Here is a 72,089-nt window from a genome sequence, read left to right as displayed (position 1 = left end):
ATGGATATCAGTGTGATGAATGGATGGGAGACATGGATATCAGTGTGATGAATGGATAGAAGATATGGATATCAGTGTGATGAATGGATAGAAGACATGGATATCAGTGTGATGAATGGATAGAAGACATGGATATCAGTGTGATGAATGGATAGAAGACATGGATATCAGTGTGATGAATGGATAGAAGACATGGATATCAGTGTGATGAATGGATAGAAGACATTGATATCAGTGTGATGAATGGATCAGAGACATGGATATCAGTGTGATGAATGGATCGGAGACATGGATATCAGTGTGATGAATGGATCGGAGACATGGATATCAGTGTGATGAATGGATCAGAGACATGGATATCAGTGTGATGAATGGATCAGAGACATGGATATCAGTGTGATGAATGGATCAGAGACATGGATATCAGTGTGATGAATGGATAGAAGACATGAATATCAGTGTGATGAATGGATCGGAGACATGGATATCAGTGTGATGAATGGATCGGAGACATGGATATCAGTGTGATGAATGGATAGAAGACATGGATATCAGTGTGATGAATGGATCAGAGACATGGATATCAGTGTGATGAATGGATCGGAGACATGGATATCAGTGTGATGAATGGATGGAAGACATGGATATCAGTGTGATGAATGGATGGAAGACATGGATATCAGTGTGATGAATGGATAGTAGACATGAATATCAGTGTGATGAATGGATCGGAGACATGGATATCAGTGTGATGAATGGATCGGAGACATGGATATCAGTGTGATGAATGGATCGGAGACATGGATATCAGTGTGATGAAAGGAATGGAGACATGGATATCAGTGTGATGAATGGATAGAAGACATGGATATCAGTGTGATGAATGGATCAGAGACATGGATATCAGTGTGATGAATGGATCGGAGACATGGATATCAGTGTGATGAATGGATCGGAGACATGGATATCAGTGTGATGAATGGATCGGAGACATGGATATCAGTGTGATGAATGGATCGGAGACATGGATATCAGTGTGATGAAAGGATAGAAGACATGGATATCAGTGTGATGAATGGATAGAAGACATGGATATCACTGTGATGAATGGATAGAAGACATGGATATCAGTGTGATGAATGGATCGGAGACATGGATATCAGTGTGATGAATGGATCAGAGACATGGATATCAGTGTGATGAATGGATAGAAGACATGGATATCAGTGTGATGAATGGATCGGAGACATGGATATCAGTGTGATGAATGGATCAGAGACATGGATATCAGTGTGATGAATGGATCGGAGACATGGATATCAGTGTGATGAATGGATCAGGGACATGGATATCAGTGTAATGAATGGATCGGAGACATGGATATCAGTGTGATGAATGGATAGAAGACATGGATATCAGTGTGATGAATGGATAGAAGACATGGATATCAGTGTGATGAATGGATCGGAGACATAGATATCAGTGTGATGAATGGATAGAAGACATGGATATCAGTGTGATGAATGGATAGAAGACATGGATATCAGTGTGATGAATGGATCAGAGACATGGATATCAGTGTGATGAATGGATCGGAGACATGGATATCAGTGTGATGAATGGATCAGGGACATGGATATCAGTGTAATGAATGGATCGGAGACATGGATATCAGTGTGATGAATGGATAGAAGACATGGATATCAGTGTGATGAATGGATAGAAGACATGGATATCAGTGTGATGAATGGATCGGAGACATAGATATCAGTGTGATGAATGGATAGAAGACATGGATATCAGTGTGATGAATGGATAGAAGACATGGATATCAGTGTGATGAATGGATCAGAGACATGGATATCAGTGTGATGAATGGATCGGAGACATGGATATCAGTGTGATGAATGGATCGGAGACATGGATATCAGTGTGATGAATGGATCGGAGACATGGATATCAGTGTGATGAATGGATCAGAGACATGGATATCAGTGTGATGAATGGATCAGAGACATGGATATCAGTGTGATGAATGGATCAGAGACATGGATATCAGTGTGATGAATGGATCAGAGACATGGATATCAGTGTGATGAATGGATCGGAGACATGAATATCAGGGTGATGAATGGATCGGAGACATGGATATCAGTGTGATGAATGGATCGGAGACATAGATATCAGTGTGATGAATGGATGGAAGACATGGATATCAGTGTGATGAATGGATGGAAGACATGGATATCAGTGTGATGAATGGATGGAAGACATGGATATCAGTGTGATGAATGGATAGAAGACATGGATATCAGTGTGATGAATGGATCGGAGACATGGATATCAGTGTGATGAATGGATCGGAGACATGGATATCAGTGTGATGAATGGATAGCTGACATGGATATCAGTGTGATGAATGGATAGAAGACATGGATATCAGTGTGATGAATGGATCGGAGACATGGATATCAGTGTGATGAATGGATAGTAGACATGGATATCAGTGTGATGAATGGATAGAAGACATGGATATCAGTGTGATGAATGGATCGGAGACATGGATATCAGTGTGATGAATGGATCGGAGACATGGATATCAGTGTGATGAATGGATAGTAGACATGGATATCAGTGTGATGAATGGATAGTAGACATGGGTATCAGTGTGATGAATGGATCGGAGACATGGATATCAATGTGATGAATGGATCAGAGACATGGATATCAGTGTGATGAATGGATCGGAGACATGGATATCACTGTGATGAATGGATCAGAGACATGGATATCAGTGTGATGAATGGAACGGAGACATGGATATCAGTGTGATGAATGGAACGGAGACATGGATATCAGTGTGATGAAAGGAACGGAGACATGGATATCAGTGTGATGAATGGATAGAAGACATGGATATCAGTGTGATGAATGGATCGGAGACATGGATATCAGTGTGATGAAAGGAACGGAGACATGGATATCAGTGTGATGAATGGATCAGAGACATGGATATCAGTGTGATGAATGGATCGGAGACATGGATATCAGTGTGATGAATGGATCGGAGACATGGATATCAGTGTGATGAATGGATCAGAGACATGGATATCAGTGTGATGAAAGGAACGGAGACATGGATATCAGTGTGATGAATGGATAGAAGACATGGATATCAGTGTGATGAATGGTTCGGAGACATGGATATCAGTGTGATGAATGGATCGGAGACATGGATATCAGTGTGATGAATGGATAGCTGACATGGATATCAGTGTGATGAATGGATAGAAGACATGAATATCAGTGTGATGAATGGATCGGAGACATGGATATCAGTGTGATGAATGGATAGCTGACATGGATATCAGTGTGATGAATGGATAGAAGACATGGATATCAGTGTGATGAAAGGAACGGAGACATGGATATCAGTGTGATGAATGGATAGAAGACATGGATATCAGTGTGATGAATGGATCGGAGACATGGATATCAGTGTGATGAATGGATCGGAGACATGGATATCAGTGTGATGAAAGGAACGGAGACATGGATATCAGTGTGATGAATGGATCGGAGACATGGATATCAGTGTGATGAATGGATAGAAGACATGGATATCAGTGTGATGAATGGATCGGAGACATGGATATCAGTGTGATGAAAGGATCGGAGACATGGATATCAGTGTGATGAATGGATAGAAGACATGGATATCAGTGTGATGAATGGATCGGAGACATGGATATCAGTGTGATGAATGGATCGGAGACATGGATATCAGTGTGATGAATGGATCGGAGACATGGATATCAGTGTGATGAATGGATAGCTGACATGGATATCAGTGTGATGAATGGATAGAAGACATGGATATCAGTGTGATGAATGGATAGAAGACATGGATATCAGTGTGATGAATGGATCGGAGACATGGATATCAGTGTGATGAATGGATCGGAGACATGGATATCAGTGTGATGAATGGATAGAAGACATGGATATCAGTGTGATGAATGGATCAGAGACATGGATATCAGTGTGATGAAAGGAACGGAGACATGGATATCAGTGTGATGAATGGATCGGAGACATGGATATCAGTGTGATGAATGGATAGAAGACATGGATATCAGTGTGATGAATGGATCAGAGACATGGATATCAGTGTGATGAATGGATAGAAGACATGGATATCAGTGTGATGAATGGATCGGAGACATGGATATCAGTGTGATGAATGGATCAGAGACATGGATATCAGTGTGATGAATGGATAGAAGACATGGATATCAGTGTGATGAATGGATCGGAGACATGGATATCAGTGTGATGAATGGATCAGAGACATGGATATCAGTGTGATGAATGGATCGGAGACATGGATATCAGTGTGATGAATGGATCAGGGACATGGATATCAGTGTAATGAATGGATCGGAGACATGGATATCAGTGTGATGAATGGATAGAAGACATGGATATCAGTGTGATGAATGGATAGAAGACATGGATATCAGTGTGATGAATGGATCGGAGACATAGATATCAGTGTGATGAATGGATAGAAGACATGGATATCAGTGTGATGAATGGATCAGAGACATGGATATCAGTGTGATGAATGGATCGGAGACATGGATATCAGTGTGATGAATGGATCGGAGACATGGATATCAGTGTGATGAATGGATCGGAGACATGGATATCAGTGTGATGAATGGATCAGAGACATGGATATCAGTGTGATGAATGGATCAGAGACATGGATATCAGTGTGATGAATGGATCAGAGACATGGATATCAGTGTGATGAATGGATCGGAGACATGGATATCAGTGTGATGAATGGATCAGAGACATGGATATCAGTGTGATGAATGGATCGGAGACATGAATATCAGGGTGATGAATGGATCGGAGACATGGATATCAGTGTGATGAATGGATCGGAGACATGGATATCAGTGTGATGAATGGATGGAAGACATGGATATCAGTGTGATGAATGGATGGAAGACATGGATATCAGTGTGATGAATGGATAGAAGACATGGATATCAGTGTGATGAATGGATCAGAGACATGGATATCAGTGTGATGAATGGATCGGAGACATGGATATCAGTGTAATGAATGGATCGGAGACATGGATATCAGTGTGATGAATGGATAGAAGACATGGATATCAGTGTGATGAATGGATAGAAGACATGGATATCAGTGTGATGAATGGATCAGAGACATGGATATCAGTGTGATGAATGGATCGGAGACATGGATATCAGTGTAATGAATGGATCGGAGACATGGATATCAGTGTGATGAATGGATAGAAGACATGGATATCAGTGTGATGAATGGATAGAAGACATGGATATCAGTGTGATGAATGGATCGGAGACATAGATATCAGTGTGATGAATGGAGAGAAGACATGGGTATCAGTGTGATGAATGGATAGAAGACATGGATATCAGTGTGATGAATGGATCAGAGACATGGATATCAGTGTGATGAATGGATCGGAGACATGGATATCAGTGTGATGAATGGATCGGAGACATGGATATCAGTGTGATGAATGGATCGGAGACATGGATATCAGTGTGATGAATGGATCAGAGACATGGATATCAGTGTGATGAATGGATCAGAGACATGGATATCAGTGTGATGAATGGATCGGAGACATGAATATCAGGGTGATGAATGGATCGGAGACATGGATATCAGTGTGATGAATGGATCGGAGACATGGATATCAGTGTGATGAATGGATGGAAGACATGGATATCAGTGTGATGAATGGATGGAAGACATGGATATCAGTGTGATGAATGGATAGAAGACATGGATATCAGTGTGATGAATGGATGGAAGACATGGATATCAGTGTGATGAATGGATAGAAGACATGGATATCAGTGTGATGAATGGATCGGAGACATGGATATCAGTGTGATGAATGGATAGAAGACATGGATATCAGTGTGATGAATGGATAGAAGACATGGATATCAGTGTGATGAATGGATCGGAGACATGGATATCAGTGTGATGAATGGATAGTAGACATGGATATCAGTGTGATGAATGGATAGAAGACATGGATATCAGTGTGATGAATGGATCGGAGACATGGATATCAGTGTGATGAATGGATCGGAGACATGGATATCAGTGTGATGAATGGATAGTAGACATGGATATCAGTGTGATGAATGGATAGTAGACATGGGTATCAGTGTGATGAATGGATCGGAGACATGGATATCAATGTGATGAATGGATCAGAGACATGGATATCAGTGTGATGAATGGATCGGAGACATGGATATCACTGTGATGAATGGATCAGAGACATGGATATCAGTGTGATGAATGTAACGGAGACATGGATATCAGTGTGATGAATGGAACGGAGACATGGATATCAGTGTGATGAAAGGAACGGAGACATGGATATCAGTGTGATGAATGGATAGAAGACATGGATATCAGTGTGATGAATGGATCGGAGACATGGATATCAGTGTGATGAAAGGAACGGAGACATGGATATCAGTGTGATGAATGGATCAGAGACATGGATATCAGTGTGATGAATGGATCGGAGACATGGATATCAGTGTGATGAATGGATCGGAGACATGGATATCAGTGTGATGAATGGATCAGAGACATGGATATCAGTGTGATGAAAGGAACGGAGACATGGATATCAGTGTGATGAATGGATAGAAGACATGGATATCAGTGTGATGAATGGTTCGGAGACATGGATATCAGTGTGATGAATGGATCGGAGACATGGATATCAGTGTGATGAATGGATAGCTGACATGGATATCAGTGTGATGAATGGATAGAAGACATGAATATCAGTGTGATGAATGGATCGGAGACATGGATATCAGTGTGATGAATGGATAGCTGACATGGATATCAGTGTGATGAATGGATAGAAGACATGGATATCAGTGTGATGAATGGATAGAAGACATGGATATCAGTGTGATGAAAGGAACGGAGACATGGATATCAGTGTGATGAATGGATAGAAGACATGGATATCAGTGTGATGAATGGATCGGAGACATGGATATCAGTGTGATGAATGGATCGGAGACATGGATATCAGTGTGATGAATGGATCGGAGACATGGATATCAGTGTGATGAATGGATAGAAGACATGGATATCAGTGTGATGAATGGATCGGAGACATGGATATCAGTGTGATGAAAGGATCGGAGACATGGATATCAGTGTGATGAATGGATAGAAGACATGGATATCAGTGTGATGAATGGATCGGAGACATGGATATCAGTGTGATGAATGGATCGGAGACATGGATATCAGTGTGATGAATGGATCGGAGACATGGATATCAGTGTGATGAATGGATAGCTGACATGGATATCAGTGTGATGAATGGATAGAAGACATGGATATCAGTGTGATGAATGGATAGAAGACATGGATATCAGTGTGATGAATGGATCGGAGACATGGATATCAGTGTGATGAATGGATCGGAGACATGGATATCAGTGTGATGAATGGATAGAAGACATGGATATCAGTGTGATGAATGGATCAGAGACATGGATATCAGTGTGATGAAAGGAACGGAGACATGGATATCAGTGTGATGAATGGATCGGAGACATGGATATCAGTGTGATGAATGGATAGAAGACATGGATATCAGTGTGATGAATGGATAGAAGACATGGATATCAGTGTGATGAATGGATAGAAGACATGGATATCAGTGTGATGAATGGATAGAAGACATGGATATCAGTGTGATGAATGGATCGGAGACATGGATATCAGTGTGATGAATGGATCGGAGACATGGATATCAGTGTGATGAATGGATAGAAGACATGGATATCAGTGTGATGAATGGATAGAAGACATGGATATCAGTGTGATGAATGGATCGGAGACATGGATATCAGTGTGATGAATGGATCGGAGACATGGATATCAGTGTGATGAATGGATAGAAGACATGGATATCAGTGTGATGAATGGATCGGAGACATGGGTATCAGTGTGATGAATGGATAGAAGACATGGATATCAGTGTGATGAATGGATCAGAGACATGGATATCAGTGTGATGAATGGATCGGAGACATGGATATCAGTGTGATGAATGGATAGAAGACATGGATATCAGTGTGATGAATGGATCAGAGACATGGATATCAGTGTGATGAATGGATCGGAGACATGGGTATCAGTGTGATGAATGGATAGAAGACATGGATATCAGTGTGATGAATGGATCAGAGACATGGATATCAGTGTGATGAATGGATCAGAGACATGGATATCAGTGTGATGAATGGATCGGAGACATGGATATCAGTGTGATGAATGGATAGTAGACATGGATATCAGTGTGATGAATGGATCAGAGACATGGATATCAGTGTGATGAATGGATCAGAGACATGGATATCAGTGTGATGAATGGATAGAAGACATGGATATCAGTGTGATGAATGGATCGGAGACATGGATATCAGTGTGATGCATGGATAGAAGACATGGATATCAGTGTGATGAATGGATCGGAGACATGGATATCAGTGTGATGAATGGATCGGAGACATGGATATCAGTGTGATGAATGGATAGAAGACATGGATATCAGTGTGATGAATGGATAGAAGACATGGATATCAGTGTGATGAATGGATCGGAGACATGGATATCAGTGTGATGAATGGATCGGAGACATGGATATCAGTGTGATGAATGGATCGGAGACATGGATATCAGTGTGATGAATGGATAGAAGACATGGATATCAGTGTGATGAATGGATAGAAGACATGGATATCAGTGTGATGAATGGATCGGAGACATGGATATCAGTGTGATGAATGGATAGAAGACATGGATATCAGTGTGATGAATGGATCGGAGACATGGATATCAGTGTGATGAATGGATCGGAGACATGGATATCAGTGTGATGAATGGATAGAAGACATGGATATCAGTGTGATGAATGGATAGAAGACATGGATATCAGTGTGATGAATGGATCGGAGACATGGATATCAGTGTGATGAATGGATAGAAGACATGGATATCAGTGTGATGAATGGATCGGAGACATGGATATCAGTGTGATGAATGGATCGGAGACATGGATATCAGTGTGATGAATGGATCGAAGACATGGATATCAGTGTGATGAATGGATAGAAGACATGGATATCAGTGTGATGAATGGATAGGAGACATGGATATCAGTGTGATGAATGGATAGAAGACATGGATATCAGTGTGATGAATGGATCGGAGACATGGATATCAGTGTGATGAATGGATCGGAGACATGGATATCAGTGTGATGAATGGATCGGAGACATGGATATCAGTGTGATGAATGGATCGGAGACATGGATATCAGTGTGATGAATGGATAGAAGACATGGATATCAGTGTGATGAATGGATCGGAGACATGGATATCAGTGTGATGAATGGATAGAAGACATGGATATCAGTGTGATGAATGGATCGGAGACATGGATATCAGTGTGATGAATGGATAGAGACATGGATATCAGTGTGATGAATGGATCGGAGACATGGATATCAGTGTGATGAATGGAGAGAGACATGGATATCAGTGTGATGAATGGATAGAAGACATGGATATCAGTGTGATGAATGGATCGGAGACATGGATATCAGTGTGATGAATGGATAGAAGACATGGATATCAGTGTGATGAATGGATCGGAGACATGGATATCAGTGTGATGAATGGATAGAAGACATGGATATCAGTGTGATGAATGGATCGGAGACATGGATATCAGTGTGATGAATGGATCGGAGACATGGATATCAGTGTGATGAATGGATAGAAGACATGGATATCAGTGTGATGAATGGATCGGAGACATGGATATCAGTGTGATGAATGGATCGGAGACATGGATATCAGTGTGATGAATGGATCGGAGACATGGATATCAGTGTGATGAATGGATAGAAGACATGGATATCAGTGTGATGAATGGATCGGAGACATGGATATCAGTGTGATGAATGGATCGGAGACATGGATATCAGTGTGATGAATGGATAGAAGACATGGATATCAGTGTGATGAATGGATCAGAGACATGGATATCAGTGTGATGAATGGATAGAAGACATGGATATCAGTGTGATGAATGGATAGAAGACATGGATATCAGTGTGATGAATGGATCGGAGACATGGATATCAGTGTGATGAATGGATAGAAGACATGGATATCAGTGTGATGAATGGATCGGAGACATGGATATCAGTGTGATGAATGGATAGAAGACATGGATATCAGTGTGATGAATGGATAGAAGACATGGATATCAGTGTGATGAATGGATCAGAGACATGGATATCAGTGTGATGAATGGATAGAAGACATGGATATCAGTGTGATGAATGGATAGGAGACATGGATATCAGTGTGATGAATGGATAGAAGACATGGATATCAGTGTGATGAATGGATCGGAGACATGGATATCAGTGTGATGAATGGATCGGAGACATGGATATCAGTGTGATGAATGGATCAGAGACATGGATATCAGTGTGATGAATGGATCGGAGACATGGATATCAGTGTGATGAATGGATCAGAGACATGGATATCAGTGTGATGAATGGATAGAAGACATGGATATCAGTGTGATGAATGGATAGAAGACATGGATATCAGTGTGTTGAATGGATTAGAGACATGGATATCAGTGTGATGAATGGATCGGAGACATGGATATCAGTGTGATGAATGGATAGAAGACATGGGTATCAGTGTGATGAATGGATAGAAAACATGGATATCAGTGTGATGAATAGATCGGAGACATGGATATCAGTGTGATGAATGGATAGAAGACATGGATATCAGTGTGATGAATGGATAGAAGACATGGATATCAGTGTGATGAATGGATAGAAGACATGGATATCAGTGTAATGAATGGATCGGAGACATGGATATCAGTGTGATGAATGGATCGGACACATGGATATCAGTGTGATGAATGGATAGAAGACATGGATATCAGTGTGATGAATGGATAGAAGACATGGATATCAGTGTGATGAATGGATCGGAGACATGGATATCAGTGTGATGAATGGAGAGAAGACATGGATATCAGTGTGATGAATGGATAGAAGACATGGATATCAGTGTGATGAATGGATAGAAGGCATGGATATCAGTGTGATGAATAGATCGGAGACATGGATATCAGTGTGATGAATGGATAGAAGACATGGATATCAGTGTGATGAATGGATAGAAAACATGGATATCAGTGTGATGAATAGATCGGAGACATGGATATCAGTGTGATGAATGGATAGAAGACATGGATATCAGTGTGATGAATGGATAGAAGACATGGATATCAGTGTGATGAATGGATCAGAGACATGGATATCAGTGTGATGAATGGATCAGAGACATGGATATCAGTGTGATGAATGGATAGAAGACATGGATATCAGTGTGATGAATGGATAGTAGACATGAATATCAGTGTGATGAATGGATAGAAGACATGGATATCAGTGTGATGAATGGATCAGAGACATGGATATCAGTGTGATGAATGGATGGAAGACATGGATATCAGTGTGATGAATGGATAGTAGACATGAATATCAGTGTGATGAATGGATAGAAGACATGGATATCAGTGTGATGAATGGATAGTAGACATGAATATCAGTGTGATGAATGGTTAGAAGACATGAATATCAGTGTGATGAATGGATAGTAGACATGAATATCAGTGTGATGAATGGATAGAAGACATGGATATCAGTGTGATGAATGGATCAGAGACATGGATATCAGTGTGATGAATGGATGGAAGACATGGATATCAGTGTGATGAATGGATAGTAGACATGAATATCAGTGTGATGAATGGATAGAAGACATGGATATCAGTGTGATGAATGGATCAGAGACATGGATATCAGTGTGATGAATGGATGGAAGACATGGATATCAGTGTGATGAATGGATAGTAGACATGAATATCAGTGTGATGAATGGATAGAAGACATGGATATCAGTGTGATGAATGGACCAGAGACATGGATATCAGTGTGATGAATGGATGGAAGACATGGATATCAGTGTGATGAATGGATAGAAGACATTGATATCAGTGTGATGAATGGATCAGAGACATGGATATCAGTGTGATGAATGGATCAGAGACATGGATATCAGTGTGATGAATGGATCGGAGACATGGATATCAGTGTGATGAATGGATTGGAGACATGGATATCAGTGTGATGAATGGATAGAAGACATGAATATCAGTGTGATGAATGGATGGAAGACATGGATATCAGTGTGATGAATGGATTGGAGACATGGATATCAGTGTGATGAATGGATCGGAGACATGGATATCAGTGTGATGAATGGATTGGAGACATGGATATCAGTGTGATGAATGGATCGGAGACATGGATATCAGTGTGATGAATGGATCAGAGACATGGATATCAGTGTGATGAATGGATCGGAGACATGGATATCAGTGTGATGAATGGATCGGAGACATGGATATCAATGTGATGAATGGATCGGAGACATGGATATCAGTGTGATGAATGGATCGGAGACATGGATATCAGTGTGATGAATGGATCGGAGACATGGATATCAGTGTGATGAATGGATAGAAGACATGGATATCAATGTGATGAATGGATCGGAGACATGGATATCAGTGTGATGAATGGATCGGAGACATGGATATCAGTGTGATGAATGGATCGGAGACATGGATATCAGTGTGATGAATGGATAGAAGACATGGATATCAGTGTGATGAATGGATCGGAGACATGGATATCAGTGTGATGAATGGATCGGAGACATGGATATCAGTGTGATGAATGGATAGAAGACATGGATATCAGTGTGATGAATGGATCAGAGACATGGATATCAGTGTGATGAATGGATCGGAGACATGGATATCAGTGTTATGAATGGATAGAAGTCATGGATATCAGTGTGATGAATGGATTGGAGACATGGATATCAATGTGATGAATGGATCGGAGACATGGATATCAATGTGATGAATGGATAGAAGACATGGATATCAGTGTGATGAATGGATAGAAGACATGGATATCAATGTGATGAATGGATCGGAGACATGGATATCAGTGTGATGAATGGATAGAAGACATGGATATCAGTGTGATGAATGGATCGGAGACATGGATATCAGTGTGATGAATGGATTGGAGACATGGATATCAGTGTGATGAATGGATTGGAGACATGGATATCAGTGTGATGAATGGATCAGAGACATGGATATCAGTGTGATGAATGGATCAGAGACATGGATATCAGTGTGATGAATGGATCGGAGACATGGATATCAGTGTGATGAATGGATCAGAGACATGGATATCAGTGTGATGAATGGATCGGAGACATGGATATCAGTGTGATGAATGGATCAGAGACATGGATATCAGTGTGATGAATGGATCGGAGACATGGATATCAGTGTGATGAATGGATCGGAGACATGGATATCAGTGTGATGAATGGATCGGAGACATGGATATCAGTGTGATGAATGGATCAGAGACATGGATATCAGTGTGATGAATGGATAGAAGACATGGATATCAGAGTGATGAATGGATCGGAGACATGGATATCAGTGTGATGAATGGATAGAAGACATGGATATCAGTGTGATGAATGGATCGGAGACATGGATATCAGTGTGATGAATGGATCAGAGACATGGATATCAGTGTGATGAATGGATCGGAGACATGGATATCAGTGTGATGAATGGATCGGAGACATGGATATCAGTGTGATGAATGGATCGGAGACATGGATATCAGTGTGATGAATGGATCGGAGACATGGATATCAGTGTGATGAATGGATAGAAGACATGGATATCAGTGTGATGAATGGATCGGAGACATGGATATCAGTGTGATGAATGGATCGGAGACATGGATATCAGTGTGATGAATGGATCGGAGACATGGATATCAGTGTGATGAATGGATAGAAGACATGGATATCAGTGTGATGAATGGATCGGAGACATGGATATCAGTGTGATGAATGGATCGGAGACATGGATATCAGTGTGATGAATGTATAGAAGACATGGATATCAGTGTGATGAATGGATAGTAGACATTGATATCAGTGTGATGAATGGATAGCTGACATGGATATTAGTGTGATGAATGGATCGGAGACATGGATATCAGTGTGATGAATGGATCGGAGACATGGATATCAGTGTGATGAATGGATAGTAGACATGGATATCAGTGTGATGAATGGATAGTAGACATGGATATCAGTGTGATGAATGGATAGAAGACATGGATATCAGTGTGATGAATGGATAGATGACATGGATATCAGTGTGATTAATGGATAGTAGACATGGATATCAGTGTGATGAATGGATCGGAGACATGGATATCAGTGTGATGAATGGATCGGAGACATGGATATCAGTGTGATGAATGGATCAGAGACATGGATATCAGTGTGATGAATGGATAGGAGACATGGATATCAGTTTGATGAATGGATCGGAGACATGGATATCAGTGTGATGAATGGATAGAAGACATGGATATCAGTGTGATGAATGGATCGGAGACATGGATATCAGTGTGATGAATGGATAGAAGACATGGATATCAGTGTGATGAATGGATCGGAGACATGGATATTAGTGTGATGAATGGATCGGAGAGATGGATATCAGTGTGATGAATGGAGAGAAGACATGGATATCAGTGTGATGAATGGATAGAAGACATGGATATCAGTGTGATGAATGGATAGTAGACATGGATATCAGTGTGATGAATGGATCAGAGACATGGATATCAGTGTGATGAATGGATCGGAGACATGGATATTAGTGTGATGAATGGATCGGAGAGATGGATATCAGTGTGATGAATGGAGAGAAGACATGGATATCAGTGTGATGAATGGATAGAAGACATGGATATCAGTGTGATGAATGGATAGAAGACATGGATATCAGTGTGATGAATGGATAGTAGACATGGATATCAGTGTGATGAATGGATCAGAGACATGGATATCAGTGTGATGAATGGATCGGAGACATGGATATCAGTGTGATGAATGGATAGAAGACATGGATATCAGTGTGATGAATGGATCGGAGACATGGATATTAGTGTGATGAATGGATCGGAGAGATGGATATCAGTGTGATGAATGGAGAGAAGACATGGATATCAGTGTGATGAATGGATAGAAGACATGGATATCAGTGTGATGAATGGATAGAAGACATGGATATCACTGTGATGAATGGATAGAAGACATGGATATCAGTGTGATGAATGGATCGGAGACATGGATATCAGTGTGATGAATGGATAGAAGACATGGATATCAGTGTGATGAATGGATTGTAGACATGGATATCAGTGTGATGAATGGATAGAAGACATGGATATCAGTGTGATGAATGGATAGAAGACATGGATATCAGTGTGATGAATGGATTGTAGACATGGATATCAGTGTGATGAATGGATAGAAGACATGGATATCAGTGTGATGAATGGATAGAAGACATGGATATCAGTGTGATGAATGGATTGTAGACATGGATATCAGTGTGATGAATGGATAGAAGACATGGATATCAGTGTGATGAATGGATCGGAGACATGGATATCTGTTTATAAAATAGCAGGTTCTGAGCTCAGATCTGTGGAGTCTGATGGTTAGGTAGAAGAGATACAGTGGCCAGGTTTAGGGTGGCGCCGACGCTACTCTGGTTCCCCCGGACACCGTCGAAGTGTCACTACGTGCAGCTGGTCTCTGGAAGGGATGGTAAGGTGTGGTGGACCCCAATGGGAAATAAATTTAGAGAGTCCGGGTCTGCAGTAACCAGGGGGCTTCTTTACTGAAGGTAGCTGTCCACTTCTTTCTCTCAGAAGGCTGGTACCCTGGCCAACGGCTAGTGATCCAGTGTCTGTGGCTCAGCATCCCCATCTTGGCATCTTCTGGTCACTCACACAGTCTCTTCTCCAGAGTCTCTTCTTCTAAGCACTGTTCCCCAACTGCAGAACACCAGGGACTCTGACTGCTCTCCTTAGTTACAGTTTCTAACTGAAGTAGAACCTTCTAGTGGGTGGGAAGGGGAAACTCAGCCCAAACGGAAACAATATTATAATTTTAATCTGTCATAGATTTGCATTAGAACCTGAATAATAGTCAATAAAAAATGATGAAGCCGTTTTTCCAGGCATAAGTCTTAATAATAAGATAGCTAAACCAGACATTCAAAAAGTCAGTCTGTCTGGTTTCGGTTTTACAAAAGACTTGCTTTTCTCCTCCAAAACATGCTCTTCTATAATCTTTATGGTAACTGTAGAAATGTAATAACTTCTCATGACCGTTGGGCAGCCACCAGGACGTGTGCACAGGATGGGAATGAAGAGGCGACTACCGATTTTTCCATTGTAGGACTCTTTCCGCCCATTTACAGTTTTTTTCCTCTCAGACATCCTCTTTAACATATTCCTGAGGATATTTTAGCTCCATCCTCATTGTGGAGACTTGTGTTTATTCTTCCTCTGATTTGCGGCTTTTTGCAGTCAGATATATTAGCTGCTTCTATAGAAGCTTCTATTCACAGATCACTTGTTCTGTAGAACAATACTGAGGCTCATAACCTGGGAAAGAACGTTCTGCTCCTCCGTGGAAAGCCATTGTCTCTGGTTAGCAGCCTTTTCAGTAAGAAGCTGCCACCTATGACAAGTCTGGAGAATAGGGCAGGTGTCCGTGTCCCCCTCTCTTAAATAGCATGATGTCAATGAGTGCAAGTGATGAAAAGGCCCGGGACCACTGGGATATAGAGGAGCAGCCGGAGTCCATTGTGCTGTCCTCTGCTGGGATTTACTATACAAAGTGTGGAGATGATGCCAGATAGGAAACTCCAACCTTCAGTCCTATGTAATTACCTCATGACTGGTGGAGACTTGAACGTGCTGCTGAAGATCTAGGTCATCACCACACTCTCATGACCCGAACCCCTCTCTGAGGTCTGGTGGATTACATTCCACAATGATGATCGGCCTCATGATCAGGGGTGCACCACCAATGAGGCCAGGTGAGGCAGCACCAGGTAGGGGCAAGAGGGGGGCAGCGGAAGGGCCATGGGCAATGAGCACTTTCATTGTGGCAAAGGGGTTAGGTTAAGAAATTGGCATTGGGGGAGGGGGGCCGTTTTCAGTTTTCGCCTCAGGCAGCAGAAAGGCTAGGTGCACCCCTGCTCTTGATCAGGCAATTAATACATGGCAGCGGCCTATAGGAGCACTAAACACACCGTTTTCTTTCTTCTGGATCTTTTTCCAAAGAAACATTGTCCTGAAGCGTCCCTACTAGCTGGACCTCCACAAAGGAGAATCCAAACCTTCCAAGGGCCAAGACATGTTGAGACTAGAACCTGCCCCATTGTATGCTGTACTATGCTGCTGACTAAACACTGTGTAGGATGTAAGGGACCCTGACAATGCCCCCCTGGTGTCTACAGTGGAACCTGTGTCCATTATCACTTGGTCTGTACTGACGCCTGCTGTTGTATAAACCGCCTGACACTATCATCAAATGCTCTGATGAGTTGAGATTTCTTATATGTTCTACATGTTCGATTTCCCTATTACCATATGTTTCATATTAGAGTCATTCAAAAATTTTACTTGAAATACCATGCCTGTCCACAAGGGTTGATAGTGAGCGGAGACATTCATGTCCATTGCAGTGCGTAATGTGCCTTTTATTGATACATTTCCAGTACAAACACAACAGCATCCTTCTGAAGCTCCTGTGGATCCTTTCACAAAGCAGTTTTGACAAGATTTGCCATGAAAGCCGTCATGAAATCTCAATGTACATTAAGTCTTTCGCTCCTTTGGCCCCTTGTTATAATCTGCCATTCCTGTTTGGTTAAGAAAGCCCATTTTCAAATTCCTTGTAGATGTGTATCAACCCGATTTCTGCAGTTACACCAAACTTGCCAGCAGAGTCAGCTAGTGGGAGAACAGATACAATTTTTTCCAGACGTGGAGACCCCCTTTTTGAATACTCCGCCCTTTTCTAAAGTAGCCATGCCCTCTTTTGAGATGCATCACCTCCCCCTCGGAGCATGGTTGGACACCAAGGCTACAGATCTCAATGCCACATACAATTAATGCTGAGGAGGGCTGTTTTCAGGGAGAAAGCAAAGATCTGCCAGGTCTTCCTGGAGTCAGGGTGGTCTCCTGATGTTCTAGCAAGTATCTGACACCCTTCCTCTACCTACACAGGAGTGTTACCACTGCTCCATCCATAAATTGTCATAAAATCCCTTTCCATCTTTATCAGGCATACCAAGGGAGATGGGGACTGAAGAGCAGAATGAAGTAGGGACACCACCACAATGTCATAAGTGGCGCTTGGTGTTTGTCATCCTTCTTCTGTGTTGGGTTTTTCATGTTTTCAATCATCTTTTTCAAACAACCATCACTTTGTAATGACATGTCCACCATAAGATCTATCGTGGCTCCTGCTCAGTTGTATCATCACTAGAAATAAGTGACTGTATCTTATGATAACTGGTGAGGACCACGGTTGCACAGATTATAAATAATTCCCAGTCTAAAGCCTCATTCACATGTCATTGTTTTGGTCAGTGATTTCCATCAGTGATTGTGAGCCAAAACCAAGATTGGAGCCTCCACAGAGATCAGGTATAAGGCAAAGATCTGCACCTGTTCTGTGTTTAGAGCCGCACCTGGTTTTGGCTCAAAATCACTGACGGAAATCACTGAACGAACACTGACTGTGTGAATGAGGCATAACTCTGGATCTAGAAACTTTGGATTATAAATAGTTCTACAACGAGTCAGGATCCACAATGGACTAGTCAAGTTAAACTATCTCTACGACTGGACTGAAGATCATATTGTATTTGAAGGGTGATTTAGGAGGACCTCTGGCCAATCTGATGACTCTTGGCTTCTGGTTGGAATGGTAATTTGGGGCTATAGTTGTGCAAAGCCAAACATAACTGAGTCTACCCCAGAGATAGCAGCTTTATGTCATTAATAATGGAAAATGCAGGTCCTACTAAATGTTCTTAGCTGAGGACCCAGTGTCAGGCTCCAGATGTTCGATGGACTCCATGGACTTACCATAGATGACATGATATCCATTTTTTGATGGAACACAATAGGATGAAATCTGTGATGGAGGAATCCCATTCAAATGTGAACATAACCATATGTCTACCTGTGTTACAGCCATTGTGGCTTGGAATGCGGAATTACGTGTCATGATTGGTGATCTGGCTTGCTGGGTATATAAGGTGTGTGATAGGCTGTCTGCACACATATCCCTCGGTGGGTATATAAGGTATGTGATAGGCTGTCTGCACACATATTGTCACGGCAGACAGGATACAAGATACACAGGATATAACAAGTGTCTAGGCAAGAAGCTGGGGAAAGGGGTCACCTCCTGACAAATTCCTACCAGCTCTCCCTAGACTACTATGCCCACATTCAGACCCTGAAGGTGGGAATGAATGTGTCCTCGTGCCTGGGCTGAAGATTCCCTAGAATCCCTAAGATGGTGAAAGGGGGAAAGAGGCAGCCTGCTCCCTCAGACTTGGAGGGGGCAGGCGTCTCTCTAACAGCCTAGACAGACAACCACAATAAAACAAAACCAACTTATCTTTTGCTGAGCAGGAACAGCCAATCCTTCCTTCCTCTGAGCCAGACAGAAGCTATAACCCACACAGGACATTGGGAGTGGGCGTAATTTAAACTGTTACCAATGACCCTTCCCAGTGCACCTGAAGGGAGGCGGATACAGTTCCACTCCAAAACAATAACAAAAGGCTACACATGTGCTGCTAACCTAGCAGACCTCCGCACATGACCTGAGCAGGGCATGACACATATTCCTCGGTGGGTATATAAGGTGTGTGATAGGCTGTCTGCACACATATTCCTCAGTGGATATATAAGGTGTATGATAGGCTGTCTGCACACATATCCCTCGGTGGGTATATAAGGTGTGATAGTCTGTCTGCACACATATCCCTTGGTGGGTATATAAGGTGTGATAGGCTGTCTGCACACATATCCCTCTGTGGGTATATAAGGTGTGTGATAGGCTGTCTGCACACATATTCCTCGGTGGGTATATAAGGTGTGTGATAAGCTGTCTGCACACATATCCCTCGGTGGGTATATAACATGTGATAGGCTGTCAGCACACATATCCTTCAGTGGGTATATAAGGTGTGTGATAGGCTGTCTGCACACATATCCCTCGGTGGGTATATAAGGGGTGTGATAGGCTGTCTGCACACATATCCCTTGGTGGTTATATAATGTGTGATAGGCTGTCTGGACACATATCCCTCGGTGGGTATATAAGGTGTGTGATAAGCTGTCTGCACACATATCCCTAGGTGGGTATATAAGGGGTGTGATAGGCTGTCTGTACACATATCCCTCGGTGGGTATATAAGGGGTGTGATAGGCTGTCTGCACACATATCCCTCGGTGGGTATATAAGGGGTGTAATAGGCTGTCTGTACACATATCCCTCGGTGGGTATATAAGGTGTGTGATAGGCTGTCTGCACACATATCCCTCGGTGGGTATATAGGGTGTGATAGGCTGTATGCACACATATCCCTCGGTGGGTATATAAGGTGTGATAGGCTGTCTGCATACATATCACTCAGTGGGTATATAAGGTGTGTGATAGGCTGTGTGCACACATATCCCTTGGTGGGTATATAAGGTGTGATAGGCTGTCTGCACACATATCCCTCGATGGTTATATAAGGTGTGATAAGCTGCCTGCACACATATTCCTCGGTGGGTATATAAGGTGTGATAGGTTGTCTGCACACATATCCCTCGGTGGGTATACATGTATAAGGTGTGATAGGCTGTCTGCACACATATCCCTTGGTGGTTATATAATGTTCTGATAGGCTGTCTGCACACATATCCCTCGGTGGGTATATAAGGTGTGTGATAAGCTGTCTGCACACATATCCCTCGGTGGGTATATAACATGTGATAGGCTGTCTGCACACATATCCCTAGCTGGGTATATATGGGGTGTGATAGGCTGTCTGTACACATATCCATTGGTGGGTATATAAGATGTGTGATAGGCTGTCTAAACATATATCCCTCGGTGGGTATATAAGGTGTGTGATAGGCTGTCTGCACACATATCCCTCGGTGGGTATATAAGGTGTGATAGGCTGCCTGTATACATATCCCTCGGTGGGTATATAAGGGGTGTGATAGGCTGTCTGCACACATATCCCTCGGTGGGTATATAAGGTGTGATAGGCTGTCTGCACACATATCCCTCGGTGGGTATATAAGGTGTGATAGGCTGTCTGTATACATATCCCTCGGTGGGTATATAAGGTGTGTGATAGGCTGTCTGCACACATATCCCTCGGTGGGTATATAAGGTGTGATAAGCTGTCTGCACACATATTCCTCGGTGGGTATATAAGGTGTGATAGGCTGTCTGCACACATATCCCTCGGTGGGTATATAAGGTGTGTGATAGGCTGTCTGCACACATATCCCTCGGTGGGTATATAAGGTGTGATAAGCTGTCTGCACACATATCCCTCGGTGGGTATATAAGGTGTGATAAGCTGTCTGCACACATATCCCTAGGTGGGTATATCAGGTGTGTGATAAGCTGTCTGCACACATATCCCTCAGTGGGTATATAACATGTGATAGGCTGTCTGCACACATATCCCTCAGTGGGTATATAAGGTGTGATAGGCTGTCTGCACACATATCCCTGGAGCATTCCGTTCAGTTCAGTTTTGTCCCCATTGACAATGAATAGGGACAAAACGAAAGCGTTTTTTTCCGGTATTGAGCGTCTATGACGGAACTCAATATTAGAAAACGTAAACGCTAGTGTGAAAGTACCCTAATTCCTAATTGAGCAGCTGTGTGACACCTCGATGATCGTGTTCGCTCTATGGATCCTCCCCCACACCCCCTACTGTGGCCACCTACCAGCACCTTATGGAGTCACTCCGGGCCTGTGTAGCTGCTGTCCATGCTGTACACTGTGGATACTCTGGATATTAGTTGCTGCTCAGAATAATGGCACTCGACTGTGTAGTCTATGTAGTATAGTGTAATTTGGCATTGTATTGCAGTATTATTTTGGCTGTGCTGTGTGGACACTGTATGGTAGTATTTTTTAGCATTGCATGATAATATTATTTGGGCTTCAGTATGTGGACACTATATGGTAGTATTATCTTGTGTTGTATGGACAGTAGTATTAGTGCTGTGTTGTGTGGGTACTATGTGGTTGCAGTATTTGGCATTGTATGGCAGTATTCTGGTATAAATATTTGAGTACAGTATAAGGTATGTACTTGTATACTTATTGTGAAATGATAAGGAGACAGTGTATATATGGTCGTTGGGCCCTTCTTTACTTGCTGTCCTGGACCCCATTCTTATGTAACACAGGTAATGGCTCCACACCTCTCACTATACCGGCGTATACCTCATGGACGTACATGGGAGGACAGCAGGATGTCCCCGCAGTGCATGTGGATGGGCTGAGCAGTAATTTCGCCTTGCACGCCTGTAGCTGGAGGCGTCTGTTCAGATGATGCTTGTTGTCACCTGCGCAGCCCGTGTCCTCCTGCTGCATCCAGGAAACACAAAGGCCGTAATAATGACTGCCAAATCAAATCCTGTGCAGCGAGGCACGTGTGCTCATAACACACAGGAACGACACTGCTGTGCACAAACAGTAAAATACCACCATCTTGGCAGGCCACCTCCCCTGACCTCCGCACTGACATATTGTGCTCCATGAAGGGGACATTTCTCTCTTTTTTGCCAGTGGAGGCGTTCACGTCTGGTGAGCCATATATTATGTGAGACAATTAATTTCTCATTTGTTTCCCTGATTGGCAATCTGATAATTGGGCATAAGCCACTTCACTGATGAATCGAGTTAATTGTGTAAAGGACTTGGACTGATTTCTGCTTGGAGACAATGAGGCTTGGTAGCAGAGCCAGGACACGGAACGTACCGTCAGCTGACAGTGCCTCAGGGGGCCAGGAGTCTACAAAAAGCAAGCAGAGGTGGTGCAGTCAGTCATTGACCTGCTGGAGGAGGACAGGACACTGGTGGTACCCATGAGGAGGTACAGAGAGGAATAAGAAGAGAAGACGGTAGGACTCAGGGCATCGACAATAAAAGACTGGAGTACCACCACTGAGGGCCCACGAGTCCAGCACGTACTGCCATACTGAGGATACTCTGAATAAGCTGCGTGGACAATGAACACCCCCTACCCAAGAAATCGTGCCCAACATCTCCATGGACAAGGACCACCAATAAGCCGGAGGACCACCGCTGCTGTCTTACTGCTAGTCCTGGGTGAGTAACCTAAAGAATCCTGTGTGATGGCAAATGCTGCCTCCAATGATACAAGGTAACCAACATGTCTCAGCAGGGCTGGCATTAGGAGGTGGTAAAGTGGACAACTGCCCCCCGAGTGCCCTATTTTCTCAGGGGGTTGCGGTCAAGTACAGAAGATTACCAATCCCCATTTCAGTGACCCAAACTGCCATGAAATGTAAAAATAAACCCTGCTACTATAGACCACCAGAGAAGCTAGCCTAGAGCACCAAGGGTTTGAAAATGTTATCAGATGGGGCCGACACCATGAAAAATATCTGAATACAAATCTATAAAGTCTTGGGAAATTAATCTATAAAGTCCAGCGAGGTCATCTATATAGTCCAGTGAGGTGTCCCTGGAGGTCATCTATACAGTCTGGGGAGGTCATCTATACATTCCGGGGAGGTCATCTATACAGTCCAGGGATGTCATCTATACACTCCGGGGAGGTCGTATATACAGTCTGGGGAGGTCATCTATACAGTTCAGGGAGGTCATGTATACAGTCCAGGGAGCTCATCTATACAGTCCGGGGAGGTCATCTGTACAGTTCAGGGAGGTCATCTATACAGTTCAGGGAGGTCTTCTATACAGTCCGGGGAGGTCATCTATACAGTTCAGGGAGGTCATCTATACAGTTCAGGGAGGTCTTCTATACAGTCCAGGGTGGTCATCGATACAGTTCAGGAAGGTCATCTATACAGTCTGGGGAGGTCATCTATACAGTCTGGGGAGGTCGTCTATACAGTCCGGGGAGGGCGTCTATACAATCCGGGGAAGTCATCTATACAGTTCAGGGAGGTCATCTATACAGTCCAGGGGATTCATCTATATGGTCCTGAGAGGTCACCTATATAGTCCGGTGAGGTCTCCCTGGAGGTCATCTATACAGTCCGGGGAGGTAATCTATACAGTCCGGGGAGGTCATGTATACAGTCCAGGGAGGTCATCTATACAGTGCGCGGAGGTCATCTATACAGTCCGGGGAGGTTATCTATACAGTCCAGGGAATTCATCTATACGGTCCAGAGAGGTCATCTATATAGTCCGGTGAGGTCTCCCTAGAGGTCATCTATACAGTCCGGGGAGGTCATCTATACAGTCTGGGGAGGTCGTCTATACAGTCCAGGGAGGCCATCTATATAATCCAGGGAGGCCATCTATACAGTCCGGAGAAGTCATCTATACAGTTCAGGTAGGTCATCTATACAGTCCAAGGAATTCATCTATACGGTCCAGAGAGGTCATCTATATAGTCCGGTGAGGTCTCCCTGGAGTTCATCTATACAGTCCGGGAAGGTCATCTATATAGTCCGGGCGGTAATCTATACAGTCCCGGGAGGTTGTCTATACAGTTTAGGGAGGTCGTCTATACAGTCCGGGTAGGTCATGTATACAGTCCGGGGAGGTCATTTATACAGTCCGGGGAGGTAATCTATACAGTTCAGGGAATTCATCTATACGGTCCAGAGAGGTCATCTATATAGTCCAGTGAGGTCTCCCTAGAGGTCATCTATACAGTCCAGGAAGGTCATCTATATAGTCCGGGCGGTAATCTATACAGTCCCGGGAGGTCGTCTATACAGTCCGGGGAGGTCGTCTATACAGTCCGGGGAAGTCATCTATACAGTTCAGGGAAGTCATCTATACAGTCTAGGGAATTCATCTATACGGTCCAGAGAGGTCATCTATACAGTCCGGTGAGGTCTCTCTGAAGGTTAACTATACAGTCCAGGGAGGTCATCTATACAGTCCAGGGGGGCCATCTATACAGTCCAGGGGGGCCATCTATACATTCCAGGGAGGCCATCTATACTGTCCGGGGAGGTCATCTATACAGTCCAGGGAGGCCATCTATACAGTCCAGGGAGGTCGTCTATACAGTCCGGGGAGGTCGTCTATACAGTCCAGGGTGGTCATCTATACAGTCCAGGGAATTCATCTATACAGTCCAGGGAGGTCATCTATATAGTCCAGTGAGGTGTCCCTGGAGGTCATCTATACAGTCTGGGGAGGTCATCTATACATTCCGGGGAGGTCATCTATACAGTCCAGGGAGGTCATCTATACATTCCGGGGAGGTCGTATATACAGTCTGGGGAGGTCATCTATACAGTTCAGGGAGGACATCTATTCAGTCAAGGGAGCTCATCTATACAGTCCAGGGAGGCCATCTATACAATCCAGGGAGGCCATCTATACAGTCCAGGGAGGTCATCTATACAGTCCGGGGATGTAATCTATACAGTCCGGGGAGGTCATCTATACAGTTCAGGGAGGTCATTTATACAGTTCAGAGAGGTCTTCTATACAGTCCAGGTAGGTCATCTATACAGTTCAGGGAGGTCATCTATACAGTTCAGGGAGGTCTTCTATACAGTCCAGGGAGGTCTTCTATACAGTCCAGGTAGGACATCTATACATTCCAGGGAGGCCATCTATACATTACAGGAAAGCCATCTAAACAGTCCAGGGAGGTCATCTATACAATCCGGGGAGGCCATCTATACAATCCAGGGAGGCCATCTATACAGTCCGGGGAGGTCATCTATACAGTCCGGGGAGGTCATCTATACAGTTCAGGGAGGTCATCTATACAGTTCAGGGAGGTCTTCTATACAGTCCAGGGAGGTCATCTATACAGTTCAGGGAGGTCATCTATACAGTTCAGGGAGGTCATCTATACAGTTCAGGGAGGTCTTCTATACAGTCCAGGGAGGTCTTCTATAAAGTCCAGGTAGGTCATCTATACATTCCAGGGAGGCCATTTATACATTACAGGAAAGCCATCTATACAGGTAGGTCATCTATACAGTCCGGGGAGGTCCTCTATACAGTCTGGGGAGGTCATCTATACAATCTGTTGAGGTCTCTCGATACAGTCCAGGAAAGTCTTCTATACCGTCCAGGGAGGTCATCTATACAGTCTGGTGAGGTCTCCCTGGAGGTTAACTATACAGTCCATGGAGGCCATCTATACAGTCCGGGGAGGTCATCTATACAGTCCGGGGAGGTCATCTATACAGTCCGGGGAGGTCATCTATACAGTCCAGGAAGGTCATCTATACAGTTCAGGGAGGTCATCTATACAGTTCAGGGAGGTCATCTATACAGTTCAGGGAGGTCTTCTATACAGTCCAGGGAGGTCATCTATACAGTTTAGGGAGGTCTTTTATACAGTCCAGGTAGGTCATCTATACAGTTCAGGGAGGTCATCTATACAGTTCAGGGAGGTCATCTATACAGTCCAGTGAGCTCATCTATACAGTCCGGAAGGCCATCTATACAATCCAGGGAGGCCATCTATACAGTCCGGGGAGGTCATCTATACAGTCCGGGGAAGTCATCTATTCAGTCCGGGGACGTCATCTATACAGTCCAGGGAGGTCATCTATACAGTTCAGGGAGGTCTTCTATACAGTCCAGGGAGGTCATCTATACAGTTCAGGGAGGTCATCTATACAGTTCAGGGAGGTCTTCTATACAGTCCAGGGAAGTCATCTATACAGTTCAGGGAGGTCATCTCTACAGTTCAGGGAGGTCATCTCTACAGTTCAGGGAGGTCTTCTATACAGTCCAGGTAGGTCATTTATACATTCCGGGGAGGTCATCTATACAGTCCAGGGAGGCCATCTATACATTCCAGGAAAGCCATCTATACAGTCCAGGGAGGTCATCTATACAGTCCGGGGAGGTCCTCTATACAGTCTAGGGAGGTTATCTATACAGTCTTTTGAGGTCTCTCGATACAGTTCAGGAAAGTCATCTATACCGTCCAGGGAGGTCATCTCAGTGGCGTATCCAAGCTATGGCAGCCATGGCTAGTGCCATAGGCGCCAAGCGGGGGGGGCGACAAAAAAAAAAATATCATGAAAAAAAAATTCCCACCCATTCTGCAGCCACCTCCTTTAGCCCCAGCGCTGGCGGCGGCACGCAAATTAACTTGGAAAGTACTTTTACCTTGGCTGGACAGTCTGGACTGAGGGCTGGCATGTAGGAGAAAGACAGGCGCCCCCATGATTTTCTATGAATGGGATTGCCCAGTCCGTCCGTGTATCTGCTAACTTGCAGAGGCTCCGCCTCCAGCTCCGCCTCAAGCTCCGCCTACCCTCCTCTGCGTATCGTAGCTTCATTTATCCAAGCGTGTCACTCGTGAGGTGACTGACTGCACTGAGGTGAAGTGAGGAGAAGAACTGTGAGAAGTTGGACGATTGGACCCCCAGCCAGGCAGCACTGCTAGTCTGCTACGGTACACACACACATCATGATCACACTGTATAATGATGTACTGACATTCTGCAATCTGCCAAGCACTGCAGGCAACCTAATAAATGTAACCTTGCTAAATACCTAATATAGTGCTGCTAAATATATGGAATAAATAAATTAGAATTATGCATAGATATCCTAAATAAAGTGATTTGTGCAAGTTGTACCTGCTGTTGCACAAATCACTTTATTTATATCTATGGCTATGCATAATTATAATTAATTTAATCCATATTGTGCAAGCACTATATTGGATGGGCTGCTTGCTTCTGTTTGAGACTGTCATGATGCCAGGCTTAGGCTATTGTCACACTGGGGCGTTGCGCTATTGGCGGTAAAGCGTCGCTATTTGAGCGGCGCTTTACTGTAGTTTTTGCGGCGCTATTCAGCCGCTAGCAGGGCGCCTCAAATATGCGGCTCGCAGGACTTTGAGCTTCCACTAGCTGCCCAAAAAGGGTTAAAACCGCCCGCAAAATGCAGCTTGCAGCGGTGCATTGCTGGCGGTTCGGCGGCGCTGCCCATTGATTTCAATGGGCAGTGGCGCTTTCGAATCAGTGTGTACACTGTTCCTACAGCGCCTCAAAGATGTGGCTAAAAGGACTTTTTTTATTGTCCTGCCAACGCACCGCTCCAGTGTTAAAACCCTCTGGCTTTCACATTGGAGTGCTCTATTTTGTAGCGCTGTAGCACCTGCAAAGCGCCCTGAAAGAGCGGCTCCATTCACTCCTGTGTGAAGAAAGCCAGAGGGCTTTAACACTGGAGCAGTGCGTTTGCAAGCAGCATCTTTGAGGCGCTGTAGGAGTGGCTCCTAAAGTGCCCCTGCCCATTGAAATCAAAGCGGTGCTTTGCAGGCGGTTTTTTTAACCCTTTCTCGGCCGCTAGCGGGAGTTAAAAGCGCCCCGCTAGCGGCTGAACAGTGCCGCAAAAAAGACGGTAAAGCGCCGTTAAAAATAGCAGCACTTTACCACCGACGCCCCCACCCCCCAGTGTGAAAGAGGCCTTAAAGTCATCATCAGGTGCGATTGTGCGTATGTGCTAAGCAGACAAGGCCGCTGGTGATCCTACTTCCTCTCTCCCCCCAGGGGCGCAGTTTCAGTGCTTGCCATAGGCGCCATTTTCACTAGATACGCCTCTGGGTCATCTATACAGTCTGGTGAGGTCTTCCTGGAGGTTAACTATACAGTCCATGGAGGCCATCTATACAGTCCAGGGAGGCCATCTATACTGTCCGGGGGTGTCATCTATACAGTCCAGTGAGGCAATCTATACAGTCCAGGGAGGTCATCTATACAGTCCGTGGAGGTCATCTATACAGTCCGGTGAGGTCATCTATACAGTCCAAGGAGGTCATCCATATAGTCCAGGAAGGTAATCTATACAGTCTGGGGAGGTCGTCTATACCGTCCGGGGTGGTCATCTATACAGTCCAGGGAATTCATCTATACAGTCCAGGGAGGTCATCTATATAGTCCAGTGAGGTGTCCCTGGAGGTCATCTATACAGTCCGGGGAGGTCATCTATACATTCCAGGGAGGTCATCTATACAGTCCAGGGAGGTCATCTATACACTCCGGGAAGGTCGTATATACAGTCTGGGGAGGTCATCTATACAGTTCAGGGAGGTCATCTATACAGTCAAGGGAGTTCATCTATACAGTCCAGGGAGGACATCTATACAATCCAGGGAGGCCATCTATACAGTCCGGGGAGGTCATCTATACAGTCCAGGGAGGACATCTATACAATCCAGGGAGGCCATCTATACAGTCCGGGGAGGTCATCTATACTGTCCGGGGAGGTCATCTATACAGTTCAGGGAGGTCATCTATACAGTTCAGAGATGTCTTCTATACAGTCCAGGGAGGCCATCTATACAGTTCAGGGAGGTCATCTATACAGTTCAGGGAGGTCTTCTATACAGTCCAGGGAGGTCATCTATACAGTTCAGGGAGGTCATCTATACAGTTTAGGGAGGTCTTTTATACAGTCCAGGTAGGTCATCTATACAGTTCAGGGAGGTCATCTATACAGTCCGGGGAGGCCATCTATACAATCCAGGGAGGCCATCTATACAGTCTGGGGAGGTCATCTATACAGTCCGGGGAGGTCATCTATACAGTCCGGGGAGGTCATCTATTCAGTCCGGGGACGTCATCTATACAGTCCGGGGAGGTCATCTATACAGTTCAGGGAGGTCTTCTATACAGTCCAGGGAGGTCATCTATACAGTTCAGGGAGGTCATCTATACAGTTCAGGGAGGTCTTCTATACAGTCCAGGGAGGTCATCTCTACAGTTCAGGGAGGTCTTCTATACAGGCCAGGGAGGTCTTCTATACAGTCCGGGTAGGTCATTTATACATTCCGGGGAGGTCATCTATACAGTCCAGGGAGGCCATCTATACATTCCAGGGAGGCCATCTATACAGTCCAGGGAGGTCATCTATACAGTCCGGGGAGGTCCTCTATACAGTCTAGGGAAGTTATCTATACAGTCTTTTGAGGTCTCTCTGCAGGTCAACGATACAGTCCAGGAAAGTCATCTATACCGTCCAGGGAGGTCATCTATGCAGTCTGGTGAGGTCTTCCTGGAGGTTAACTATACAGTCCAGGGAGGCCATCTATACAGTCCAGGGAGGCCATCTATACAGTCCGGGGAGGTGATCTAAACAGTCCAGGGAGTCAATCTATACAGTCCAGGGAGGCCATCTATAAAGTCCAGGGAGGTCATCTATACAGTCCATGGAGGTCTTCTGTACAGTCCAGGGAGGTCATCCATATAGTCCAGGGAGGTCACCTATACAGTCCGGTGAGGTCTGTATATATGTCCTCCCTGGACTTTATGGATGACCTCTGCAGCTACTATGCTATTTTTGTTTGTTCAGATTTTTTTGTTTGCTAAATAATGTTCTTTTTACAATCAATAAATTGATCATAACTTCTCCATCTATCCATTCTACAGGTATTGTGATGAAAACAGCTCCAGGTATCTATCTATCTATATCTATCTATCTATCTATCTATCTATCTATCCATCTATATCTATCTTGCACCTATCAAATTCAAAAAAGCTTTATTGCCACGTCCAAGTAAAACATTTAGCATTGCCAAAGTAAAAGAGAATAACAGCTATTGTAGAGGGGGGTTTGATGTGGAGATTATAGGGGGTTAAAGTGGCAGTATAGTGGTATGATAATCCATGTAGTAGGCAGTAAATGGGTTGGGCGGGGTTGTAGGGTCAGTATCGGGGCATAGCAGGCCATGGTATCTCATCTTCCTCTCAGTTGGTGGCAGGTGGAGACATATTAGGCAGAGATCTCCACATTGGACTCCTCTTCCCCCAGTAGGATGTAGCGCTTCCTCAGGTTCATCTATGGCAGTGAGGTCCGGGATGTGAGTGAAGAGTTTCTGGAAGTAAGTAGCCCTCACAGGTGAGTATTTGCTGCAGTGTAGCAGGAAGTGGGCCTCATCCTCCACGGCCCCCTGCACACAGTGCTGGCACAGTCTGCTCTCCCGCGGCTTGTATGTCTGCCTGTGCGGCCCTGTCTCCATCTCCAGGCTGTGGGCGCTCAGTCTGTACAGGCTCAGGGTCTGTATGTGTTTGGGGTGGGGTATCCTCTCCAGGTAGGGCGCCTCGGTGTAGTCCCTTTGCAGTGATTTGTATACGGTAAGTTTCTAGGGGGTGTTTATTTTGCTTCTCCAATCCTCCATGTATCGCTCTTTGCAGTTCTCTATGACCCTCTTTATTTGTGCTTTGTTCAGGGCATGTTGGGGGTTTTGGCTGGGCAGACAGCTGACACTCAGTTGGAGGGCCAGGGTTTGCTATGGGCCCTGTGGCTCAGCCAGGCTTGGTGGTGGTAAGAGCCAGGGCTGCTGTCCTGTAAGTGTGCCCAGAATGATATCGCTCTCTTCTGCACAGTGAGCCATAGTAGAAACCTGCCCAGCTCTGCCCGGCACGCCATGTTGGAGGTGCTGCGATGGACTTGGAGGAGGTATTTTCAGAACTCCAGATAGAAGGTCTCTGTTGGGCTGGAATACCACTTTGACTGGTCTGGGTAGATGGCCGGGCCCCACACCTCACTGCCATAGAGCAGGATTGGGGCAATGACACCATCAAATATTTTCAGCCAGACCCTCACTGGTGGTTTGAGGTGGTACAGTTGCCTTCTGATTGCGTAGAAGGTTCTGTAGGATTTTCCTTTCAGGGTTTCTATTGCTGCTTTGAAGCTCCCTTGATTGGCTCCAGCCCCAGGTCGGGGTAGCTGTTGATGTTCTCCAGTGTGAAGCCATTTAATGTGAAGGAGGAAATGGGGGCTTTATTCTGGCCCTTCCTCTGGAGCACCATGACTTTTGTGGATTTATGGGTAGTGCCCATGTGCTGCTGAATTGTTCCAGTACTGCCAGAATGTCTTGGAGGCCATACTCTGTTGGGGACAGAAGCAGGAAGTCATCGGCGTACAGCAGGAACTTCACCTTGCAGTCATGCAGGGGGAGGCCTGGTGCTGAGGAGGCTTCCAGAGCTGCAGCCAGTTTATTGATGTCGATATTAAAAAGTGTTGGGCTCAGGCTGCAGCCCTGTCTGACCCCTCGGGCCTGCTGGAAATATGCAGTCTTCTTCCCATTCACCTTCACGCTGCATTGGTTTCTGGTCTATAAGCACTTGATGACATCATACGTTCTCCCTCCTATTTCACACTTCAAGATTTCAGGAACAGGCCCAGGTCAAACGCCTTCTTCAAGTCCACAAAACAGGCAAATATTTTGCCACATTGATGTTGTGGACGTGTGTCTTGATGAGGCTGTGCAGGGTATAGATATGGTGAGTGGTGCAGTGGTTTGGCATGAACCCAGCTTGGCTTTTGCTGTCGACCTCGTGGTGTGTGAGGAAGGTGAGTATTCTTTTGTCAATGATGCTGTTGAACAGTTTCCCCAGAGTGCTGCTGACTCAGATCCCTCTGTAATTAGCTGGATTATATTAGTCTCCATTCTTGTAGATGGGTGTTATGAGGCCTTGGTTCCAGTCTTGGGGGAAGTGTCCCAAACTGTGGAGGAGCATGAATAATTTTGCCAGTGCAGCATGTATGTCTGGGGGGGCTGTATTTAATCATCTCTGGCAGGATGCCGTCAGTACTTTTTGCCTTACAGCAGGGTGATTTTTCCCCTGTATATCTTGCATGGTGATTGATGAGTCCATAGGGTTCTGGAAGTCTTTGATGGCCTCCTCCATGTCCCTCAGTTTTGTGGTTATCTGTTGCTGTTCCAGGGTTTGGTCTTCTTGTAAATGTTTTTGTAGAGGTCCCTGAAGTAGTTGAGCCAGATGCTGCCATTTTGAATGTGGAGAGAGTTTTTCTTGGGTTTTGTGCACATATGGTACCAGGTCTACCTGAATGAGTTGTCCTAGAGGGAGTCCTCAAGCTGCTGGTTTGTGGGAGAGGTGCCTCTGTTTCTTCTCTCTCAGGGTGCGTTTGTATAGCCTGCATAGAGTGCCGTAGGCCTCCCTCGCATCCCTGTTGTTGGGGTCTCTGTGTTTTAGATAAAAGTGGTACAATACTGACTATACATGAATAATGGAAGCTCTTAGCGCACATACGTGTTGGGCCCATCTACCAGGCGTCAAGGTGGCTTCCGCAGATGGGTCCCTATCACTAAATATACCATCTGCGGAAGCCACCTTGACGCCTGGTAGATGGGCCCGACACGTATGTGCGCTAAGAGCTTCCATTATTCATGTATAGTCGGTGTTGTACCACTTGTATCTAGAATGACCCCCATTTCTTAGCTCTATTGTTTGTATATATAACGGTGTGCAGCCATTTTGTTTTTTGTAATTATGTTTGCTTCATGGATATGCACCTGTGATTCTGAAGGTTCTAGTCTAAATTTCCTTGTAATATATTGAGGGTAGCACCTCTTTTAGACTGAACACGCCCATCTACCTGGGACTTCTGAGCAGAGTACGTTTGTAGCTGGTTCCTACACTGCCCTGAATATTGTAGGCTTATTGTAAGTCCAAAGTGAGGCAGTATATTTAGTGATAGGGACCCATCTGCGGAAGCCACCTTGACGCCTGGTAGATGGGCCCAACACGTATAAGAGCTTCCATTATTCATGTATTGTTTGTATATATAACGGTGTGCAGCCATTTTGTTTTTTGTAATTGTCTACAGGATGTTATTGAAATCTTTCACTGCCTGGGTGACCCCTTGTTGGTCTGACTCATAGAAGCTCATGTAAAAGTTTGTGAGCAGTTCTTTTTTTTTTTTTTTTTCAACGATTACTTTAATGAATGCTTCTTCTGCATTGTTTTCCATTGACTATTTAACCTCATTAGCTGTTATTTTTATTTTTTTATTTAATTTTTTTAATACAAAATGCACAAAGAAAGCAATTTGACAATACAAAAATTCGGCTTCCTTGATACTCAATCTATCATGACAGTCTGTTTAATGAAATGCAGTAAGCGAAAACATAAAAAAAAACTGATAAGTAAAATATTTCTATTTTGGGGGGTACCCAAGTCCCCAATAAAATTTCAGATCATATTTATTTCAATGTAACCGGATTGATTGTCACCCGCATTGAGTACATTTCCCCCCCCCACCCCACCCCCTCTTGGTGGTCCTCTCGGTGCCCGCCCTAGTGGTAGCTCCCCTCTCTCTCTCCCTCACCTCCCCCCTCAAGCGGCGCCACTCATCCGGTACGAGCCGCATGTTCCTCGAACCTCTCAATCCGTGTAAGTAAATTTCTCCACTCCATAGTGTTTGGTGCTTTTTTTGAACCCCACTCTCTCACAATAATCACTCTAAAACTCACACTAGTAAGTTTGTGAGGAACCTAGTGAATGTGTGCCCTGATGGTTAGGTAATGACCAACAACTTTGCGCGTTTCCTCAGGCCATCCCTAAAGTAAGCCCACTTCACCCTCATTCAGACTCATCCAAGGTTGCCAGGTTTTCAATAATTTCTCATGACTTCTGTTGATCCAACTCGTCATTTCTTCGAATTGGCATATTTGGTTTACTTTAGCTTTCCAATCCTGTATTGAGGGAGTATTGATGTTCCTCTAGTGGAGGGGTATTATGGCCTTGGCCACCGATATGAGATGGGTCACTAAATTGCGTTTATATGGCCTATATAGGTCGGTTGGTAGAGAAAAGAGAACCATTTCTAATGTGATCTTGAGCTCAGGGGTAGCAACTTTATTAATTATCTTAGTGCCATTTTCCCAGAAAGGTATAATCAGTGGGCAAGACCACCATATGTGAGATAATGATCCTACACCTCCGCCACATCTCCAGCACAGCCGATCGGGGGCCACACCACACCTGTGTAAGAACTCTAGGGTTCTGTACCATCTGGATAAAAGCTTGAAATGGTTTTCCTGTAAGCGTATACATGGTGACGTTCCATGTGAGAAAGCTAGAATCTTCTTGAGTTCCTGATCCGAGAAGATAGTGTCAAGCTCTCTTTCCCATTCCCTGACGTATAAAGGTTTTTTCACCTCGCCCTGGGCTCCCACCAAAGCATAGAGTGATGCAATTTTCCTCTGCTTAGGAAGTGGCGAAAGTAAGATCTTTTCGAAGTCAGTTAAAGACCTACCTGGGCTGCACCTCTTATCTAGTCCACCGCACACAGCACTTAAGTATGATTTCGTTAGGAAGAAGCCCGAAGACTTTTTAATTCGCTCCGGTAATCTACTCAATATAGCTGCTTCTGTGTCAGGGAGTAAGTCCCTTAGTCTAGCTTGGGTTAATGATGACCAGACCTCCGGGTGAATGTCTCTGCTTTTTCCTAGTAAATCAGGGATGAGATTTGCTGGCAAGAGTGGGGATGGGTTGGGGGCTAGTGTTTTGTTTAGCTCTTTCCATGTCTCTCTGATCCCTTTCAATAGAGGGTCCAAATCTTTCATATTGTGGCTTATGTCGGTTAACCAGAGAAGTCTCTGGAGTGCGGGTCCTACACTTTGTCGCATTAAGTTTTGTACATCTGGTTGCCTCTTGGGATCCACTGATTCTAGTCATCTGTTTAACTGAATAGCTTGGTAATATTTTGATACTTCCGGTAGTCCCAAACCTCCTCTGTCTCTATGTCTAACTAAAAGATTATGTGAGAGTCTAGACTTCTTCCTGTTCCATAGGAACTTTGAGAAGGTTCGTCTTATCTCCTGAAAAAATGCTTTTGTTAAGTGTATCGGGACCATTTGCATTACATAAAGGATCTTGGGAAAAACATAGGCTTTAATCACATTCTTCCTGCCCATCCAGGATAGATATGGCAGATTGTATTTCTGCAATAGTCTTGTGGTATTGCTTTTAAGAGGCGAAAAATTACATCTGTATAAATCCTCCAAGTTTCTTGGTATCGATATCCAAAGATACTTTAATGGGCCTTTGGTCCAATGGAATGGAAGGAGGGACTGTAGGGAAGTTGCTCGTGGTTCAGAAAATGAGATGTTTAAAATTTCAGACTTAGAATGGTTGACCTTAAAATCTGAAATCAGACTGAAAATCAAAATTTTTTCGGCTAAGTGTACTAATCCTGTCTCAGGGTTGGTCACCAAAAATAAAAGGTCGTCTGCAAAGGCAGTGCATTTCAGATCTTCTTGACCTCTACCAACTCCCTTGATTTCCGAGGCCTGTCTGACTAGCTGGATGAGCGTTTCTACAACTAGGATGAATAGAGAGGGGGACAGTGGGCACCCCTGCCTCGTACCATTTGTTATTTCAAAGGTCGGGGACAGGGTGCCGTTGACCTTCAATCTAGCATGTGGTTGCTGGTAGAGGGTGAATATTGAGTGTATAAAAGGTTCTGGTACGGCAAATTTTTCAAGTGTCATTTTCATGAAGCTCCAGTTGACCCTGTCAAACGCCTTCTCAGCGTCTATGCTTAACAGGGTCAACGGGAACCTCTTTGTTTTAGCTGCATGAATTGCATGGAAGATTCTGTAAGCGTTGTCTTTCCCTTCTCTCCCCTGAATGAATCCCGACTGTTCTGGGCCTATTAGGTAGGGTAGTAATTTGCCTAGTCTGGTGGCTAATATTTTGGCCCAAATCTTCAGATCCAGATTCAAAAGGGAAATTGGCCTATAGCTTCCGCAGTTCTGGGGGTCTTTCCCTTCTTTATGGATGAGCGTGACATAAGATTCTTGGGTCTGTCTAGGGAGTTGACCTCCCTGTAGTAGTGTGTTGCACACGTCAGTAAGTCTTGGCAATAGAATATCCCGAAAACTCTTATAGTAGAGTAAAGGCAAACCGTCTGGTCCTGGGCTCTTTCCCGGGGGGAAACAGCACACAATGGAGTCTACTTCATCTAGCGTAATTGGAGTAGTCAGGGAATCTAAGTCCACCGATCGTACTACCGGTAGCTTCAGGGAATCCAGAAAATTCTTGATATGTGTCTGCCTAGTATCATTTTGGTCTAGGGGTTTGTCCTTACTTAGATTATATAGGTCCTCATAAAATTTTTGAAAGGCCTCAGCTATTTCAGGCGTTTCCTGAGTGATGTTACCGTCTGCTTTTCTTATTTTGGGAATGTGTGATATATTTTTATATTTTTTTAAGATCGAGGTCATCATTTTGCCTCCCTTATCACCATGTGCGTATACCTTATGCTGGAAGTTTAGAATTGCACATTTGAACAGCTCCATATCATATGCATATAGTCTGCAGACTCTTCTCTACATTTCCAACAATTTGATTCTCGCTCTTTATAAATCTTACTTAGCAACGTAGGGGTCATATATATTCTATGGATAATATTAAAATAAATTTACCTAAAGTTTCTGGAAATCGTTGTCTTTTTTATGTTTTTATATATATTCCCCCATTCTATTGTGTTTAATCCTATATCTTTTGCCCATTTTTCCTCACTATTAAATTTTATTATTTTTCCCAAACCCTTCCTTATCCTCCTATACACTTGGGAGATAGTGACCCTAGTTGTCATGTGTTGGTAACAAAAATCTGTGGATTCGTGTTTTGTAATGATAAAATATTCCCTATTTTGTGTAGCATCAAATGCGTGTTTCAATTGGTGATATCGATACCGACTCATTAAGTCTAAATTCATTCCAGGACATAATTCTATTAGTGGTCTTATTTCCCCGTTCTTAACTAAGTGTGATACATAAATAATACCATATTTTTCCCAGTATTTGTGTTCTGTGATTGATTGAAATTCACTAATATTACTGTTACACCACAACGGTGAGAAATGTGAAGAGTTCACGATTTCCAATATTCCTTTTATTTTTTCCCAAACCAAGTCAACCATTCGACATATTGGGCATTTTTTCCCTTTCTTTTTAATGAATCCAGTCTCCAGTATACTAAATATATTTTATTTTGGTCCATTAAAGCCCTTTGCTAGGTATTCATTTATTTTATTTCCCCCTGACTTTATCCATTGAACTTGAGAAGCTAAATAATATCCCTGAAAAAAGGGAACCGATAGCCCTTCGTCCTCTTCCGCTAACCAAAGATATTTTTGTTTTAATTTTACCCTTTTTCTTCCCCAGATTAAGTCGTTCAGCAGCCGTTCCAGATGGTTGAAGAAACGATCCTCTATCCAAACTGGGCAGGCTGCCAAAATATACAAAATCTGGGGAAGTAACACCATTTTTATTAGTGCGATTCTGTCCGCCTGTCCTATCGATAACTTCTGTCAAACGCAAATTTTATTTTTACATCTAGTCAGCAAGGGAGAGACATTCAGTCTCGTAAAATCGAATATACTTGCACTCAATTTTACCCCCAAATATTCCAAGGATTCCATCGATTTTAATACCCTAATTCCTAGGGAGTTTAGTGGAGTTACCTGGTCGAGCGGTAACAGTACTGATTTGGCCCAATTGATTTTGTATCCCGAAATGTCACAGAACTTATTTATTAATTCCATAAGATAAGACAGCTGAGATGTTGGGTTCTCCAAAAAGATTTAGATGTCATCTGCATACATACTTATCTTGTCAGAGGTCCCCTTCATACCAAAGCCGCTGATCTTATCATCCGATCTAATTTGAGCTGCCAACGGTTCTATAAACAAAGCAAACAACAAAGGAGAGAGGGGACATCCCTGTCTTGTTCCTCTGCAGAACTCTATTTGCTCAGACCATACGCCATTGATATTAATTCTGGCTTTGGGGTGATTATACAGAATCTGGACCCACTTAATAAAGTATTGGACCAAATGTATCTTATGCATGACTTGCCATAAATATTCCCACTCCACCCTGTCAAACGCCTTCTCGGCATCTAGAGACAGGATGGAGCGGGAGCCTCCCCCCTCCTCAACCTGCATGTTCAAGAAAGCTTTACGTATGCTAGACTGTACCAATCTCTTAGGTATAAACCCTGTTTGGTCTGGATGAATTAGTCTATCAACAACGCCCTTTAGTCTATTATCTAGTATCTTTGTGCAGATTTTATAATCTGTATTTAACAGAGAAATTGGGCGATACGCACCAGTCTCTCTTTCATCCTTGCACTTTTTTAAGAAAAGAGTGATCACAGCTTCAGATAAAGATGGAGAGTGTTCACCGGTCTGGTACGTGTTATTTAATACCTGTAATAGCATTGGCAAAATTGTCTCTCCATGCTGACGATAAATTTCAAACGGAAGCCCGTCAGTCCCCGGAGATGAGTTTCCTTGAATAGTCCTAACAGCCTCAAATATTTATTTTAAATCTATAGGTCGATTTAGTATTTTGCATTCCTGTTCTGATAGTTTAGGGAGATTAATTTTCTCCAGAAACTTTTCAACGTCTCCACACTGATGGTTTTTGTTGTTTGTATATAAGATTTTATAATACTTAACGAACTCTCGCTCAATCTCCTCCGGATGCGTAGTAACAGCCCCATTTTCCAATCTAATATTTTTTATCCTATTAATATTTTTGGGATTTTGGATCAAAGATGACAAGAGGTTTCCGGGTTTCCCAGCTTGGGAAAAGTGTTTGGCTCCTGTAAAGAAAATCCTATGTTGTGCTTTTTCCATTAGGTAATTCTTGTACTCCACTCTGGCCTCTTCAAGCTGTAGTTGTATAGCTGAGTTTTGTTTATTAGCTGTCTCTCCCAGTAAGAACTGAACACTTGTTTTTAAAGCCAATTCTTTCGCTGCATATTATTTTTTCCCCCCATTAACTCTAGCTATATAGACTCTGCGCAGAACAGCTTTAAAAGAATCCCATACAATATGAATGGGTGCTGATGGAGCGTTAAGCAGCCAGAATTCCCGGATCTCCTTAGTTATATTTTCCTGATCCTTAACCAACTTCATCCAATGGGGATTTAATCTAAAGATTCTGGTTTTCTTCTCCATATATCCTATTTTAATCGTTACCACGGTAGGAGAGTGGTCAGATATCATATGTATTTCATATTTCCTTTTGTTTTATACAGTTTAGTAAATCAGAATTAGCTAGGGCAAGATCTATTCTGGACATAACCGTATTCGCCCGACTAAAACAAGAAAATACTCTTCTTCCCCCATATATATATCGCCAAATGTCTGTCAATGCCATTTCCTGACAAACCCTACTTAGCAATGTTGGCTTGTTCCTTAGAATATCTATTTTCCTCTAGGTTCATTAAAGTCCCCTGTTACTAAGACCGGGCACCTTGCTCTGGAACCGATAAAATCCGCCAAGTGTGACATAACAGAAATAGAAAAAGGGGGCGGAACATAGACAAACGCCACTATACAAACCGTGCCATTTAGGCGGCAATACAAAAAAACGAATCTGCCCTCTTTATCAATTCTGTTAGCGATTGGGATATAATCCACACCTCTATGAACGTACACACTGACACCCCTGGAATAGGCCGAGCAGCAAGCGTGGTAATTATACTTTACCCATTTCCTTTTCGCAATGTTAATATTCTCATATGTAAGATGTGTTTCGAGAAGGCATATTATTGCGGGAAGATGTCTCACAATTACATCAAATATGACGACCTGCTTAGCTCTCTCGGCCATTCCCCGTATGTTCCACGTGAAAATTCTATTCATTTATTTTCCTGCTCAATAGGTCTCCGCCGCAGCCCAGCACGGCGGGGGGCAGGGGAAGGGAGAGAGAGAGAAAAAGAGCACCCCACGACGGCCACCAATACCCCACCATCTCACCCATCCCATCCCACCATCCCATTACCCTCCCTTCCCACTGAACTATCCCCCCCACCCTCCCCCCACACCACCAACCCCCCCTTCTTGGTCAGAGAGATCCAGACGGTTCCCTAACCTCTTACCTTACACCCCTCCCCTCCACCTCCTACTCCCCCTAAATCCCGCAAATTAAGATATTGTCTTTATCCTCAGGAACCAATCCCCTTAGCATCTAACCATTCCCGTACCTCATCTGGTTGGGTAAAGAAATGCGCTTGATCTTGATATACTACTCTCAATTTAGCAGGATAAAACAGAGAGTATTTGATCTTGGCTACCGCCATTCTCTTCTTAACCTCTCTGAATTCACGGCGTGTAACCTGAGTTGCCCTTGAATAATCTGGATATATTCCTATTTCCCTTCCATTATATTCTAAGGGAGGAAGACTTCTTTTATTTTTCATAATATTATCACTATCCCGGGCATTCATCATTTTCACCAAGATTGCTCTTGGAGGGCTCCCCACTGGTAACTGTCTGTTTGGTATCCGGTGGGCTCTCTCCACCGTAAACCCCACAGAAAATCAGTACCAAAAACCTCAAGTAGCCATTTCTCAATAAATCCTGTCGGGTCTTCTTTTTCAGACCCTTCAGGAAACCCAACCAGACGAATTGTGAGCAGTTCTTTGATTTCAGGTCGGTTGGTCGCGTTGGTGTATTCATTGGCAGACCATTTGACCCATTTAAAGGATGGTGGCAGATTGTAGAGACCAGACTGATGGGGCTGTGTGGAGGCTTGTCGGTGGATCTCATGTGCAGCAGGATCTGGTTGTGGTCTGACAGGTGTGTTTTAGGAGTGACTATAAAGGCATTTATGTCTACTGGGTCTATGTCTGTGATGGCATAGTCCACCACACTGCTGCCCACATAGGAGTTTAGTGTGAACCGTCCTAGAAAGTCACCCCTGATACGTCCGCTCATTATATACAGTCCCAAGCTCCGGCATGGGTTCAGCAGGGCTTTCCTGCTCTTGTTAACAACTCTGTCATAGCTGTTTCTTATTTGAAAATAAACTTGAGTTCCAGCACTTCAGCTTAAATTCTTGATAGTTGCTTTATTTGAAATCACATGCAAACACGTAAGGACACACTGTTGCACTCATGCGCAGATTGACGCGTTTTGAACAATTAAGTTCTTAGTTGTAACCTGTTTCTTATTGTCTGTACAGAGTCCAGGTAGTGGGTCTCACCCCAAGGATGTATGTGTTTTAGTCAGAGGTCAGACAGTCCTTCTCTGTGCCCCTTTTGTCATTGAGGTCACCGCAGATCAGCACCCTGCCCCGGGACTGGAACTGGGCAGCCTCCCTTTGTAGGACCTCATTAACATCAGGGTTGCAGTATAGGGGGACTCTGTTGAAGGGATGTATGCTGCACAGAGGTAGATGTCATACTGACAGCTGAGGATGGAGCTGCTTACTTTTATCCAGATATGGTGGTCTCCTTGTCTGATAGCTTTCACATAATCTTTAAGTTCCTCCTTGTACCATATTAATATGCCTCCAGAACGGCGGCCCAGTTTGGTGGTCTTGCTTTTCTGGGCAGAGAGGGAAAATTCCTTGTAGCCCATGGGTGCTAGGGATTCATCCTCTGCCCGGGGCTATGTCTCCAAGCTGATTTGGATATAAATCTTTCTTAGTCTTTCTTTGAAGTCTGGATCGTTAGGCTTGGATCCAAAAGCTAAAGCATTCAGCCCTTGGATATTCCAGCTGCTGATAATATGGGATGTCATTGTGAGTCGGTACCTAATGAGCACCATTTTAATCGGACATAGCAGGTTGTTTTGAGGGTTACATTAGTTTGCTACAGAGTCTGCTGAGCAGGGTTCTTATTTCCGCCATGCTGCTGTTCTCTGTTGCGGTGTGTTACCATTGTGTTGCCGGTGGTTTCCTCTACCTCTGCAATCTTTGTGGACTGGGTCTGGGGTAATTGTTTCCCCTGGTTTGCCATCTATTTTTTGGGCTTTGGCTTCCTTGGGGTTGGGGTCTCTGGGGTCTGTCTAGTACCAGGTCCTTAAGTTCTTTGGCCAGATTTCTCACTCCTTGCTTATCAAGGTGTTTGTCGTCATACAGCTGATGGCGTGTCATTTCCGGGTGTTGTGCCAGTTTTATTTTTGGTACTTGTGTAATATTGGCGGCCAGCTCGGTGCTGATCTGCTGGCTTATACTGGGGGAGATGTCCTTCCTTGTTAGCAGGGCAGACATGATTCTTTGTGCTAAGTAGCCTTTGCTCATTGTGACAGTTTGTTGGCGGAGCCCTCTTGCTGCATATCATTTGTGGCGGTGTGTAGGATGAGGTGCTTAGGGTCAGATCTATCTCCTATCTATATATCTCCTATCTATCTATCTATCTATCTATCTATCATCTATCTATCTATCTATCTATCTATCTATCTTTCTTTCTTTCTTTCTATCTCTCCACTATGTTGTCTCTTCAGAGCCTGAATTCTATATGTTTTCCTTGAAGGTAGTGCTCAGCTTTCCTCCATGCATCGTGTTGTGGGTGGACAGGACGCTGCGCCCCGGGAGAGGCCCTGGCAGGCTGCTCTGTTATATGAAGGCTCTTTTTTCTGTGGAGGGTCTCTGATCTCCCAGGACTGGGTGGTGACGGCAGCGCACTGTGTGGTGTAAGTTGTTTTCCCTCCTACAAAATTCCCTACTGAACCATGAGCTCCTCCCTGATCTTTAAGGGGTCATTTATTATTAATGAACTACGCCTACATTTAGTGTGATACTTTTATCTTCAGGGGTTGATCCTTTTGCCTCTATTATTATTATTATTTGACAGTTTTACATTTGTCAAAATTTGCATCAAGAAAACTCTGTAAGCCATAATAAGGCTCCCACTGCTGCCTCCGATAACTTTACTTGTAATACCACTCCTGGCCACTTGGTGAGCTGCTGAAATAAAACATGTCTGGGAGCCATATGCAGCAGCTTCTACATCACTGCACGCCACCACCCTGTGGTAGGAACACTTATTACAGTAGATTTGTTGTATCTAGAGTAGACAGGTCCATCTTATATACAGGATCTCCACTCATGGTGTCCAGCACAATTACTTCATCTTTTGGTATCTCACATTAATGTTGCTTTTTTCTTCTTCTTTTTTTTTTACTTCAGTCGCAAAACTCATCGCAAACTTCAAGTTCTGTTGGGAGTTCTGAACCTCATGGATACAGGTCCCACAAAGCTTTCTGTGGCAGTGAAAAAAATCATCATCAACCCGATATACAATGGAGGTATAACCAGTGGAGACCTGGCGCTGCTAGAACTGGAGATTTCTGTGAACTTCAATGACAATATCCAGCCAATTACTCTTCCATCCCAAGACCAGGAGTTCCAGAATGGGATGATGTGCTGGCTGACCGGCTGGGGTTATACTGTTCAGAATGGTGAGAATCCCATAAATCTGATTTAATTGAGGTGGAAAGACCTTAAGGCCGTTTTTGTACAGTTCCTCCTTCATAAAGTCTTGTCTACATCCTACCACCCAATGTTCTAGATATCATTTCTGAACATCCACAAAGGTTTCAAACTCACTTTAAGTCCTGAAAGGGTTCAATTAAGACGGTAAATCTCTGGGAGAGGTGGACCATCCAGACAGGCTGGCATCTTTATTGCAGCTTTTCAGACCTGTGGGGAAAAAGAAAAAGTGGATTTGTTTCCAGGTCCTTTCATAGCACCACCATATTCTGTAGTGGTGTATGTAGTCTGTGATTAACCACATCTCCTTACCCAATGAGTAGCACGATTGGATTTTATCTATCTACAGGTGAAACTCGAAATATTTGAATATCGTACAAAGTTCATTTATTCCAGTAATGCAACTTAAAAGGTGAAGCTAACATATGAGACTCATTACATACAAAGCGAGATATTTCAAGCCTTTATTTGTTATAATTTGGATGATTATGGCTTACAGCTTATGAAACCCCAAAGTCTCAATTTTGAGGTACCCTTTGCTCAGGGAGTATGGATTAATTAGTGGACTAGAGTGTGACACTTTGAGCCGAGAATATTGAACCTTTTCACAAAATTCTAATTTTAAGCTGCATTAATGCGATTCCTTTTAATTTGCATTACTGAAATAAATGGACTTTTGCACGATATTCTAATTTTTCGAGTTTCACCTGTAGACACTAGGGCTAGGTTCATAGGAAGCCAATTAACCAAAGATCATGTGAAGAACCTAAAAACTTCATGTAAATTTTGACTTTGGTTGGTTTTCAGATCCCATGTCTATAAGAAAAACAGAAGTTGATGATCTTACAATGCTCGTTGGGTAATTTGATGTTTCCTCACAGTACAATCCTGAGAACAAGAGTGCCAAGCTCGGTTCCTTGCAGGGAGGTGTCTGCACATTGCAGTCATTTTCAATGCTCAAATAGTTCTCAGAGAGAAAGAGGGCACCCCAGTTCTCAGGATTAGTGGAGGTCCTAGTGATCAGATTCCCATCAGATCAGACCAAAGTAATAGTAGTCTTTGGAGGTAACGTCTCAAGAATAAGGTAAGAACGGAGTAGAGTCCAGGTCTTATCCAGGGTAGCCATCCTGATTTTTTTTATATTTTTTTTCTGGATAACTTATTAAAAAATTGCCGGCAGACAACCATTTACTAGACAAATTGTAAAACCATGATGATCCATGAAGACTATATATTAACATTTGTTTCAAGACTATGGAATGGTCTCCTTTTTACAGACTGTCCAAGAATTTGGAAAATATGCTCCCATCCTCTGCTTTATACAGAAAAGCTCTTGTGTGTGCTTAGTATTTATCAGTCTTGTGTTTGGTTTCAGTGCCACAATCAGCTCCAAACACTTTACAAGAGGTCAAGCTTCCTCTTATCAATTCCACTAATTGTGATAAAATGTTCCAAGTCGCTTCCCATGCAAGCCATGCCCCTGATCTTGTAAAAGAAGACATGATCTGTGCAGGCTACCCTGAAGGCAAGAAAGATGGCTGCCAGGTGAGCATGCATCATCTCTATGGGGATCATAGTCCAAACTGTCTATTGCCTACTCCTAGAAGGGATTTAACACTCTAAATATTGTGCTCTACAGGGGGATTCTGGGGGACCCTTAGCTTGTCCATCTAATGAATCCTGGTTTCTGGTTGGAATCGTGAGTTGGGGTGAAGGTTGTGCCCAGCCACAAAAACCTGGAGTCTATACAAAAGTCAGCAGCTTTTCCTCCTGGATACAAGAGTGGACAGGTGCTATCACAATTTCAAAGTTAAAAACCACTGCTGCAACGACTGAGAATGTGAACAGAGTCATTACACAGAACCTGAAAGTAGAATCTCAGGCTTTCACCTTGTCTAAAATGACCAATCAAGAAACCACCTCAGCTGGAAGGAGACTCCAAATATCAATCAGCCTTTTTGTCATGGTGATTACATTGACCGGAATTGTGGATGTGGCAAGAGAAGCATTTCTCTGTTTGTAAATAATTTATTACTATATAACTGATTGAAGACTCGAATGTCACATGAAAACGAAGAAAAGTGTCTACACGATCCATAATTCTTCATGTCTCACCAAGAAGGTTCCTCAGAGATCTCCATATATCAAAGATCCATGAACGTTATCTCCCAAAATATCTTTAAAAAAATAAAAATAAACTAATGAGTGCAATCATTATAAGTTACCAACCCCTGAGAGGAAGAGGTATGCTCCTGGGGAACATCTTCGCCCAACTGATAGCTGATCCATCCAAACACATCTTTGACCCAGACATTTGAAGGTGGTGGCGGCAGGGGGTGAATGTGTGGTCTGTGGTGCTTTTCGGGTTGTTTTATAAGCTCAGATGAATAAAACCTTAATTTCACCAGTTTTTCTGTGAATCTGGCCACCCATTACTGTGAAAAAATAAATTATATTTGAGACTTTTTTGTGTTATTCCTGTGCCAGTTGGTTAATCTTGAACCATTAGGTTGGGGTACTCCGCAGACGATTGTAATATAAATATCTGAAACAAGTGAGGAAAAGAGATCTGAGAATTGAATTGTCCCAGGAGTCTTGTCTTGGACTAACCCGGCAGACCAGAGAGGGGTGGTTGTAGTTATCTTTCGTAAGACAAACCTCATACCCGTTCCCTTGATATCTGCTCTTTATATTTTTGATGCAACAAGCTTTAGTCCCAACAAAATAAAAGTCACACAAAGTGTCAAACCCTAAAAAAGTAGGGGTAAAATACTACACTCATTATATTAACTGAAGCCATGACGAGGAGTCTGACCTCCATTGACTATCCTAAAAGTAACAAAAACTCTGATGGTGTCTCTGATGGGCAGTGTGAACTGACCCTAGCATTGGTGTCAAAGACACCACTAGTGCTACCAGAGATGATTTTACAGTATAAGCAAGCCCATGTGTGGGGGACCTGGACTCTACCACAACTGCAGTACCACTTCAGATTAGTGGATACTACAGTCATGGTTGCTAGATTGCAATTGCTAGCAAGAGAAAGTGAGAACATTGCTGCAAACTATTTGCTTAGCTCATGCTTGGACATCTGGGAAGAATTTGTACTTTGTGCAGATATTTTCTGGATGTACTACAACTCCTATATGCAGTGGTGTACACAAAATCCATGGGGCCCCGGTGCAAAACTGATCCATGGGGCCCCCTCCCTGTCGCCCCCCCCCCAACCCGTCGCAAGAATTTAGTTGGGCCCCCTGGATTGGGATTAATAACGCTCCGTGCCTCTCTGTGACCTTTTTACTACAGAATCACAGTGAGATAAAGTTGTCACTGTGATTTTGTAGCAAATAGATCACAGAGAGACAAAGAGCATCATCCGTCATGTTAGTGCTCCGTGTCTCCGCTGTCCAGTACGGGGCTTGGCTCTCTTTCACACAGCGGATTACCCGCACAAGATCCGCTCATGTGAAAGAGCCCTGAGCCCAATGCATGACTACACTCACCCAGTCCTAACTAATAAAATCTGGTCCTACCTCATCCAAGGTGTCACTGGCGTCGGCGTGATGTCCGCTGGATCCAGAACAAGGTCCCTGTGGTGATAGAGAAAAAAAGAATATTCACATAAGGAAGGGATAGTGACTGCCCCTGTGAAATCACCAGCAGGGGGCGCTGTACTGGCCTGGAAGACTGAGCCATGCCAATGTATAGCATACATTTCCCCTAAGTGCTACTACACAGTACTAATGCCCACCTTGTGGCCCCTCACAGTAATTAAGCCCACCTTGTGGTCCCTTCAAAATAGTTATGTCCTCCTTGTGGCCCCTCACAGTAGTTATGGCCAGATATATGCCCCCCTTACAGTAGTTATGGCCAGATGTGTCCCCCTAACAGTAGTAATGCCCAGATATGTGTCCCCCTCACTGTAGTTATGCCCAGATAGGTGTCCCCATCACAGTAGTAGTTATGTCCAGATATGTGCCCCCTCACTGTAGTTATGCCCAGATATGTGTCCCCCTAGGACAGCGGGCAAAATGGAATATATATACAGCGGAGGCAAAAAATGGAATACATACACAGGGGACAAATGGAATATATACAAAGGGGGCAACATGGATATATATACAGGGGCCCTGTATAATATATATATATATATATATATATATATATTATACAGGGCCCCTGTATATATATATCCATGTTGCCCCCTTTGTATATATTCTATTTGTCCCCTGTGTATGTATTCCATTTTTTACCCCTCTGTATATACACTGCTCAAAAAAATAAAGGGAACACTTAAACAACACAATGTAACTCCAAGTCAATCACACTTCTGTGAAATCAAACTGTCCACTTAGGAAGCAACACTGAGTGACAATCAATTTCACATGCTGCTGTGCAAATGGGATAGACAACAGGTGGAAATTATAGGCAATTAGCAAGACACCCCCAATAAAGGAGTGGTTCTGCAGGTGGTGACCACAGACCACTTCTCAGTTCCTATGCTTCCTTGCTGATGTTTTGGTCACTTTTGAATGCTGGCGGTGCTTTCACTCTAGTGGTAGCATGAGAAGGAGTCTACAACCCACACAAGTGGCTCAGGTAGTGCAGCTTATCCAGGATGGCACATCAATGCGAGCTGTGGCAAGAAGGTTTGCTGTGTCTGTCAGCGTAGTGTCCAGAGCATGGAGGCGCTACCAGGAGACAAGCCAGTACATCAGGAGACGTGGAGGAGGCCGTAGGAGGGCAACAACCCAGCAGCAGGACCGCTACCTCCGCCTTTGTGCAAGGAGGAACAGGAGGAGCACTGCCAGAGCCCTGCAAAATGACCTCCAGCAGGCCATAAATGTGCATGTGTCTGCTCAAACGGTCAGAAACAGACTCCATGAGGGTGATATGAGGGCCCGACGTCCACAGGTGTGGGTTGTGCTTACAGCCCAACACCGTGCAGGACGTTTGGCATTTGCCAGAGAACACCAAGATTGGCAAATTCGCCACTGGCGCCCTGTGCTCTTCACAGATGAAAGCAGGTTCACACTGAGCACATGTGACAGACGTGACAGAGTCTGGAGACTCTGTGGAGAATGTTATGCTGCCTGCAACATCCTCCAGCATGACCGGTTTGGCATTGGGTCAGTAATGGTGTGGGGTGGCATTTCTTTGGAGGGCCGCACAGCCCTCCATGTGCTCGCCAGAGGTAGCCTGACTTCCATTAGGTACCGAGATGAGATCCTCAGACCCCTTGTGAGACCATATGCTGGTGCGGTTGGCCCTGGGTTCCTGCTAATGCAAGACAATGCTAGACCTCATGTGGCTGGAGTGTGTCAGCAGTTCCTGCAAGACGAAGGCATTGATGCTATGGACTGGCCCGCCCGTTCCCCAGACCTGAATCCAATTGAGCACATCTGGGACATCATGTCTCGCTCTATCCACCAACGTCACGTTGCACCACAGACTGTCCAGGAGTTGGCAGATGCTTTAGTCCAGGTCTGGGAGGAGATCCCTCAGGAGACCGTCCGCCACCTCATCAGGAGCATGCACAGGCGTTGTAGGGAGGTCATACAGGCACGTGGAGGCCACACACACTACTGAGCCTAATTTTGACTTGTTTTAAGGACATTACATCAAAGTTGGATCAGCCTGTAGTGTGTTTTTCCACTTTAATTTTGAGTGTGACTCCAAATCCAGACCTCCATGGGTTGAAAAATTTGATTTCCATTTTTTTTATTTTTGTGTGATTTTGTTGTCAGCACATTCAACTATGTAAAGAACAAAGTATTTCCGAAGAATATTTAATTAATTCAGATCTAGGATGTGTTATTTTTGTGTTCCCTTTATTTTTTTGATCAGTGTATTTAATTTTTGTCATTTTTGGTATTACTATTTTGCTAAGTATTTCATTAAATTTGACCCCGGGGTCGGGCCCCTATGAAGGATTTGCCGCACTGCCAGATGCTCCCTGTGTTCCTTGTGAGCCGGCACATACAAAAAAATTAATAAAAATTACCTACTCTGAACCTGCTCTGCTCCCGCCGTCTTGTTCATAAGCCCGTCTTCTGGCGTGCGTCGGCCGCGTCATCCCGTCAACCAGCGTGATCCCGCGAGACTTGGCGCGAGGGTCACGGGTCTGGAGCAAGGGTGGAGGAGGGGCCGCTGTGTAAGGTACTAACTGCGAGTGCGCAGTGCTGCACCGCCGGCCAGACACAGAGGCCGGGGCCCGACCCGCCATATACTATTAAAACTTTTTAAATAATTTGCGGTGGGGCTGCGGGCCCCAGCTGCCTTGGTTACAGCACTACTGCAGGGGCCAGGGGTCCACAGGCGGCCGGGCCCCCTGGAGTGCCGGGCCCGGTCGCAACTAGCTGCGACCCCTGTATGTACGCGCCTGCCTATATGGTGCACAGGAAAGAGAGATTTCTATTACTCTGGCCTGGTTACTGACTCTCCACCACACCACACGCTGGCCATTACACCATTTTAAGATTTACCTTCCACCCACATGGACATTTAGCGTCAAGGGCACCCCAAACTACCATCAAACCCTAGCTACAGGGAGTGCCCTGAGGGAATATAGGGTGCCCCTTCTTCACTGCACTGACCCTGGGAAGCATCAGTCTGGGGCAGTACACCATGACACATCATCATCAGGGACACTACCACTCCTTGCCCAGAAATCCATGTTGCTGTGGTGCTGCCAGTCCACTGCCACAAAAAACATTGAAAGACATGTACTGTCCCTGCCCATAGTGACTTCTCCAGGTGTCCATCGTACTGTAAACCTTGACGCACAGAGAGAATCACAAAGAGTGGGCCGCATTCTCCACCACAGGAGAGTACAAGGCTCTACTACAATGGTACTACAGCGACTGCACTGCCAGCAACGTGGCCAGGTGGATGTTCAGCCTGTAGACAAGCTAATTGCTGGTGGAGAAAAGTTTTTCATGGCCAAATGTTCCATTATAGATGTCTCATGATGGAGCCGAGGACAAGGAGGAATCTTAGGAGAAGAAGGTCATGATGATGACAAAAATATTGGTTGGGGATGCGGGATGGCTGCCACAAAGAGGACCAGGAGAAGGAGGACAGACTTCTTCTGATTAGGAATACTGGCCAGTTATATTTTCCCAAAGAAAATGGTGATACCACCTCATTTGCTGCAATAGACCTCTGGTACCTATGATTGTGTTTGAACAGCCATAGCTTATTTTAAAGGTTTTATCCAATGTCTAAAACATGCCCCCAATGCCCAGGCCCCTCATATAGATTATACTTACCCCACTCCCCGGCACCAGCATCGTTCCTGATCCCCACAGGGCCACTGCTGCATCTATGCAGATGATGCGAGGGAGGCTCGCCCCCATTGTGGCCTGCTATTGGCTGCCCTCTTATTTGCTGGATGTTTTGATCCGCGCGACGGGGATTTGCAGTGTCAGTCATGCGGGGATAAGGAATGACGCGTGTGCAGGGGAACGGGGTAAGTATAATCTATATGAGGGGCCCGGGTATTGGGGGGCATGTTTTAGACATTGGATAGCCCCTTTAATCCTGCAGATCTTGCACATGTAACACCCCAGAGTGGTGTTACCACTTCTGCACCTTGCTACTGTCTTTATTGGTCTAACCTCATGTCACCTTATACATTTATTCCAGGTCCTCCACACTGTGCATTTCTAATGTTACGTAACTGTTATGTTCACATGTAATGTGCCTGGTTCACCAGCAGGTGGCAGCAACCACTGCAGAGCTGTACTTAGAGAGAATGGAACCTTACATTCCATTCTAACCCCCTCTGTGGAGAAGTGACTGTCACGAACGTTCCCGTGACAGGTGACAGGAGATCAGTGAGACTGGCAACACGTGGTTTGACCTGACAGTTTCCTGGTGGATCAATTAGTGTCTGTGTTGTTTCTGGTAATTGCCACACCCCTTGCCTCAGGTGTTTCTTATGTGGTCATTTAACTTTCCCTATTTATTGTGGCTTCTTCCACCATGCTGTGCGGTTTATAACTTCAGTCTTTTTAGATTGCTGGTGTTTGGATCTTGGCGGAGTTCCTGTGCTTCCATAGCTATTTGAAGTTAAGTGTCTCCTTCCCCTATTGTCTGTGAAGGTTCTCATTTATCCAGGTCATGGTATATCTGTAAAGAATAAATCAAGGCAACTGGACGTACTGTAGATTTCTTGAAAACGTTTCACTCGTTCTTCCAACGAGCTTTCTCAATTCTGAGTGACTGTACAAGAATTCTCTGGGAATAAATATGTAACTGAATCAACATCTGGTAATTATACCCTGCATGAGGTCAGGGGTCATTATACCCAGCATGGGGTCAAAGGTGTTGATTCCATTATCCTAATTGGAGTCAGTAGGTGATAATGACCTCCCAGAAAAAGGTGTCAAGACAGCATTGTTTGTGACAGACAAGAGATGTCTATCCCCCCCCGCCTCTATTCAAGCTCGATAAAGGAAGGTGCACGGTTGTACTTAATACATCTGACTACGATGCCAAGGTGACCACACTCCTGGATGATAACAACACATATGAGGCCCTAAGACGAGACCCAACCAGTGGCTACAAGAAGAAGGTTATAGAACTACTACAACAACTAGAAAAGGACAAAATCATTGATCGGGCCATGTATCATCGCCTCTACCCTGGGGAAGCCCCTCCATGTATTTATGGACTTCCTAAGATACATAAGGATGGAACCCCTCTCAGGCCAATTGTCAGCAGCATCAACTCTGTGACCTACAATGTGGCAAAATACTTAGCCAGAATCCTATCGCCCTTGGTTGGAAACACACATCACTCTCAGGATTTCACCACCAAAATCCAGAACTTGGTATTGGGCACAGAAGAAACAATGGTCTCCTATGATGTTACATCCCTCTTCACCTGCATACCCACTACAGAGGCAATTGAAACAGTCAGGAAACTGTTGCTACTAGACAACACCTTAGGCTGCAGAACAGAACTTAGCCCAGACCAAGTGTGTGCCTTACTGGACCTTTGTCTGAGTACCACCTACTTCAAGTATAAGGACAAGTTCTACAAGCAAAAACATGGCTGTGCTATGGGATTGCCAGTCTCACCTATTGTAGTGAACCTGTATATGGAGGAAGTAGAAAGGAAAGCCCTGACCACTTTCAAGGGAATTACACCGAGTCATCGGTTCAGATATGTGGATGACACTTGGGTTAAAATTCATAAACAAGAGTTACAGGCTTTCACCGACCACATCAACTCAATGGATCATAACATCAATTTCACGCGGGAAGATATGCAGAACAACAAACTGGCATTTCTGGACTGTCTTATAACAGTGGAAGAGGGAAGAAAGCTGGGAATAGAGGTCTATCGAAAACCAACATACACAGACCAGTACCTGCTATTTTATTCCCACTATCCTCTAGACCTCAAACTGGGAGTCATCCAGACTCTATACCACCGGGCAGAGAAAATCCCCACCAGCACAGAGGCCAAGGCAAAGGAATTCAAACACCTAAGAGGGGCACTTAAAACTTGTGGGTATCCAGTTTGGGCCTTTGTCAAAACAGAAGTAAGGAGAAGAAAGAGCACCAAGACTACCAGTGAGGGCGAGAAGCATGACAGACACAAGAATATGGTTATCCCATATGCAGCTGGGGTGTCTGAGAAACTCAAAAGGATTTTTAATAAACATCACATCCCTGTCTGCTTTAAACCCAGCAACACACTGAGGCAACAACTGGTTCACCCCAAAGACCCAACGCCTAAACACAAGATAGGCAACATTGTGTACGCAGTCCAGTGAAATGAGGAATGCTCAGAATTGTATATCTGCGAAACAAAACAACAATTACATCAGCGTATGGCTCAGCATAGAAGAGCCAAAACCTCTGGTCAAGATTTAGCCGTGTACTTACATCTAAAAGAAACAGGTCACATCTTTGAAGACAGTCAAGTACATGTTTTGGATAAGGAGGCCGATTGGTACAAACGAGGTGTGAAGGAGGCCATCTACGTTTACATCTACATCTACATCTATTGTCTGCCACATGCAATGCTGTCTTGACACCTTTTTCTGGGAGGTCATTATCACCTACTGACTCCAATTAGGATAATGAAATCAACACCTTTGACCCCATGCTGGGTATAATTACCAGATGTTGATTCAGTTACATATTTATTCCCAGAGAATTCTTGTACAGTCACTCAGAATTGAGAAAGCTCGTTGGAAGAACGAGTGAAACGTTTTCAAGAAATCTACAGTAAGTCCAGTTGCCTTGATTTATTCTTTACAGATGTTCTTCCCCTATTATTTATTGTTGGGTTTTTCTTGTGTTGCTCTTTTCCCTGCCATTTGTGGTTAGGCCTAGGGGAGACTCCTGTTCATCCTACCCTTTGGAGGAACAGGTTGTCTCTTGTCCTGACATTAGTACCAGGGTACTACAGGGAGAGTTAGGACTGTATGTTCTTGTGTATGAACTCACCTACCTCTGGGGTCAGTTCATACTGGAAGTCAGTCCGGACTTTAATTAGAGGAGTGTTTCCCAACCAGTGTGCCTCCAGCTGTTGCAAAACTACAACTCCCAGCATGCCCAGAAAGCTGGAGGCACACTGGTTGGGAAACACTGAATTAGAGTATCTCTAGGAAGTGACCTGCTCCTTTACCTAGTTTCCAGGCCTTTTCCCCTCACCCCTTTCCCTCCTATGTTCAGCGTGGGTTTCCCTCCCACACCCGAATGTGACATTATTGTCACGGCCATGCCCATGACCGTGACTCCTTTACCGCATGCGGTTGCCTGCGGTTTTGTATGGGCGTTCAACCACGGGTGAGGGCTGCTTGTCTGTGGCCTCACTTGTGGTTGCCGCGGGCAACCAGTGTTGTTGTTAGCAGCAGAGCAGCCTGAGCGTCGCTAGGCAGCTTGCTGCCCTGGCATGCGGTCTCACCTGACGTTCCTTTTGTTAGGTGTGTGTGTTGTGTGCACTGTGTTGTAAGTTATTGTGTGCACTTTCCCTTTATGTATGTTTGTTTTCCCCTCTGTGTTACTGGAAGGGTTAACTTCCTTCCCAGTGTGTGTGTGATGTCACTGGGTGTGTCCAATCCTTGGGTGTGGCCACTTGGGCCTATAAAGACCCTCTCTCTTGCAGAGCTCAGGAGGTTGCTTCAGCATGCTTGCTGATAGCAGCCTCCTGTGTTTGGCATCCGCCAGTGAGAGCCACCACTGTGGTCATAGTTTAAGTTTACAGTTTGAGTTTAGGTTTAAGTTAAGGTTTTATGTATGCCTATGTCTTTATGTGTGTGTTGTAGCAAGTTTGTCTGTTGGGATTTTCATATGTGTTTGTGCAGCATAACGGTTCTGGATCCCTGTCTGTTTAGGGATCCAGTCAGCAGGGCTGTGGCAGGTTGGTGAATGTCTGTTCACCTGCCATTTCCGTATTGCTGTTTCTGTTCCCCTTTTCCCAACAGCTTGGCCATTGAGGCTCCTGCTCCTCCGTGTCAAGGAGGAGTAGGTTGCCTTACCCAGCTCCTAGCACAGGGATCTGCGGAGGGTAAGATAGGGCTCCGAGGTTCCGGCGCATGGGCCCTCCTACCTTAAAGGTCGGCCCATGCAGGTTAGGAGTTAGGGTCAGGGTAGGGACGCTGTAGGAGGTGACCTGCTCCCTGTCCTGTGGCTTCATGGCCGAGTAGCTACTTCAACACCTGGCACCTCACGGCTGAGGGTTTCCCCCATCCTCAGCCGTGACAATTATAAACCATCAAACCGTCATTTTTTTTTTGCTTGTTTCAGTACAGCCATGGATCCTATTGCTGCACTGGCCGGACAGCTGCAGGGGCTGTCTTTGGAGGTAGCTGACCTCTGCACGACCGTCTCGCAGATCCTGAGACGACAGGCTGCTGGTCCTAGTGGTGGTTACCAGGCCTGTCTTGAACCAAAAGTGGCCCTCCCGGACAGATTCTCTGGGGGAAGTGATAATTTCATTTTGTTTAGGGAGGCGTGCAAATTGTATTTTAAACTACGTCCACACTCATCTGGGGATTAGAGTCAGAGAGTCGGTGTGGTTATTTTGTTGCCTAAAGGAGACGCTCAGTCTTGGGCTTTTTATCTGCCGACCGGATCGGTCCCTCCGGTCGGTGGATGAATTTTTTAGAGCTCTGGGTCTTATTTATGATGACCCGGAACGGACCTCCCTGGCCAAGACCAAGTTACGTGGCCTTCGTCAGCGAGAGCGTTCTGATGAGATCTATTGCTCTGAGTTTGGGCTACGAGGTGGGCTATGGTTACTGAGTGGAACGATCCGGCCCTCCGTAGTCAGTTTTGTCAGGGATTATCAGAGAGGCTGAAGGACCCTTTGGCCTTTCATGAGAATCCTGAATCTTTGGAAGCCATTATGTCTCTTGCTGTACGTATTGATAGAGGCCTGAGAGAGAGATCTAGGGGCCCCCACTCTCAGAACATACTATCACATAACGTACTGTCTTCCTCTGACAATTTGGGTGAAGATATTCCTGAGTTTATGTCTGGGGACGAACCCATGCAATTAGGGGGAGCTACTCCTGGATCTACTTTCAAGAGTATTAGTCGTAGGAAAGGGTGTGTGTTCTTTCTGCAGACAAAAGGGACATTTTATCAATGTATGTCCATGCATTCAGCGTCAAAAAGAAAAGGGGACGTCTAATTCCCATCTGACTCTTGGAGGGGTAAGAGGGGAGTCAGACAAAAGTGCATTTGTCTTTTACTGGTAGTACCCAATTTCTCCTGACTTCCGAGGTGGCACTAGAGCGCAAGACTGTGGGGATTGAGGTGTTTATCAACAGTGGGGCAGGGGTGAATCTGATTGATGGTCAGTTCGTCTGTATGCACGGGTTGTCACCGAGTGCATTAGAGAAAAACATTTCAGTTTTTGCCATTGATTCTGCACCTCTAACTCAGAAGTGTTTGTCTCAGATGGTGCATGACATCCGATGAAGAGTGGGTGACTTTCATCAGGAATTTATCTCGTGTTTTGTGGTGGAGGGTCTCCCTGCTCCGTTGGTTCTGGGTTTACTGTGGTTAAGCAACCACAATCCAACCATCGATTGGCAAGCTAGACAGATTCTGGATTGGGGTGATTATTGCGTTGACAATTGTCTGAATACATCTTTTTCTGCTTTAACTACAAAAACTATCCTCTTTTATATCTGATTTTGCCTATGTATTTTCTGAAAATGGATGCCAGGATTTACCTCCGCATTGGGAATATGATTGTCCTATCAACCTTATTCCCAGAGCTAAATTGCCCAAATCTAGGTTGTATAACCTTTCTGGACCCGAAAAAACGGCCATGAGAGAGTATATTACAGAGAGTTTGGCTAAAGGACACATAAGACCTTCCAAATCTCCTGTGGCAGCAGGGTTTTTCTTTGTTAAAAAAAGGATGGAACTCTTAGGCCATGACTGGATTTCCGTGAGCTAAATCTGATTACTGTCCGTGATCCTTATCCTCTTCCTTTGATTCCTGATTTGTTGGTGCCAAGGTGTTCTCCAAGTTGGACTTAGGGGGGGCATATAATCTGGTCAGGATCAAGGAAGGGGGTGAATGGATTACGGCTTTTAATAACCCAGAGGGTCACTTTGAGAACATGGTGATGACTTTTGGGTTGACCAATTTGGATTGACCAAAGCATTTTGTGAACTACATTTTTCATCACCTAGTGGGGAGGTTTATTGTCGTGTATCTGGATGACATGGATGACGTGGAGACTCATCAGGATCACGTTAGACAGGTGTTACAGATCCTAAGAGATAATAAATTGCTCGCACAATTGGAGAAGTGTGTTTTTGCTGTACACGAGGTGCAGTTCTTGGGCTACCTGCTGTCATCTCTGGGTTTTCATATAGATCCAGAGAAAGTGCGTGCTGTATTAGACTGGAATCGACCTGAAAATCTGAAGGCTCTTATGCAGTTTTTGGGGATCACCAACTATTACCGAAAATGTATTAAGAACTATTCGACAGTGGTGAGACCCTTAACTCACATGACTAAGAAAGGGACGGATGTCTCAGTGTGGTCCAATTCGGCATTGCAAGCCTTTTCTGTGGTTAAGGAATGTTTCACTTCTGCCCCTATATTGGTGCAGCCGGATGTGTCATAGGCTTTCATTGTGGAAGTTGACGCGTCTGAGGTGGGGGGAGGAGCAGTCTTATTGCAGGGCCCGTCACCTGGTAAATGGCACCCATGTGCATTTGTCTCTAAAAAACTCTCTGCTGTAGAGAGAAATTACGATGTGGGTAACAGAGAATTGCTGGCCATTAAGTTGGCTTTTGAGAGGTGGTGTCATTGGTTGGAAGGGGCAATTCATCCGATCATGGTGTTCACAGATCACAAAAACCTGGCTTACCTGGAATCGGGCAGGCCAGATGGTCTTTGTTTTTCACCAGATTCAAATTCATTGTTACTTATCGTCCTGGGGTTAAGAACGTCAAGGCAGATGCCTTGTCACGTAGTTTTCCTGGAGGTGGTGATTTTGAAAATCCAAGTTTGATACTGTCGGAGGGGATGGTGATATCTAGTGATGGACGAACATCGACCGGGAAGGTTCGCAAATGCGCATTCGAGATCAAATGTTCGCGAACAGCGCGTTTGCGGCGGGCCCCATTGACTTTAATGGCAGGCGAACCTGAAAAACCTTCAGGTCATATTTGCAGCCACCAAATACTTACTAGAAGTGCACAAATAGTCTCACAACATGGACAGTGAAATACCAGAGAGGGATCATTGGCAAAAATTCCCACAAAAAATTTGTATTTTAATCAGGAATTATTTTTATGCTTCTTAAAGGGAAACTCTCAAAAATGTGCCCTGCTGGAGCCTAGAAATTTTTTATTTTAGGCAACGGGAGTAAAGGCCCCAAAAGTTAGGCATTCACCTGACAGAAAAGAACTTGTAATTATGTGGCTGGAGGTACATTAGGCGGTCACTGGATACAAATTTTACTGTAGGCCACTGGAGTACAGGCCCCAAAAATTAGGCATTCACCTGACAGAAAAAAACTTGTGATGATGTGGCTGGAGGTACATTAGGCGGTCACTGGATACAAATTTTACTGTAGACCACTGGAGTACAGGCCCCAAAAATTAGGCATTCATCGGACAGAAAAGAACTTGTGATGATGTGGCTGGAGGTACATTAGGCGGTCACAGATTTTTTTTTTTACTGTAGGCCACTGGAGTACAGGCCCCAAAAATTAGGCATTCACCGGACAGAAAAGAACTTGTGATGATGTGGCTGGAGGTATATTAGGCGGTCACAGATTTTTTTTTTTACTATAGGCCACTGGAGTACAGGCCCCAAAAATTAGGCATTCACCGGACAGAAAAGAACTTGTGATGATGTGGCTGGAGGTATATTAGGCGGTCACTGGATAAAATTTTTACTGTAGGCCACAGGAGTACAGGCCCCCAAAATTAGGGATTCAACTGACAGAAAAGAACTAGTAATTATATGGCTGGAGGTATATTAGGTGGTCACTGGATAAAAATGTTACTGTAGGCCACGGGAGTACAGGCCCCATAAATTAGGCATTCACCTGACAGAAAAGAACTTGTGATTATGTGGCTGGAGGTACATTAGGTGGTCATTGGATACAAATTTTACTGCAGACCACTACAGGCCCCAAAAATTAGGCACTCACCTGGCAGAAAATAACTTGTGATGATGTGGCTGGAGGTACATTAGGCGGTTACTGGTAGTGTTGATCGAGCATGCTTGGCCGAACACTAGTTCGGCTCGAGCATCTCGATGCTCAGCACATGGCAGTATTCGGCCAAATACCGCATGTGCTCGAGCGCAATGCTCAAGTCTCCTCCCCGCACGTTTCTTTGTGCTGCGCAGCCAATAAATGTGCAGGTAAGCACTGCCCTCACTGCAATGCCGTAGCCATGTTGGTTACTGGCATTACAGTGATTGGCTGGCCGGAACGCGTCATCGAGTGCTATATAGCACCCGATGACGTGTGTCTTCGGCTCAGTCTTAGTCAGGGAGAGCTGTGCTGAGGAAGGGACAGAGAGTGTAGGGAGTGATATAGGAATATTTTTATTAGAAAAACTTCTCAGAAACCCAAAAGTCATTTTAAGGACTATTGTGTGTGGCAACAGCAATATATTTTTTTAACAGAAACTGCGCTAAATTGCTAAAACTTTACAGACCCATAGGTCCTTTTAAGGACTATTGTGTGTGGCAGCAATATCTATTTTTAGCATATTTTGCGCTAAATAGCATGAAATAGTTAGGCCGCTGCAGACAGTGACATTAGCTGCACCACATCTCCAGTGTAAAGTGTGTGCATCCAAAAATATCAGTGACATCGAGTTTACTTTTTCCGTAGATGATGTCCGCTTCTGACATTGACATTACCAGGGCCGCATCTGCAGTGTTACGTGTGCGCTTAAAAAATGTATCTGTGGCATACAGTGTACTTATCTGTAGACGCAGTGGACAGTGACATTACCGGTGGTACCTCTCCTGTATAACGTTTCCACATCCCAAACACATGTGACATTCCCTGTAATTTTTCATTAGCCGCTGGTGACAGCATTGACATGCGGTATATCTCCTGTGTGACGTTTCCACATCCCAAATACCTTTTTAAATTTTTTTGCGCATACACTTCCAAATCCTGCGCTACTGTACGTGTGACATACTTTCAAGTATATATAACATTTAATATGAAGAAGGCGAGGAGTAAGGGACGGGGAAGTGGCCGTGATGCTGATGGTGCACGCAAACGATTGCTGCTCACAATTAAAGGGATTCTGTCACCTCTATTTACCCTATAGAGATGCGGACATGCACGGCTACATCGCCTCTAGCATGTCCGCAATATACCTGTCCCATATCTCTGAGTGGTTTTATTGAGTGTAAAAAATGATTTTAAGGAGTCCAAGGGGCTGTACTAACCGTTCTGGAGCCCAGCACTGCCTTTATCCAGGAATCTCCTCCTTGCTCATAAAGTCAGATCGCCGTAATTTCGCGGTGCGTTAGCTTGCGCATGCGCAGTGGCAGCATAGTATTCCTTCCTTGTGCTGGCATCAGCCTCGGGGAAGGAACTGCGCATGCGCGAGCTCGCGCACCACGAGGTAATGGCGATCTGACTTTATGAGCAAGGAGGAGATTCCTGGATACAGGCGGTGCTGGGCTCCTTCACAGGGGGGCGTGTCTGGGCTCCAGAACGGTTAGTGCAGCCCCTTGGTCTCCTTACCAGACTGATTTACATTCTGTATATATAAAATCATTTTTTACACTCAATAAAATCACTCTGAGATATGGGACAGGTATATTGCGGACATGCTAGCGGCGATCTAGCCGTGCATGTCCGCATCTCTATAGGGTAAAAAGAGGTGACAGAATCCCTTTAAGGACGACGCTTTGCATGTGGAAGAGGTGGAAATGGGGGAAGACATTATACACGGTGATAGACAGACCACCCTCAGTTCGTCTTCTCAGCGCGAATTGGACGATGAAGAGGAGGAGCAGGAGACGGTTGCCTCAGCTACAGAGGGTAGTACCCATGGAAGTTTAATTCCACCTGTTCAGTGTGGGTGGGCAGAAGAGGGGGAAGAGGATGAGGAGATTGAGAGTCATCCTCTTGATGACGACAGCAAAGTCTTGCCTGTTGGTACCCTGGCACACATGGCTGACTTCATGTTAGGCTGCCTTTCCCACGACCCGTGCACTATACGCATTTTACACAACACAGATTACTGGTTGTTCACTCTTCTCAACCCCCGCTACAAAGAGAACTTCTCATCTCTCATTCCTCTGGTGGAGAGGACGAGAAAAACAGTGCAATACCAGAAGGTCTGTGTTAATAAATTGCTCCAAAAATTTCCATCTGACAACGCTGGCGGCAGAGTGTAGCTGGCCAGCTAAGACCTGTCCTAGGTTGCTAGTATAGCTTATATGTGTATACAGCTAGACCTGCCAATAGCCTTAATACAGTTCCTATGTTTATGTGTTAGAGACAAAAGCAGAGTTATTTACTGTGACATCATGTTTTGGATGTCATATAACTGTTATATTTTGTGTTCACAGAAGCAGAAAAACATAATATGCCTTTAAGATTAATTTTGTAATGTAAGGTAAGCTCAGTGACACAGCAGAAACAACAGAAAACATAGTGTTAATCTGTTGTTGCTGGACAGAAATCTAGACCAATCAGAGCCAGCTTCTCACACCGCAAGAGTTTTCACCAATCACAGCCAGCCTCACACACAGCCTGTCTGGGAATTCCCCCAGCTCCTGCTGCTAGAATCATTATTCACCAGAGACAGGAGCTGAAGAGACATTCACTCCACTGAGAGCTGAGTTTTATGGGAACAAGAGACCAAAATAGGAATTTAAAACAGTTATATAATGTTCATATTGTTATTATTGTGTTTAGAACTGTATACTGAACTAGATATATATGTGTTTACTTACAGTTCCACCAATTGCAAATACAAATTACAAATACAAATTGCAAGCATTCAGATTCCATATTGCAATACAAATTGCATACAACCATACCAGATCATACTCAACCAATCTGCAAATAGTCACTGCTAACTGCATACTGCAAGTAGAACTTTTAGTTAGACCTCAGATATACCTCTCAGAGAGATCATGAAGTGCTTAAATAACTTAAAGTGACAGTAGAGATACTGAAGAAAGAAATATATCCACCATTTTATGTTGAATGACAAGATTGAACAGTTGAACCACCATCTTATGCATACCGCCATTTTATAAATCTTTATGCAACACGTGTTTTGTACATGGACTATCTGCTGTGAAGGCGGAAGTGTTATACAGTTGCAATAAAAAGTATGTGAACCCTATGAAATGATATGGATTTCTGCACAAATTGGTCATAAAATGTGATCTGATCTTCATCTAAGTCACAACAATAGACAATCACAGTCTGCTTAAACTAATAACACACAAAGAGTTAAATGTTACCATGTTTTTATTGAACACACCATGTAAACATTCACAGTGCAGGTGGAAAAAGTATGTGAACCCTTGGATTTAATAACTGGTTGAACCTCCTTTGGCAGCAATAACTTCCACCAAACGTTTCCTGTAGTTGCAGATCAGACGTGCACAACGGTCAGGAGTAATTCTTGACCATTCCTCTTTACAGAACTGTTTCAGTTCAGCAATATTCTTGGAATGTCTGGTGTGAATCGCTTTCTTGAGGTCATGCCACAGCATCTCAATTGGGTTGAGGTCAGGACTCTGACTGGGCCCCTCCAGAAGGAGTATTTCCTTCTGTTTAAGCCATTCTGTTGTTGATTTACTTCTATGCTTTGGGTCGTTGTCTTGTTGCAACACCCATCTTCTGTTGAGCTTCAGCTGGCGGACAGATGGCTTTAAGTTCTCCTGCAAAATGTCTTGATAAACTTGGGAATTCATTTTTCCTTCGATGATAGCAATCCGTCCAGGCCCTGACACAGCAAATCAGCCCCAAACCATGAGGCCCCCACCACCATACTTCACAGTTGGGATGAGGTTTTGATGTTGGTGTGCTGTGCCTCTTTTTCTCCACACATAGTGTTGTGTGTTTCTTCCAAACAACTCAACTTTGGTTTCATCTGTCCACAGAATATTTTGCCAGTACTGCTGTGGAACATCCAGCTGCTCTTGTGCAAACTGTAAATGTGCAGCAATGTTTTTTTTGGACAGCAGTGGCTTCCTCTGTGGTGTCCTCCTATGAAATCCATTCTTGTTTAGTGTTTTACGTATCATAGATTCACTAACAGGGATGTTAGCATATGCCAGAGACTTCTGTAAGTCTTTAGCTGACACTCTAGGATTCTTCTTCATCTCATTAAGCAGTCTGCGCTGTGCTCTTGCAGTCATCTTTACAGGACGGCCACTAGGGAGAGTAGCAGCAGTGCTGAACTTTCTCCATTTATAGACAGTTTGTCTTACCGTATACTGATGAACAGCAAGGCATTTGGAGATACTTTTATAACCCTTTCCAGCTTTATGCAAGTCAACAATTCTTAATCGTAGGTCTTCTGAAAGCTCTTTTGTGTGAGGCATCATTCACATCAGGCAATGCTTCTTGTGAAAAGCAAACCCAGAACTGGTGTGTGTTTTTTATAGGGCAGGGCAGCTGAAACCAACACCTCCAATCTCATCTCATTGATTGGACTCCAGATGGCTGACACCTCACTCCAATTAGCTCTTGGAGATGTCATTAGTCTAGGGGTTCACATACTTTTTCAACCTGCACTGTGAATGTTTACATGGTGTGTTCAATATAAACATGTTAACATTTAATTATTTTTGTGTTATTAGTTTAAGCAGACTGTGATTGTCTATTGTTGTGACTTAGATGAAGATCAGATCACATTTTGTGACCAATTTGTGCAGAAATCCATATCATTCCAAAGGGTTCACATACTTTTTCTTGCGACTGTATATGAAGAAAAGTTGAAGTTAATAAAGAAGTTATTTCAAGCATTTGGAGTGCTCTTGTTTCCATAGAACGGCGCTAGAGGAATTACAGAGTAATAGACAGTCTGGTTAGATTAAAAGTCAGAGATATCAAAATTCTTCTAATGCCACAGACCAAAAGGCACTTTATAGTGCTGCGCCTGCCACAGTGAAACTATTACCATCAGAGGGCGAAGCGATAGCGCTCCTCAGCTTGCACAGTAAAGAGCGCATTAGAGCAGCGGAGTGCCAGCATATACCGCCGCGCAGCAACTGTTCCCTGAGTGAGCAAGCAAAGACATCTCAGTGGAGCTACCATAGAGGCCATAGAATGTGTGCATTAGTCAAACTGCAGCCGACTCTTAAAGTGGCAGAACGGCAAAGGCAAGATAGTCAGAGAAAGAGCGCCAACCCTCCTGCGATCCCTAGAGAGAGAAAGAGACACATGGTGGGAGGCCAAAGTTCAGAGCTAGAGTGCCTGCACCGATATCCACGGAGAGACCACGCACTGCAGTCAGCTAGTTTCCCGCCACTAGGCCCAAAGCCTGCAGCAGCGTATCTAAGCCAACGCATCGCAAGTCATCACAGATCATCGTAAGTCATCACAAAGCATCGCAAGTCTGCACAGAGCATCGCAACTCAGCGCAGAGCATCGCAAGTCATCACAGAGCATTGAAAGTCAGCGCAGAGCATCGCATCACATCAAGAAAAGACAAGTCTCCTTTAAGACATTTGTTCCAGCAACCTTCAGATTGCAGTATCCTGCTCTACATAATAAGGTCAGAGCTTTCCTTTTATTACTTATCATTGCATATAGGCTTTGGCATAAAGAGACATTTTTTTGTGTTTAAATAAAAACGAAGGACAGTTTGTAGTACACGGACTCTAAAGCATTTAAAGTGAAAGTCATTTATTGCCTGCATTTGTCAATATTGCATTTTAAGTGAAAGGACTCTTAATATTTGTATTGATTGTTATAGCATTTAAAGTAAAATGTCTGAGATTAGCATTAACATGCCACTGTTAGAGGATACAAAGATAGATAGAGTAGAGGAGGAAGAGCAAGGGAACCTGTCTGAGGTAGAAGAGTCTGATATAGCATTAGTCTTGCCTCAAACAAATATAGCCTAAACAGATGAACTAAGACGTTCATAACGTGCCAGAAAACCGACCCCAAAGATACTGGAAAATTTTGAGCAAGAAGCAGCATTAAAAGGAAAAAAGTTTGCCAAAATGTATGAGAAGTGGAAATTGTACATTAAAGACATTTGTGGAAAGTTAAAACAAGAAAGTATAAAAAGTTACTTGAGTGATATGGTAGAGAACGTAGAAGAATCTGAATCAGAGCTTATGGCAGCATATGTCAACCTGCGGTCACTTACAACACCTTCCCAGGACATTGTAAGGAACATTGACACGTACTGCAGTCACTAAAGATTTAGTAAAGCTCATGAGAGAACTTTCATCTGCAGAAAACTATGATGAAGTTAAAGCAAGAAGTAGAATGAATGAGCTTTTTATGAGAGACTCTGCTAGGTCCTTAGGGGGAACCACAATCTCAAGTGTTACTTCCTTCACTAGCATAAGTGCCAGCCCCATATCAGAGCCCTCAAATACTTCAGCCAAAAGAAAGGAATTAGCTGAACAACTTGCTGTCAAAACAGCAGAAATTGAGATGGAAGCTGCCAATCGACGCGCAGCGCCAACGGATAGCTAAGAAAAGGCCATGTTACTGAGGAGTGTAAGAAAAAGGCCACATGCAGCGTTTGCAAAGGACGCCATCCTACACCATTACATGAAGAACGTCCAAAGAAAGATAAATCCTCAAGGAATAAAAGAAAGTATCGGTATTCTCTTGCAGAGTGAGGGAAGGAGAAAGCAATGGCACATCAATGGTTGTACCAGTGTGCATATTAAATTCTAAAAGGAGGAACAAGAAAATATACGCCTATGCGCTACTGGATGCCCAGAGTGATGTCACCTTCATTGATCAAGAAATCTGCAAGAAATTACAAGTGGCTACAGAACCAGTGACGCTCAAACTCACCACAATGACGGGAAGAGACACATTAGTGAACAGTCAAAGGGTTATACTGAGAGTTAGAGGACTTCATTCAAACTTCACATTAGATCTACCCCCAGCTTATACAAACCTCTAGATCAAGATCGCATACCGACCTGTGAAACAGCCAATGAATGGGAGCACCTATCTGTCATATCTCTTGAAATGTCCCCTCTGAAAGAGTTTGGTGTTGGACTGTTGATAGGCTACGATTGTCCCAAAGCCTTGGTACCATGAAAGGTTATCACAGGAGGAAAGGGTGAACCCTATGCTGTTCAAAATGATCTAGGATGGGGTGTTGTTGGAGGAAAACAGTAGATCACAAACTCAAGACAGGTGACAGGATTGTGTCATCGAATATCTGTCCAAGAGTTACCAACTGTAAGTCCAGCAGAAGTAATCAAGATCCTTGAATCCGACTTTTGCAGATATAAGTTCTAAAGAAAAGAGTGTATCCCAAGAAGACATAAAGTTCGTACACACTCTAGAAGAAAGTATTACACAGAATCAACAAGGTAATCTCGAAATGCTCTTACCTCTGGCAAATAACAGAAATCTTGACCAAGCAAGATTGAAATGTTTGAAGAAAAAGATGGGAAGAGATCCCAAATTCAAGCAGGATTATTTGAAATTCATGGAAGGCATCCTCAAAGAAGGACATGTAGAGAAAGTTAATAACCAACCTAAAGAAGGAGAAGTGTGGTACATCCCACATCAAGGTGTTTACCACTCAAAGAAACCTGATAAGATTAGAGTACTATTTGATTGCTCAGCAAAGTACAATGGTGTTGCATTGAATGATCATCTACTAAAACGACCAGATCTTACAAACGCTCTGTCTGGAGTACTCTGTAGATTCAGAAAGTATTCCGTAGCGGTCATGTGTGACGTTGAAAAGATTTTCCACCAGTTTAATGTTAAAAATGAAGATAGAGACTTCCTGAGGTTTCTATGGTGGGAGGATGGAGATACAGAGCCAGCAGAATACAGAATGAAAGTACACTTGTTTGGAGCAGCATCATCTCCAGGTTGCACCAAGTACGGTATGAAGTACCTAGCTAATCAGAATGAAAAGGATTGCCCTTCAGCAGCAAATTTTCTGAAGAAAAACTTTTATGTAGATGATGGTCTTATAAGTCTAGAGTCCACAGAATCTGCAATCAAACTAGTGAAAGAAAGCCAAGAGTTATGCGCAAGAGGAAACCTGCACCTTCACAAATTCATCTCAAACAACAGAGAGGTACTAGAATCCATCAGTGACTCTGAACGTGCAGCAACAATGAAGAATATAGATCTCAATTATGATCATCTTCCAGTTCAGAACGTATTTGGATTGGGATGGAATGTGTAACACCCCAGAGTTGTGTTACTACACGCCTTTACCCCGCTACTATCTGTTAAGAGCCTTTACATTGTCATCAGATGTAATTTATATTATGTGTTCATAAATGTGCATCTAAAACCATGTTAAACACAATTGTTCCTGTAATTTTCCAGGTTCACCAGCAGGTGACAGCAACACATTGGCAAGTAAAGTTCTAGTTTAGTGTATTTAGGCTGGAATGGATTATTCCAGCTTACTCCCCCTCTGTGAGCGAAGTGGGCTGTTCCCACATCCTGCAGCATGGATGGAGAAGGAAGTTAGAGTCAGTGTGTAGCCCACCTCCTGCTAGGGGTAGGGTTTGTGTGTGAGAATATCCCCTGCATAAGGAAGACAGCGAGGATCTTGTCTCGACTAAGACCTGATCACATCCCCAGTCTGAGCACCTTCAGCCTCAGCTGGATAAAAAGAAGCAGAAAACTACAGACAACCTCCAGAGTTCCAGGAAGAAAGCAGTCCCTGAGAAACCATCTGAGAGATAAGTCCAGAGACCTAGGAGAAGCCATTCCTCCTCAGCTAGTCTGTCTCCACAAAGCAGAAGGTACAGAAAAGTGCAGAAGATTAATTTGTGCCACAGCTACAGAGCTACCAAGCAGACGTCCAATCCTGCAGGCACCCCACATATCTAGCAGAAGCATTTATTCCTGCCAATGATTGCCAAAACCTGCTGGGACCAGAGACCAAAGCTGTATACTGCTTGGATACAAGTTATCTTCAGTAAAGAAACGTTTGAACTTCATCTAAAGGTCTGGACATCATTTCTGCTGAAAAATTCCTCTATTATTCCTACTATCACTACACTGTATTGCAAGTGAGCCAGAAGCCAGGCAGGAGACACCTTTAACCCAATTCTCATTACCCTTCAGAGACATTATAGGCCATTACATCACTCTGACATTCCTAATCTGGGACGTGCGTTATAACACCTTGGAAGGGCGCTGGGGTAGTACCCTGCACATGCTGCAATTGGCGTCACGACAAATACAGAACTTTAAATAGCCGTATCCTGGCCCATTGCAAATGTAGAGAATGACGAGTTCTTCTTTGAAGTATGTATTGAAGAGAAAGTTGCAACTAGACGAACCATTCTTTCCGCATTGGCTTCTATATTTGATCCATTGGGATTCTTGGCCCCAGTAATCCTCAGAGCAAAAGAGATATTGCAAGAATTATGCAGACAGAAGTTGGGATAGGATGAGCCCATGCCTGAAAATTTGAGGCCAAGGTGGGAGAGTTGGATAAGAGACTTGCAAAACTTGAGAGAAGTTTGGATACCCAGATGTTTTGTACCTTATGATTTCGGAAAGCACAAGAAAATAGAACTTCATCACTTTTCAGATGCCAGTGGTTATGGTTGTGGTCAGTGCTCCTACATCAGAGTAATAGGAGAAGAAAAGATACAATGTGCTCTGGTTATGGGGAAGGCCAGAGTTGCACCTACCAGTATTCAGACAATACCAAGACTTTAACTGACAGCAGCTGTAGTTTCAGCATCAGTTAGCAAGTTTCTGAGAGAAGAATTGGAATTGAAAATAGATGAAGAATATTTTTGGACAGACTCACAAGTTGTCCTAGGATACATAAACAATGAAGCTCGAAGATTCCATATCTTTGTTTCCAAAAGAGTTGAGAAAATTGGGAAATAACAAATCCGGAACATTGGTATCACATTCACACAAAGCATAACCCAGCAGATCATGCTTCAAGAGGCCTGAATGTAACAGAATTGAAAAATTCGAACTGGTTCACCGGTCCAGAGTTCCTTTGGAAAAATGATATCATGCCCAGTCAAGTTTACACAGAATTGTCTATGGGTAATCCAGAAGTAAAAGTTGTGCAAACATTGAGCAGTGCTGCCAAGTGTCAAGATGACATACTTGAAAGACTAGCCAGATGTTCAAAATGGAATACAGTCATAAACGTAGTAGCTCGAATTCAACATTTGTCAAAGGGAATCAGAAAGAAGGAATTGTTGAATGTAGAAGAAAGAATGAATGTAGAAGAAAGAATGAAAGCTGAAGAAACAGTCATAAAACTCATTCAACAGAGATTCTACAGTGAAGAGGCTTTCAAACAACCACCCATTGTACAAGCTTAATCTTGTTCTGCAGGATGGTATACTGAAGGTGGGAGGGAGACTGGAAAATGCATTGTTACCTAGCAGAGTGAAGCATCCAGCAATTCTAGTCAAAAACTCTACCTTCACAAGATTGATTATTGATCACTACCACAACATATCCTTGCATCAAGTAAGAAGCTTTACCCATAGCTGTTTGAGAGAAGGTGGTTACTGGATTGTGAAAGGAAGCAAAGTTATAGCAAAGTATATAAGTAAATGTGTAGTCTGATGAAAGGCATGTAGACCTACAGAAGAACAAAGAATGGCAGATTTACCAGCAGATCGTGTAAACCCATCACCACCATTTCTTTATAATGGAATGGATTGTTTTGGCCTATTCATCACCAAACAGAACCGCAAGGAGTACAATAGATATGGACTAATATTTACATGTCTGAGTTCCAGAACGATTCACCTGAAAATGTTAGAGGATATGTCAACTGACGCATTCATCAACGCCTTAAGATGTTTCATAGCCATTAGAGGTACCGTCAGAGAGCTTAGATCTGACCAAGGATCTAATTTTGTCGGAGTGAAGAATCATTTGAAGAAAGCTCTAAAAGAGACCGATAAATAAAAAGTAACTGAGTATTTATATGTTAGAGAAACAGTGAGATTTTCATATGAATGCTCCACATGCAAGCCATACAGGAGGACTTTGGGAAAGACAAATCATAACTGTGAGAAATGTGTTAAGTTCAGTGTTGAAAAAGAACGCCGGAAGAATAGATGATGCTTCACCTAGGACCCTATTCTATGAAGTAATGTCTATTGTTAACAGTCATCCACTTACAGTTGATAACATCAACGATCCAACAAGTTTGTACCCTTTAACTCACAACCATCTACTTCACCTTAAGTCGGATTACATACAGCCACCACTTGGCAAGTTCACCAAAGAGGATGATATGCCAGAAGTAGATGGCGAAGAGTTCAATATCTATCAGATCTTTTTTTGGAATAGATGGAGAAAAGAGTACTTAGCCAATCTGATGCTAAGAAGTAAATGGCAAACACCCAGAAGAAATGTTCAACTGGTGACATAGCGTTAGTGAAAGAAGAAGATTTACCTAGAAGTCAATGGAAATTGGCCAAAGTTCTAGAAGTTCAAAAGGATGAAGACAAACTAGTAAGAAGAGTGTTGTTACAAATAGGAGACTCAAAACTTGACAAAAAAGGAAAACGTCTCACTACTCCACTCAAGTTGGAACGTCCTATACAGAAGTTAGATTTTCTACTTGAGAGTGATAAAAGACACTTGGAAGTTGAGAACCTGATGGAAAATTCCTCAAATTCATGTTCAAGTCCTACCACTAAGAACATAAAATTATAGGTAATTTTGTTGGGAGTGTAGCTGGCCAGCTGAGACCTGTCCTAGGTTGCTAGTATAGCTTATATGTGTATACAGCTAGACCTGCCAATAACCTTAATACAGTTCCTATGTTTATGTGTTAGAGACAAAAGCAGAGTTATTTACAGTGACTTCATGTTTTGGGTGTCATATAACTGTTATATTTTGTGTTCAAAGAAGCAGAAAAGATAATATGCCGTTAAGATTCATTTTGTAATGTAAGGTAAGCTCAGTGACACAGCAGAAACAACAGAAAGTATAGTG

At 43.8% G+C, this 72,089-nt stretch overlaps 1 protein-coding gene and 1 long non-coding RNA gene across 2 annotated transcripts; both read left to right on the top strand.

Annotated features, from left to right (window-relative positions):
• Positions 1-23,273: 23,273 nt before the first annotated feature.
• Positions 23,274-46,909, top strand: LOC121008051 (serine protease 33-like). Its single transcript, XM_040440328.1, has 6 exons — positions 23,274-23,598; positions 30,852-30,875; positions 43,512-43,671; positions 44,168-44,439; positions 45,846-46,015; positions 46,110-46,909. Exons 1-6 carry the CDS (start codon positions 23,499-23,501, stop codon positions 46,491-46,493), a joined length of 1,110 nt encoding a protein of 369 aa, XP_040296262.1. The 5' UTR covers positions 23,274-23,498; the 3' UTR covers positions 46,494-46,909.
• LOC121008054 lies at positions 25,218-26,332 on the top strand. Its single transcript, XR_005780508.1, has 3 exons — positions 25,218-25,725; positions 25,770-25,835; positions 26,144-26,332. It is a non-coding gene; the product is annotated as an uncharacterized LOC121008054 (long non-coding RNA).
• Positions 46,910-72,089: the final 25,180 nt, after the last annotated feature.

This window comes from Bufo bufo, chromosome 7 (genome assembly GCF_905171765.1).
Source record: "Bufo bufo chromosome 7, aBufBuf1.1, whole genome shotgun sequence".
NCBI lineage: Eukaryota > Metazoa > Chordata > Amphibia > Anura > Bufonidae > Bufo > Bufo bufo.
The sequence above is the reverse complement of the archived record's forward strand: the minus strand, read 5'-3'. Positions and strand labels throughout refer to the sequence as shown.

What these genes read in the sequence shown, in the direction of transcription:
- LOC121008051 (XM_040440328.1), top strand. Translation starts at nt 23,499, where the DNA reads ATGAACACCCCCTACCCAAGAAATCGTGCCCAACATCTCCATGGACAA. An exon ending in TGTCTTACTGCTAGTCCTGG is followed by an intron (nt 23,599 to 30,851) that starts GTGAGTAACCTA and finishes TCCATTCTACAG; the next exon opens with GTATTGTGATGAAAACAGCT. An exon ending in TGTGATGAAAACAGCTCCAG is followed by an intron (nt 30,876 to 43,511) that starts GTATCTATCTAT and finishes TTTTCCTTGAAG; the next exon opens with GTAGTGCTCAGCTTTCCTCC.